The sequence below is a fragment of the Nicotiana attenuata genome, unplaced genomic scaffold (genome assembly GCF_001879085.1).
Source record: "Nicotiana attenuata strain UT unplaced genomic scaffold, NIATTr2, whole genome shotgun sequence".
NCBI classification, from domain to species: Eukaryota; Viridiplantae; Streptophyta; class Magnoliopsida; order Solanales; family Solanaceae; genus Nicotiana; species Nicotiana attenuata.
This window is the reverse complement of record NW_017671041.1, coordinates 309,039-374,064: the sequence shown is the minus strand read 5'-3', so window position 1 is coordinate 374,064 and position 65,026 is coordinate 309,039. Positions and strand designations below refer to the sequence as shown.

At 38.5% G+C, this 65,026-nt stretch overlaps 3 protein-coding genes and 1 long non-coding RNA gene across 4 annotated transcripts; 2 read left to right on the top strand and 2 right to left on the bottom strand.

The window, feature by feature from the left end:
• The first annotated feature begins 4,647 nt into the window (after positions 1-4,647).
• LOC109205458 (gamma-glutamylcyclotransferase 2-3) lies at positions 4,648-12,006 on the top strand. Its single transcript, XM_019368169.1, has 8 exons — positions 4,648-4,964; positions 7,241-7,317; positions 7,951-8,004; positions 9,815-9,871; positions 9,976-10,016; positions 10,105-10,176; positions 11,455-11,534; positions 11,661-12,006. Exons 1-8 carry the CDS (start codon positions 4,856-4,858, stop codon positions 11,735-11,737), a joined length of 567 nt encoding a protein of 188 aa, XP_019223714.1. The 5' UTR covers positions 4,648-4,855; the 3' UTR covers positions 11,738-12,006.
• Positions 12,007-14,105: 2,099 nt separating this feature from the next.
• LOC109205457 (protein starmaker-like) lies at positions 14,106-25,879 on the bottom strand. Its single transcript, XM_019368168.1, has 9 exons — positions 25,578-25,879; positions 23,535-23,640; positions 17,956-18,251; positions 16,334-16,439; positions 15,898-16,251; positions 15,692-15,780; positions 15,465-15,589; positions 14,922-15,176; positions 14,106-14,392 (listed from the first exon to the last, which is right to left on the bottom strand). Exons 1-9 carry the CDS (start codon positions 25,673-25,675, stop codon positions 14,370-14,372), a joined length of 1,452 nt encoding a protein of 483 aa, XP_019223713.1. The 5' UTR covers positions 25,676-25,879; the 3' UTR covers positions 14,106-14,369.
• A 3,035-nt stretch (positions 25,880-28,914) lies between these two features.
• LOC109205456 lies at positions 28,915-30,750 on the top strand. The gene is made up of 2 exons (XR_002064672.1): positions 28,915-29,021; positions 30,441-30,750. It is a non-coding gene; the product is annotated as an uncharacterized LOC109205456 (long non-coding RNA).
• A 27,007-nt stretch (positions 30,751-57,757) lies between these two features.
• LOC109205454 lies at positions 57,758-58,761 on the bottom strand. The gene is made up of 2 exons (XM_019368166.1): positions 58,027-58,761; positions 57,758-57,940 (listed from the first exon to the last, which is right to left on the bottom strand). The coding sequence occupies exons 1-2, from the start codon at positions 58,759-58,761 to the stop codon at positions 57,758-57,760; spliced, it is 918 nt and encodes a 305-aa protein (XP_019223711.1).
• Between the last annotated feature and the right edge of the window lie 6,265 nt (positions 58,762-65,026).

The window sequence follows — 65,026 nt, the reverse complement described above, 5'->3', positions numbered from 1 at the left end:
CTGAGCCTTAAGTGTTTTGTGCTCCCATAACTGCTTTCATGTGTTTTGTTTGACGCCTTAGTATTTTTAACCTTTTTAAACCTCTGAAAAGCCAAGCTTCTTCCCTTTAGGATTAGTAGTCCTAAAAACCTCCAGGACTGATAGGTGGGACGGGTAATAGCATGCAATAAGTAAACGAGACTATTTCGCGCTTAATACCTTAACGGGGTGGGAAGGGTAGACATGGAGATGATGATCACACGATAACACTACGCGTACAATTGACTACCGGTGTTGTGTGGATGATCCATGTGATTTATAAACCTAGGACCCCTTTTCTTATACAACTTTGTTTAATATCAATAAAATCCTGTCTTTTCCACTACTTAAAACCCTCCTTAATTTTACTGCATTATGCCTTTTCTTCCAAGTTTTCTTCTTTGTTTATTCAATATATTGATTAATTTTCTGCTTTTAGATCATCTAGACCTTGATCCCCACATACTTGTCACGTATTTATTTGCAGCCCTTATGTGTAAAATCCTTTGTGTATCTAGTTGCATTAAAGTCACAACGTAGCAGGCCGGGAACCACACTAGTGGATCTTGAGGGGTCCTAACACCTTCCCCTTGAGATAATTTCTAGCCCTTACCCGAACTCTGGTTTTCCAACTCAAAAACCCTTCTTAGTGTCCTAATGCACTCAATCATTAGGTGGCGACTCTCCAAATCCAAAAACCCAATTCCCAAACGGGAATAGAGTTGTCTTCCCGAATGTCGTAAACCCGATTTCGCGAGAAAAAGGGGGCGTCGACACCGCCCTCATGTTGTGGACCCATGGCCTTCCCGATAGAGCATTGTACCTCATGTCCCCTTCGATCACGTAGAACTTAGTTTCTTGGATTGTCTCGGCAGTGTTTACTGGCAAGGTTATCTCTCCTTTTGTGGTATCACATGCCATGTTTAATCCGTTCAGTACACGGACTGCTGGTATAATTTGGTCCTGTAATCCCAATTGCTCTACGACCCTTGAACTGATGATGTTTTCCAAGATAACTGGATCAAATACGTTTAACTCAAGATTTATTAATAAGTAAAAATATTACTAGTGCATCGTTGTGGGGCTATACGATGCCCTCGGCATCTTCGTCGCTGAACAAAATGGCTCCTTCCGGAACATAATTCCGGGTGCGCTTTTCCCTTATGAAAAATACTTTAGTGCAATTTATCATTGGTCCGTGGGGAACATCGACTCCTCCGATGATCATGTTGATCACGTGCTGAGGCTCCTCTTGTTCGACATGTTTCTTGGCGTCCCTATTACTGAAGTGTTTTTTGGCTCGCTCACTCAGGAATTCTTGGAGGTGCCCGTTGTTGAATAACCGAGAAACTTCTTCTCTTAACTGTCGGGAATCTTCGGTCCTGTGACTTTGGGTGCCGTGATACTTACACATCAAATTAGGATCTCTCTAGGTAGGGTCGTACTACAATCGTCAGGGTCAATTGGTCTCTTTGATACGCCCTATGGCTGACACGATGGTGGCAGCGTCCACATTAAAGTTGTACTCCGATAATCTCGGTGTTTCCCTACTCCCGAGCGGCCAGTCGAACCCATTCTTTCTCATCAGACCTCGACCCCTAGGCCCCTGATTGCTTCTCTTTTTGTTCCTTACCGAATGACGCCCGGATCCATTTCCCCTTCGGTCCGCGCTGTATGGTTGATACCGATCTCGGAAAGGTCTTGGCTCTTGAGCAATGGCTCTCTTAAATCTATCATCGGCCATGATGGGATAAATATATCCAGAATGGACCCCGAGTTGGTCATCCTTGACCCTGATCTTTGGCTGGTACCTGTTGTGGACGTTGGGACAGGTTACCATCGAGTGCTCCACTAAATTTTGCTTTAGCTGTTGAGAGGCAAGGGAACTTCGGGGGTTGAGTCCTTGAGTGAATGCCTGAACGGCCCAATCATCTACAACCGATGGTAGGTCCATCCGTTCCATCTGGAATCTTGACACGAACTCCCTGAGCATCTCGTTATCCCTTTGTATGACCTTGAAAAGATATGACTTTCTGGACTCGACCTTGATGGCCCCGGCATGGGCCTTTATGAAAGCATCTGCAAGCATAGCAAACGAGTCAAAGAAATTTGGGGGCAAGTTGTGATACCATATCAACACCCCCTTGGACAAAGTCTCCCCAAACTTCTTCAGTAACACCGACTCGATCTCATCATCTTCCAAAACGTTCTTCTTGATTGTGCATGTATAGGAGGTCCCATGCTTATTTAGATCCGTGGTCCCATTATATCTGGGGATGTCGGACATACAAAACATCTTTGGGATTGACTTTGGTGCCGCGCTCGGAGGAAAGGGCTTATGGATAAATTTTTTGGAGGTCGGTCCCTTCAATATCGGGGGTACTCCCCGGATCTGATCGACCTTGGAGTTGTATGTTTCCACCTTCTTTCATTAGCCTCAATCTTTTTCTCGCCTGACTCCACCCGTTTTGTTAATACTTCGAGCATTTTCATTACCTCGGGGGTTACCCCGGGTTCGGCTTCACCCGGTCTCTCGGTAATTTGTTTGTTTCTTCGGGTGCTTTCCCGAGATTGTTCGGGCTCGACCTTGTTGGGGGCGTGGCTTTGATTCTACAGCTATGCTATTGCCACTTGTTGAGCCTGCAACATTTCGAAAATCAGTCGTAGGCTTACCCTATCGGCTTCGTCTTTGGGTATTTCTCGAGCTATTGGTCGGGGTCCCCCGCAAACACTACTTTCGGTATCAGTTGGCAAATTGATGTTGATGGCCACCTACGAGTTAGCATCGACCGGGTCGACAGCTGGGACATCGTTTGGATCGGTAGGAAGCACATCGTTGTTGGGCACCAAACTATTATTTTCGCCATGATGGCCAGACTCAACGTCAACGTTCAAGTGAGCAGATTGAGAGTTTGACATTTTTAGGCTGACCTGAAATTAAGGCTTTAAAGGACAAGTGTAAAATAGCGTGTGTTATGGAGATTCGTACCAAATCACCACTATTATCCTTAGCCACGCGGTGGGCGCCAAACTATTTACCCCAAAATTGGGTAAAAATTGATTTTGTACACGGTTTAAAGGATATGTAGTTTAATTCAATATGAATAATCAAGAATAATAGATAAATGAATTAAAGATGAAATGAACGATCAAACCAATCGTAATGTTTAGATTAGGGCTGATCTTAGATTGAATAACGAGCTCGTCCTCGATTGTGCCCTCGATTTAAGCCCAATCGTGAATAAAGAACAGAGCAAGTGGGTAAAACTGCCAACAGTGGCTTAGAGAATAAAAATAAACTTTTATTGCCTTGAATTGCGTGTTATAAATGTGTCAGGTTAAAGAATAACTTCCCCTTTATATAGTACGAGTGTTTCAGCCCTAGTAAAAGTCTGAAAAAGGTAAAAATTCTTTTTCCGGTAACTACTGATCCATAACTGACATCGAGCGAGATTCGCGCCGTGATATCCGGTTGAGGGCGAGTACCACGACCCTCTATCCGTCATGCACAATCGTTCACCGTGTCTCCCGAGGCCTTAGAACTTATACTTGGCCCGGGGCGCGTCGCTTTACCATACCCGATGACGGATATATCGTTTACTCTTCCTAGGTCTCGGTACGAAGGGTCTCTAACCCCGATTACTATCTCACGGATCCGTGCTCTCTCTCCGCTCTCCCATCCGGGAATCGGGATAGACATTTCCCCCGATTTCACCCGTACACAGACATACAAAATACATATAGCTTACATAATTGTATGTAAGATGTATGCAAATTATATAAATGATCTATGATGTTGTATGAAGCATGGCAGACAAATCATACCTAATTAACTACACGTTTGAAGTGTAACCAAACTGTATGAAAGCTGTGATAGTTGTATGAATATTGCACGATGTTGTACAAAATTATATAAAAATTATATGATGTTGTATGAAGGCATACAAATTGTTTCTAGAAACGAGCCGATGTATAAAATTTTATGAATATTATATAAAAGTTGTGTATTATTTCATCAATTCGTTTTTTCGTGCAAGACTCGATTTTGCTTGTTGCTTTTGAATTTATTTGTGTTGGAATTTTTCGAGACTATATCGAGTTTTCTTTTTGATGCTCGCATCAAATTGATTGTTGTTTCTGAATATTTTGGCGTTTAAGTTTGAAGTTTTGGAGATGAAGCATGATTTTCATTGTCACTATTGATGATAAAAAGTAAAGTTAATTCTGTGTTGTTTTGCGACTGCCTTTCAAAATTGTATCATAAATATGTGGCATTTGTAGCTGGCTAATTGTGTATGTTATTTTCAAATGCTATTTACTTTCCAATTACTAAGTTGTCGTAAATTTGTCAAATTTTGAAGCTACATGTTAATGTCAATTTCGGCATGAAACACAAGATGTTTAACGGTGGATTAATTTGTAGAATCTTTTTTAAACTGAAATCCCAAGTTATTAGCTAATCACAATATATTTAAGGTAGGTATTAATCGATAACATTCTCTTTGATATAGTTAAATCATGTATATAAGTTATATATATATATATATATATATATATATATATATATATATATATATATATATATATATATATATATGGGCAAAAATCCCATAAAAGAAGGACAAACAAATCATACCCCATTTAAGTGAAACAAATAAGGCTGAAAACCGCTCGAATAATAAAGAAAACTCGCCATTCTGTCTTGGCATATCGCCATTGGATGCTATTGAAGTTATTCATCAACCACTACATTCTTGGCTCTGCTACCGTTACTGTTCACTTTTCATCTCCTCTCTCTCACTCTCAAAATACAACGAGAGTCTGAGAGAGAGTGAAAATGGTGATGTGGGTATTTGGATATGGATCTCTAATTTGGAAGCCTGGCTTTAACTATGATGATCGCCTTGTTGGTTTCATCAAAGGCTATCGCCGTGTCTTTTATCAAGGTGGACCTTCTGCCTTTTCCTAAACTGTTTCTATTTTCATTTTCTTTTAATATGTACATTTGATGGTTGGAATGCTACTCCCCTCCTTGCAAAATGGTACTATGTCAAGCAGGGGCGGAGCTAGCCTTGCAGTTGCGGGCCCAGTAACTTTGTCTCAAGAAATCTATTGAATTATACATAGATTGTTAATTTAGAATTCGAACCCATAAGTTTCAAATAGTGGCTCCGCCTCGAAATTGTCACGTGCTTCTTTTTCAGATGGTTGTTCAGCTTGTTTGGATGGTTGTTCCCCGTTGTATCCTATTGTATTGTTATCCCATAACAATATTTTTTTATTGTTTCATTAAAATTGGTTGTATTGTATTGTTAAATACATTGTTCCGGAATAATGAAAAGTACCCTTTTTTGAAACAACAGATTTGGTGTGGTGGGATTGTTTCCTATTTTTCTTTTCAATTATGCCCTAACTTATTACTCCACAATTCTATTTTACCCTTTACCTTTTTTTCTATTTTAACTCCAAATCTCCAACCTATAACTTACTTTTTTTCCAAAACTTCTGCCACCAACGTTAAAGGTGTTTTGCCGCCTTCTGTTTTATTTTTTCTCCTAATTTTCTTTTAACTCAATTCTAATTAGTTGTGCTCTTTTGTTTTGCCTTCTTCTGTCTCGCTCCTTTGTTATGCTTTCTTAAGGTGTTTTGCCTTCTTTTGTTTCATTTTTTTAAATTATTTTTATGCATAATTTTTTAATAAATTTAATATTTAAACAATTGAGGGTATTTTAGTCATCTTATCAGTTACAGTACAGTACGATACAGTCAAACCAAACAGCAAATATTATTTAACAATAACAAACGATACAATCTATCCAAATATTGTATTTATAAAACGATACGATACGATACAATACAATACATTATAAAACGACTGGGAACAATGATCCAAATAGAGTGTTAATGTGACACTCTTTCCCTTTTAGTATATCTCAAAAGACTGACACATTTGTATATTCAGATATAATTTAACTTTATACTTCTGATTTTATTATGATACAAGAAAATACACATGACTTCACACCATAACAAAAAATGGCTCATGTTTTTAAGCTTTACCCGACCTAGCCCATATTGCACATATTTTGAAAACACTAGCTCTTGCAAATTCAAAATCTGTGCTCTTACAACCATTGCTTCTAAAAGCTATGGAGTTAAATTTGTGTTCTCACAACTATTGCTTTGACTCTCTCTTCTTCTCACATCTTCTACATATGCTAGGGCCCGTTCGCCATTACTACTTCTCCCCTATGTCACCTGGTTGCGATGTAAAAAAATTAAAGAGTACAAGTCCACCATTGAAGGCCATTCAAAGCTTTGCTTTTGAAAATAGAATTTTTTGAGTTTGTTAGTTGTTTGGATTGGGTGTTGTTCCAATTGATTGAAAATGTCAAAAGGATTTCAAAATTTAAATTGAAGTGATTTGGAGTAGATTTGAGAAAGATTTGAGTTAAATTTCAGAAAAGACGCAAGGAAGAAGACGAAGTCAGTTTTTTGTATAATCTTGTACAATAGAGTATATGAGTGTATAAACACATCTTATACACTTTTATACACCTTTGTACAAGCGACTGTAGACGAACTTATTCCACGATTTTCAGTTGCAATTCTTGTTCAAAACCAGTCCAAATCTCCATTAAATGACTTCAAATTTTATATACAACCTCCTTATACTATTTCTAACAAGTCTAAATAACACGCACTCCAAATTTCTCACAAAATCAAATTCGGAATTTAAACCACATATTTAAGTTGGTTAAAAATCTAATTTTCACCACCCAAATGGATTTGGTTTGTTCAACTAATATTTGAGTCACAGTTACTAATTCAAAAATTAACTTCAAAGCTTGAGCAATCTTTTTTAAAAATTGAATAGTAATTTTGAGAACCTATTGGAGTTGGATGTTGAATCTTAGCCTATTATTTTTGGGCTAGTTGGTTGTAAATTGAAATATGGGCTATAAAATTGAAAAGTAGGGAGCCCAGTTGTTCTTATGTGAAATTTTCCCTTTTATTATTTGTAGACATAAATGTGTATGACTTATTTTAGACGCACATTTCAAAAAAAAAAAATTCTTTGTTAAACTACATGTCCAGTCAAATAGTATCAGATCAATTGAGACGGACGAAGTATTAATTTATTCTAGATTTAACTATGACAGTTGGTCAAGCTGACGCTGGTAAAGAAACAGTTTTTATGAATACATGTTATGTAATGTAGGCAGCACTGATCACAGAGGGACACCAGAATTTCCAGGTAGAACAGCGACACTGGAGCCTGCTGAAGGAGAAGTTTGTGTAAGTGCTTTTCTACATTAAGCCATTTGATGTTTGTGTCCTGAAAAATGAAAAACACTTTCAGTTTTATAGGTTGTTATGTTTGGATTCTGAGTTGATGATGTGTAACATTGGTTCCTTCTATATTCACTTCTTCTGAGTCCATACATTCTTTTGTTACAGTTAGTCCAAATGCAAAAGTTGATTCTACAGCTGATGTCTTCATTTTAAATCAACATTATTAGTCAAAACAATGCCTGATTGATGCAAAGGGAAAAAATGTCTGATGCGATGACTGTCTGTCCTGTAATTTTTTGTTCTTGTTCCTCAAATGTCTGATTGATGCAAAGGAAAAAAAGTAGAGTCTAATAAAGCTATCCCTCTTGGTGGCTCTTTTCCCTTGCCTTTCCTCTTGTGTATTCAGTCGCAACAGTGTGTATACGTTTGTCCTTTCTTTCTTATAGATACGAAACTGATCAACTTAGTAGTGAAGTCTATTCTTAATCAGACCAATGCAAAATCTTCAGCATATTGTTTCCAGCAACAACATACACTCAAAGAGCTTGTGTGCTGTTTTATGTTATGAAATTTTTCTGCTTACGTGTGACTTATTCCAAATAGTTGAAACTGATGACTCTCTATGCTTCTGATCAGTGGGGTATTGCCTATAAGATAATGAAGAAGGAAGATCAAGAAGTTGCACTGACGGTATTTCTCTTTTTTATGCAAAATGTTCTTTTATTTTATCCTTTCTCCAAGTGAAAGATTATAAAGTATATGTCGTTTCAGCTTTCTAAGTGAATATGAGACTCTGAACTCCGAAATTTGTGTTTACATGAATGTGAGATTCAAAAATTCATGCTTTTGTCAGATATGCATTTGAATCACATTCAGTTTTTACTATTTGAATATAATGAAGTGTTATCTTGCTGTCTTAAAACCTATTGACTTTATGCATTGAAGAGCCGAGGAGACATCTGAGTTGTTTGTTACACTTGAATTCAGTGTTGTCAAAGGCTCATTTAAGGCGCGCTTAAGCCCTGAAGCTCAAAAAAGCTCAGGGAGGGCGCTTCGCCTCGCTTAAGCTGAGCTTCAGTGTAGGCAAGGCACTAAGGTGTGCGCCTCATTACCCATGAGTTCTATCTTAAATCGAGCAGTACTAAACGACAAATATTATCGGCAAATAAGTGTATTAGTTGTTAATGAAGACATTAGGAATGGGTCTGTTTCTTTTTTCTTGAATTACATATGTATTTTTATATTTTTCCTTAATTGTGCCTTTTTTAACTAAAGCTCGCACTTTAGTTGCGCTTAAAGCCCCAATCAACCTGGAGCGCTTTTTGGAGCATTTCGCTTTTGACAGCAGTGCACTTGATAGAGGAAGTTCTGGATTTAAGGAGGTGAAATGTGGTCTAACTTCAAAATATTTTGGGATCAGTCTGATCTAAAAGAAACAGTACATTCAGTTAAAACATATAAATTTTCGAGCTATTATATGCACACAAAGTTTCTGATTTTCATTAAATTGAGTAATGTTATTACTTACAGCATCAAAAAGAGGAAACCCCCTGTACACAAGTTGTATACATTAAGTGAATTATAGACAGTTACATGTTTTTCTGCAAGGGGCAATTAATCATCTATGCTCATTGGAGTCTCACACGAGGTCCAAAATGCTGTATCCATTAAAAAAGTGCTAATATACTCCAAAGCTGGAAATAAATCATTAAGCTCGATCCTCGAAGTTGTCTTACTATGCATGTATTTCTAACTTGAACAAGGAGGGTGTTCGGTTGCCAGGCAGTGGGGCATGCATAATCTGTAAAAGGCATAATCCCTGGTTCTTTTTCACTAAATGCCAGGAAACAGAATCTCTTATGTTCCCTTAGAAAATCATATTAAAGTAGTTGGTTGTAATTTATCACCCCTTATACCATGAAAGAGAAGTTGAGCTAGACTTGATTTGACTTACCAGTGGCTCTTACAGATAATATATTCTTGAGAGAATTCCTAAAACGGAATGTAGAACTTCTGGAATTCGTTATCTGGGTAGTTGAATTTCTGAATAGGACGTTTAAGATTCAAATTTAGGTAATTCTACAATTTTGTTGTACAAAATGCACAAATTCTACTTTCACGAGGTAGGGGATAAGGTCTACGTACCCTCCCCAGACTCCACTTGTGGGATTACACTGGGTATGTTGTTATTGTTGTTGTAAAATGCACAAATTGTCATCAACTAAATGCTCATGTTCACTAAGATTAACTGGAAAACTGCATGCCCAATTTGAATCCAAAATATTTAGCTCCCTTATTATGATATTCTTTAAGAGTTTGACAAGTTAGTGGTTCCGGTCTTCCAAATTTTACTTAAGCATCAAACTTTCACTTGTATGATGAGAGTTTCTTGTTTGTCTGCTTACACTTCTATTATATTGGTATTCATGTGGCCTAAATCACAACATTGAATGACTCTATTTTTGTTACTGAATATTCTTTTCATCTCTTTTCCATCTAGTACCTTGAAGTCAGGGAAAAGCAATATGACAAGAAGGCTTATGTAGATCTTTTCACTGTAAGTCATACTGAAGTAATATTTAACCAAATAAAGTGCTTGGTTTATTTATAATTCTTTGCTCTGTGATTATTGATTCAATAGCATATCAACTTATACTCCAGGAGCCTGCAGCATCAGAACCAGCTGTTTCTGGTGTATTAGTGTAAGTTACAAAACTGACAGGCAACATGATGTCTGCCCACTTCGGTTTGAAGGTTCATATGCATAACTTGACTGTTTTGACTATTCAGATACATAGGGTCTCCAGACAAGAAGGTTAACGAGAACTACCTGGGACCTGCATCAGTTGAAGAAATAGCTAGGTGTGTATCATATTTCAATGCTTTTTATTACTCCCTCTATCCCATTTTATGTGGACACACTTTCCCTTTAGTCTGTCCTAAAAAGAATGACACCTTTCTATATTGAACAATTTAATTTTAAAAGTCTTTCTTTTTTCTTAAGCTCCGTCCCAGTCAGACACCGTCACATAATCGGGACGGATGGAGTATTATTTTTTTGTTATTTGGCACCAAATTTGACATAGGCAATCACATGTCAGAATTTCTGTTAGAAAAAAGAAATACATTATTATGAGCAGTGATCTTGATATTGTCCGGAGAAAAAAATCTTGACATTGATATCCTATGTGAACAAAAGTGAGATTCATTTATATTGTTAAGAGTCCATATCGGCTAAGTGTATGTGTTGTAGTCTTCTTATATGGTTTCGGAAAATTATCATTGCATGAACTAGCTTATTGCTTGGACAGCCTTAGCGAGGACGTTGAGTTTGTACAATGGGATGTGTGTAATATGCTAAGTAAATCCCACATCTGCAAAACACAAGAGAATTGTTAGGTACATAAGGAAGTAGCCTTAGGACCTGACACGTCTTAAAACTGTGCAAGTCTAGGTTCAAAGCGAACAATATTACAAATTTATAATATGATATCAGAGTCAGGCTCATCCTTGATGTTGGGCTACCCAATGTTGCACCCATGTTATAGCCCCCCCCCCCCCCCCGGCTCCAAATGTCCAGCCATGGACGTGCAGGAGGTGTTAATCGCACATAGGTTAAGTATATGGGCTGTAGTCTTCTTATGGCTATACATAACCTAGAGTAAAGTTCTTGTCGATTCATTCCCAGTACAACATCGTGAAAAGGATAAGTACCCAAATTTAGCTCTTCATAGTATCATTCAGCCGGGGAAAGCACCTCTCTGTACATGAACGTCTTCTCCAGGGCAACTCAAGCCTGTAGCACAGAGGGTCTTGGAAGCCATGGAATCCTGGAGAAGGAACTTTCCTCCATCAATGTCCCTCTTCAAACTGCATCTTAGTCATGGCTTGGGGAAGGAGTTAGTATTTGGTTATTCCAGGTTGTGAAAGGAAACTCAAATCTTTCATTTATTAAGTGATGAACTTGCTATAACGAGTCAAATACAATGATAGTGTAAAGTTGCTAATGTATTTGATACAAAAATTAAACCTGTTTTATGCTTTGTAATTTTAATGTCATCTAAAAGCAGCTAAAGAGTTTGGATTTTGGAATAGGTATTATCATTTGGCATCTTCTTAATGTCTACTTGAATCGTGCAGTCAAATCGTTCGTGCAAAAGGCCCCTCAGGACCCAATAGAGATTACCTCTTTCAACTTGAAAAAGCCCTTAGCCTCTTAGGTAACTTCTTAAACCCCTGCAAGCTGTCTTTCCTACTTCATTTCTAGCTTTAGATCTGATAATACCTATTTTTTGTTCCGCCCGCTTACATTCCTCCTCCTCTATTGTCATTTTCATTTGAACCAGGATGTGAAGATAAACATGTCAGTGACATTGCAAAGGAAGCCAGGCGCATTCTTTCAGAAGAAGTAACCATCTCATGATCTTGCAGATACCTTGAGCATTGTCTGAAACAAATGCCTTAATTTAGTTCTCCAAGATGTTGAGAAATCTATATTACTATATCTAGACATATGACAGACACATTATTATTCTTCGCAACTGGGAGGGAAAATAATTGATTTTCTATGTCTAAGTTCCTTCAGATTTCGTGCATTCTGGAAAAATAATGTAGTATTGGCTTTGACAACCTTCAGTAACATACTTGAAGTGTCAGACTTGTTCATAAGATCGAGAGATGATCGAATTAATAGCTTGTGTGCGCACTTGTCTGATGTCATAGGATGTTCTTAAAGCTCAATTGCTTGCCTGCCAAACCCCATCCAGGGCGCTAGCTTTGTCCAAATATAAGTAGAAATAGGACAATTAAATGGCAAATGATTAGTGGACTCATAACCAGAAGAACACAAAGGATACCTCAGATCAGTTGCAACCCCCACTTTGCTAGTCTATCCTTAGTTAATTATCTCCTTTGAATGGCCAAGTATAGAATGAAACTCCACCTAGGAGCATCCTGATTATTACGTACCAGTCTCTTCCCTTCCACCTTAGGGAACGAATCTTTAACTTTTATTATTTTATAAATTGATAAAGCATAATAATACAAATAATAAAAATACATTACGAAAAAAAGAGAGTAAAAAGTAAAGAAAAAATTGTTGAAATTACGGAAAAGAAAGGATCTTGTATAGGGTAAAATTTGACCGTCAACATCTCTACGCCCAGTGAGTGTACGCCGACTAACGTAGCGGGTACGACTCGGACGTGGAGACAAAAGCGACGTCGTTTAGGACTCGGTGTCTTCACTAGGGAGACGTTACCTATCTTTGTAACTTTTTGATTATTTCGAGGAAGGTCTCTTATTATATAAAGGAGACCTTCACATTGTAAAGAGGAGGATTTTGGAATAATACAACTCTCTTATTTTCTGGCTTTCTCTCTCTATCTCTACCTCAAACGAACATATTCTACTGAGTTCATATTATCGCTTTGCAATACTAGATCTACAACAATAACATCATCTTTACATCTCTAGGTTTATTATATTTGATTACGATTTACCCTTTTCTTACTTTTGATTGTTTTCTAGCTTACCAAGTATATTGTTAACTTTTGAGCCAAACAGATCTGCATACGAAGTAAATAAAATACAGCATTATGAGAGTTATTATGGGATATAAAAAGATAGAACACTAAAAAATTATTACAACAACATACTCAGTATTATCCCACACCATGGGGTCTGGGGAGGGTAGTGTGTACGCAGACCTTACCCCTACCTTGTGAGGATAGAGAGGTTGTTTCCAATACATCCTTGGCTCAAGAAAGTATAAGCACCACATTAATGAAAATATAGACAAGGGACAGCACCAAAAAGCCATATAAAAGTAGAATAAAAACAAGATAGTAAGGTGATCAACAACGAAAGAAAACAACGGTTAGTCATAAAAACAAAAACCTACTACCAACAGTGAACACTAAAATAATATTGTGAGACATAAATCAACTACAAGCATCTTAAAGATACAAAAGGATGTCAGACTATATCTTGTACCTCCTAACAGCAAATAAAGAAGGAAGCTTTGTAGTTACAGACTTCAAAAACTACTCCTTTCAATATTGTATATCTAGTTTTGGCACAAATAAAGACATAAAAATTAAAAAGATAACTTTTATCTTAAAAAAGCATTTTCTACATACAGGAGAGCATCGTTATGCATCTCACGACAAGTCATTAAATCAAGAAATAATTCTTGTTAGGATAACTACTCACTAAAATGAGTATCATGTGAAAAATTGTTTAAAAGTCGTCACTTATTAAGACTTACAAGCTAAATAATTAGGTTCCTTCAATGAACACAAATAGAGCAATATTGTTTCGAACGGGAAACAATAAAAAAACAATAATAATAATTTCTGAAAATATACACTAAGACTTAAAAGCCATTAGCAAATGAAAACATGAAATTCGGCAATTTCCAAAGCCAGGTTTCTTACTTCGCAACAATAGAATATGTGGTTTAGGGTTGAAATATTCTCAAACTTCATAATTGAAATTGATGAAGAGTTTGAAAAGTCAAGGTTAGTAAAAGAATTCTGAGGGTCAATAAGATTCGGAAATTGTGCACATGATTTCCATGGAAGCTGATGAGAACATCGAGAGCTAGGCATTGAATGTGCTTTGGGGCGCACAGTCGAACACTAGGGTGTAGGCCTCGGGAGAGAAGTGTCTCCCACATTCTACCTCAGGGGCATTTTCTAAGGGGCACGCCGAGAAAGTTTTTTAAAACTGTTACTACCGGAACTCTGCCTTGCGCCGAAAAAGCCTTTTAACGCACTGCTAACAGCACAAACACGAAGATTAAACCTCCCACAATGCACAAGCAAAGATGCTCCATTTACAAAATCGCACGATAACTAACAACTAAGGCTTCTAATATCCATGACCACTAATTTAACATTTCAGAACCAACTAAATATCACATCTCATATAAATATACTTCTAAAATACACTAAATCTCAGCTCCCAAATCTAAGATGAGAAAACCGAAGCTATTGATACATTCTAAAGATGATTGACTGGTCTGTAACTTATAATCTTCATCCCTGAAAGCTTCATTCACTGTCCTCGTTATCATCTGCCATGGAAAAGGGAGTTTTAGAAACGAGAAACAATAATGTGATAAATTTATGCAAATGATCAACAATTTCAGATGGAGTACTGTTGCAAATTACGTACACCAAAATGCTTGTGTTCCCCAAGATTACACTTAATCTTGTTCTAGTTACACCCAGAGTTGAAGTGATTTAGTTTTAGGCCAAAGAGCAAACAAAACTAGTACTCTACTTAATAGGGAGAAAAAAGAAACAATGCTTTGTCTAATCTAAAATTGTCAACATATGCTAATTGGGAGAGTCTATGCACATGGCCAGTGCAAACGAAATTATGGAATTTCAACAAAAGAGGAATATTGCCGTTATGGAACTTCAACGAAAGAAAGAAAAATCGATGTTATTGCAGCACAAAAACATGCCACTAGTAGAGCATCTAAGAGGCCAGTGAAAATACAGGGGAACTCAACTGAACAAGAAAGCTAATGCCTAGAAGGTAAAAGCATCTCAAATCAGCAAACCACCACTGTAGAATATACATGCTAGCAAATATACCTTCATTGAACTCCTCACTCTGACTGCTATCATCATCTTCATCGTCATCATCGTCTTTGTCACTGTCACTTGCATCATCATTGCTGCTATCATCCTTTTTGTCGTCATTCTTATCCTCTTTAGGAGGTAACTTGGGTCTTGGAGGAGGAACAAAGCTGGTCGTTGATCTCCGTCGTGTATTTGAAACAATGTTGCTTAGGTCAATGCCTTCCAATTCCTTTGCTGTTTCCTTTCTCTTTTTGACTTCTTTGATTTCTGGGCCAATCAGAAGTGGCATCAGCATAAAAGTTACATAATAAAACTTCCCCATACATGCACCTATAAAGCTATTTGACACTTTCCAACTAGATATGGGAATTTGTTCGACCAAAAAGGAGCGGATAAAAGAAGCAAGCAACTTAAGTAGCAGAGAGAGAATGATAGCAGCAAGAATTTGAAACAGAAGTGAAGAAGCTATATTACATTTCAGCTGGAAATTGTTAGATACCACACTAGTGGAATCTTACTGCTCCCATTAGACACTTTTATATGGTAATATTTTACCTTTCTCGCTGGGATTCGTTGATAGTCCTTCTCCAGAAAGTATCTTTTCCAACTCCTTTATCAGGAAACCCTCACGCTTGTCGTCAGACACCTGCTTGGCTCTCTTATAAATAGAAGGAGCAACACTGGTTTTTAGGATGATCGGGGGCAGTTGAAAGATTGAATTAGAATGTGGGTCCGTGCATCAGTTAATACATACAGAATTGAAATCATAAAAAAAGACAAACCTCATCCCACAAGCTTTAATTATTGATTTCAGATGCTCCACACGTTTTCCATATCCAGCAGTAGCTGGTGCTCCCTTTACCACTTTCTTCTGCATTTAGGTAAGTTTAATGAATAACCAAATATGTGGCACAGGCAGGCTTTTTTTCTTTTTTTTTTTTTTTTACAAATAAGCATAATTATACGGACATTATCATAATAACCTCACCTTGGCAGGAATTTCAGCAGATGATCCAGATTGACCATCTTCAGAATCACTCTTACTGTTACTGGTGTCTCCATCACTACTTTCATCAGATAGCTTCTTAGAAACTTCTTTCTGCTTTTTGGCAGGGACGTTATCCTCTGAATTAGGACTTTTTCGTTTCTTCAGTCCTTCAGATTTCTCAGCCGTCTCTTTTGCGGCAGATTTCTTACCTGATTTTACTTTCTCTGCTACATTTTTACTTCGGCTGCTAAATGAATTAGAGTTTTCACCACTCTTTTTTGCTGCTTTACTTCTTTTTTCAGGGCTTTTCTTACCACTATTGGTGGATTTAGGAGCTTCAGAAGATGTTAACACCTGTTAACATTTTTTTTTTGAAAATAGATTAATAAACATACTCCCCCTTCGAAGTAAAGAACTTTTCGAAACAAAATCCCACCTCATCTACTTGGTTCTGAATAAACTTCTTAAAGGCATCAAGAGTATTTTTCTCAAGACCAAGATCTTCTTCCAGAAGGCGACGAACACCAGCAAGAGTTATTGACCTGAGATAGAACATTCACTTGAAACTGTTAAAGCACATAGAAAAGAACAAGAGGAAAATGAAGGAATATTTACATAAATAAATAAATAAATAAAACCTTTGATGTGAAAGATAAATACATAAATAAAACCTTTGAGAGAAGAGGTAATGTTGAAATTGATCAAACTACTAAACAAGTGTTCACTTCAGGTGTATAACTAGTGAATACACTTAATGTCCCAAAACTATTATTACCCATTTACTGCCATCCCATTTATAACCCATTAGGTTGAATGCACAAATTTCACCGGTGATTAACTCATTTTGCCACATTGTCAAGTATATAACAACACAATTACTGTTACGCGGCGCCTTCCTGAGATTCTTTGGAAGGGCGACGTAAGGCTAAGCAACTGATGTCAGTGCAGTTACTGTCCGTCAATTGAGGTCCCCTCCGTACGCTAGACGAGATTGTCAGTGCCGTACGGGAAAACCAATGTCAAGAGCAATTGAGAGAACAGAAATGAGAATTGAGAGTGAAAAAAAGCTTGATTGCATTAATGAAAGCTATTACAGAAAAGCAACACGGTGTCGAGGGGGAGAGACACCAGTACAGAGTATTGTTTGCTTGCTAGAAAGTTTGATTGCTTGATCCGCCTAATAGTGCTAAAAAAATAAATAAACCAAAGTTACAAGACTGAACTTGACTAAGCTAGAGAAACATAATGGAAGTACATGAAATAAAACTACTCTATATTTAAATATTCAGTCTTTTTATAAGAGATTCAGGATTGAGCTTCAGAATAATATTTCCATTTTCATTAGCGTGTGAAAAAGGAGCTATTGTGAACGGTCCTTGTCTAGGATATACAGGAAAGATAAAAATGGAAAGAGAAGTAGTGCTCTAGCGTTCTTGGTCATTCAAGAAAGAAATGGCTCAAGGGGACGGGTGGAGCCAGAGGATGAAATCATGAAAGGTAACAGTAGACAAAATTTCACTAATATTTTTATCCCTTTTCTTTCTCCCAGCAACTTCAGGGGTTATGCCCTGCTTAGCTGCCTCATACGGATTTCAAGCAACTCTGCTTGCTGATTAAAGCAATAAAAATCTGCGATGGCCAAGGACAAAGTCATGGCAAGTCATTGCATGGAACAGATGTAAATAGCTTAGAATTGAAAAAGGAGGAGCTAAAGCTGTGCACAAGTATGATTAAAGCAATTGCAAAGCAATATGACAGTGATTCACACGGGGTATTGTTTGACGTTGGAAGCAAAGCGACATCGGATATATATGAGACTAAGGGGTGCACAAATAATTCTCCGACAAAATGTTTTACTCTTGAGAGAAATAAAAATAAAGAGGGAAGGGCAAACAATCAAAGCCACTTTCAAGCAACTGTAGTGGCAACAGAAATCCTCTTTTGCTGTCATTCTTAGGTTCTTAAGGCCCCAAGGGTTGTTGGCAGAACCGGCAAGTAAGGAGTCATAGCTGTAAAAGATAGAATGAGTGACCTAGATAGCAACTAAAGATAACGTACTCAGAATTAGCTCTGAAGTGAGCAGCTCTCTCCCAGATGGCCTTCTTTATTGTGCTCTCACTTGGCTTTACACCTTGAGCATCCACTGATTCTGATTTGGAGCTCATAACGCCCATTATTGGAGAGTCATCCATTTCTGCTTCATCTTCAGGGGCTGTCTCTTTGGTATCTTTCTTTATCGCTTGCTTTTTAGGGGACTCGGCCGCTTCTATTTCTTGTTTAGCTGAAGAAGCATCTTTTTCCAATTTTTCCCGAGAATCCTTAGGGGCACCATCATCATCAGCATTCTCCATTTGCTAGCATGTCAAACCAAAAAATTATTAGGTCCTCTACTTTTCCTTCGAGGGTATATAATTTTACATGCCAAAGTGCAAAATATGACAAAATGAAGAAGATGTTGCAGAAATAGCTACTGAAAGCATTGCAATTCAAAGCATAACTCCCATTTAATTAATCATAAATGGAGAATTTTGCCGTGAACTGACTAAACAACTACCTAGAAAAGTCTTAAGTAGAATCAACCATAAGAACATAATAAAGAGGGTGTCATTTTAAGGCTTGCTTGAGGCCCTTAAGCCCTAAAGCTAGGTACAACTCCGATACCAAGGCAATGGGCGACCTGCGCTCTATCTTGAAAAGGTGGGACTAAACAATAAATATAGTTGACAAATTGTATGTTAATTGTTAAAAGATTACACAACGAATGAATATGTTAATGATTAGGAATAGCAAATTAGATAGTTCGTTTTTGGATAAGGCAAATTAGATATTTCGTATTAAACACTAGTCACTACTCCCTAAATCTTTTGCATCTAATTCAGAAATTTTAAACGACTTCCCTTAATTGACATGATTTTTACTTCATATATTTTACTTAATTGTTATTCTATTCAATTCCTTTATCAGATAGTTACAATTTGTGCTTATAAATATTTTTTCTTGTATTACATATAAATTTTCTTTGTGCATTTCTCAGTAAAATTCGCGCATTAATAGCATTCTTTGCTTAAAGCTCGCTAGATCTTAGTGCTTTTCTGTTCTTTTCACCTTTGAGAACAGAACCAAAAAGGTGTTGTTAAAGATCCGTTTGAAGTACGGCTAAGCCCTAATGCAAATTGAGGGCTTCTTCTCACTTAAGCAGCAATTCAATGCAGGCACAAATGTGCTAAGGCGTGCGCCTAATCGTCTAAGGATTCTGCTGTGATCATGAAAATTAAAGCAGTTACATGTTAGAATATGTCTTGCTCGAAAAGTGTCTAGGTTCATGGACTCTGAGCATGAGACTATTTGACAATAATCTATAATGTTCAATAAAATATCGTAGAATATTCCATATGTAATTTTAAAATAATTACTTACCTTGTTAGACATAGAAAATAGTTGCTTACCATGTTGTACATACCCTAAGACTACTATATAAGAAGTCTCTCTCGACATTGTAAATCACCAGTTTTCCTATTTTCACCTATTCTAGCTTGAAAAAAATGGCACTAAACAAATCTTTTTTTACAAGATAGAGCTGCACTAAACAATAAATATATAGCTGCCAACATGACAAATTAATTGTCAAAAAGTGTTCGAATAATTTTATTACTAATCAGGAATAGGGAATTAAAAAATTTAGTATAAGAAAATTGTTCATTAACTGGATGTAAAAACTTAGAAGTGCATCTATAGTTGTTCACAAAGTAAAGTTGTTTACTGATATGGTGAAGAAAAGACCCGCCGACAAGATTTATACAAAAAATAAAGAATCCTACGTAAGCATGAATTTCTATAAAAACCAAGATGTTACCAAAGTTAAATGGAATATCATTCGCAATTCCAAAGATGTGCAAAAGAATAAAAATCTCTCACTAGTACATGTATACAAGTTTTTCATTCCTTCAAATGCTCTTTTGTTTCTTTCCATATTGTCACGTGAGTGCTAAATAAGCCACCTCAAATGTTTTTTTGCATCTGAACTCAAAGTTAAAAGCAGTTTTTAGACTTAAGTTTTACTAAATATATTTCACCTAATTGTAGGTTTTCAAATTGATATTTTGAGGGATGTTTGTTTATTACACTTCACATGCTTGTCTATGTTACAAATGCTTCACTTGTTATCACTTTCTTTACACTGTCATCATTTCTCTATCGAATCTTGGTCGAACACTATCACACACATTGTACACGCGAGTTCTTTCAAACTCATTAGTTTCGGAGAACGGCGTACGAGTCTAACTACCTAGCATCTTGCAATTATTCAGTCCCATTCTAAAAATCTAAGAAAAGAAACTTTACTCTTGAAAAATTTTAGGTCATTCTGCATGCATACGCCATAGGCAGGGCAAGTGACCTTGCAATTAGGAAATCTCCATTGCATCAATGGGTTCTAGACACGAATAACGCACATTTTATGCGAAAATAATAATAGATAAATCCAAGTTTAACCATGACGGGTTCTAGATCTTCTGGCATATTCCTTATTTTAATAAATTTTGATTGCATACTACCGCCATGAATCAATACACTCTGGGGAATACTCTTGTTGGCCCAAAAATGGATCAAAAGAAAATAGGAAAAAAGGAACTATTTATCTTATGAAGATGAGTTTCAATTCTTTTCCGTTTAACTACCCAGAATACTCAGAAGTCCCATTTTCCAGCCTCTGGTCTTTCTAACATGCCGTGCTAGATGAGATCTAATATCAGCTGGCATAACCCATTAGACCACGAAAAAAGATGAAAATTGTAGTTGCCTTCTGTTTCGCAACTTATCTATCATATAAACTGCACTATAAGCTGCACACCATGCCGAGAGAGAGCGAGAGAAGAAAATGCCAATTTTTCGAAATCTTAGGCAGTAAACCTTAGCGCTGTAGTTGATACAGTTGTTATAATACTTCACAGAAGAATCACTACCTTTATCTTTAAGCCAGAAGATCCTGTCATCGCCTTACTGAACATCAACATTGTAATAATTGTCTGAACAAATCACCTTTTCCATTTCCAATCTTTAACAGATTGCTGAAATTGATTATTCCAAACAACACCAGTATGGTTTCCGGTAAGAGTGTATGTCACATTACTGTTCTTCTGTAATGAATGACAAGAACAGGGAGGACATCTGTGCTTGGACCAATTTATTCATACAACTCCAAAAATAAATGAATGGGGCAAGCATCTGCTCTTCTCAATTCTAATTTATCTATTCTTATTCCTACAAATTTAGAAGGTCCTTCACAAGGTAGGGGTAAGGTTGCGTACCCACTGTCCTCCCCAGACTCCACTTGTGGGATTACGCTGTGTTTGTTGTTGTATTCCTACAAATTTACAAGGTAAGCTATGATCCTAAAGTTCTCGCAGTTAACATGAAAGTTTCAAGTCTTTCTTGTTAACCAGACAAGTGAAAGTAGGATATCAAACTTGGATGGAGGGAGTGCTACCTTTCTGATGTATTCGGCTTTTGAATGCTTTACCTGCATTCAGACCATTATGTTTGTCTTTAGAAGTCAAACAATTGAATCAAGGAGTTGATCATCAATGTTAGAGAGTACTAGAGCCAATTTTGGCAATAATGAAACCACTCGCATCCCTTCACAGTCGACACTCCCTAGCTTTCTAATTTTCCTTTGTAAGAAGAGGTTCCTTTTTCTTTTGGGTAAGAGGTTCTTATTTTAGTAAAAGTAAGGGATGCTTTTAAGGTCTCAAACATCTGGATAACACTCTTTCTTTGGCTTCCGTTAAAACGCTTTCCTGGGTAAGTTGTTTCAAATACTCGACTATACCTATTTCTTCTGCACTCCCACATGCAACAGCCATAGAAAAGAAAAAAGATGAAAACTTTCCTTAACAAACATGAATATAAGCTACTTGCCCAACTAATGCTCTCTGACAGGGAAAAGAGACTGTGTATTGCAGGTACAAGGCAACCAAATTACTGCAGCTTCTGAGTTTATTATTTATTCAAGACCTTACTGGACCTTGCTTCAGTTCTTCTTCCAGTGATACCCTCTTATCGGCATTTAATGGTCTTTCATCCTTTGAGAATTAAAAACTTCAAGGAAAAAAAAAGAGAAAAGAGAACCTACTAGGAGGAGAATTTGTTATTTGAGTTATATTTCACTTCTCTGAAGCACATGGTTTCGCCCAGAAAGCGAGAACCCTCATATCACATGCTCCAATGTTCATTTGGTAGTCATCACCTTCCAGAAGAAGCTCTTCTTATAACGTGTTATCCGTCTATTAAAAGTATGCAAGTCCATAAAAATTCCGAGACAAATTACCATGTCTTCTAGTGGAGCCTTCGTTCTCTTGCTTCATAAGCAAGGATATGGATGTAATAGAAATAAGTAACATAAAAAGGACAGGTAATTCTCATAAGATTGTGGAGAACAACTTGCCTCGGCCCCCTCATTGGAGATTACATCTTTTAAATATACATCTTTTTGATGTATTCGTCTTTTACGTTTACATGATATCCTTGTATTATGTCGGTTGCTTGTTTCCCATCTGATTGTTTCAGTGTCATTTGGGAAGAAAGGTAACTTTCACAGTATAAAAGAGACGACGTAGAAAAAAGAGTTAAGGTGGATAACGGTTTCAATTGTTTTTATGTTGTTAAGTATGTTCTGAGTTAATTGTAAGCATAAAATCTTATGAGAAGCCCTATATGTACTTATTTCTCCATCCGATTCAATTTGTATGAATCAATATCTTTTTTAGTCCGTTAAAAAAAGAATGACCCCTTTCTGAATTAGAAACAATTTAACTTAAACTTTTCATTTTGCCCTTAATAAGAGCAACACAAGTGTTACATCATGTTTAAAACCACATGTTTCATAACTCTTATAGTCCTCATAAAAACATTATGGCATATTTAAAACCACAAGTTCCAAAAGTTTTTTTTTTGTGTCCAGTCAAATAGGTTCACATAAATTGGAACGATATTCTACAAACTTCTGCCTTCTTATGTTTTACATGTCCCTTTAGATAGATGGCCTGGGATTAAAGTTAAAAATCAATCCAGGCTTGATGTTGGATATTGCCAACTAAAATCTCTATCGTAGTAATTTTGTGTGAAGTAAATAATTTTTGTTAGAAGCTTCAAACAGGAAACAATCTCAAACATATTGGAGTAAACCTCGCGGTAAACACTAAAATAATAGTAAGAGATATCTACAATCTTTTTTGATAAGTAATTAAAAATATTATACATTTATGCACTAAGCCAGTGCATCAGGCACAATTACAGGTTGTGCAAACCCTCTATTGTGCCTAGCATTCCATCAACATAATGTTCAATTACCAGATTGCACCAAAAAGCTAACAAAAAAATACACCTCCGTTTAAGGCTGTGAATGTTACTCATTGTGCCTTCAAATATTCTGTTGTTTCTTTCAAACCAGACAGTCCACCTAAACCCCAAATCATAAAAGATATCTCCTAACTAATAATGTTTCTCTAGACAACTTAGAGTGCGTAAAATGTGAAATTTTAATAACTGCTCTAATACATTATGAAATAGCAAGCAAGACAATGCAGAAAACAGACAACACAAAATGTACCATTTATAAACTAAGCAACCAACAAGATTACCTTCTCCAAGAACTGTTTAATGAATTTTTTATGCACATCAAGAGCATAAGTTTCAAGCTCCAAGTCTTTCTCTATAAGTCTACGGACCCTCTCCAAAGTGAAGGAGCTGCACCATAAATTCAAAAGCCACTCAGCAATACATTAGATCTACAAAATATTTGAATAAGAAAAAGAGCCTTTTGAGGAGAAGAAGATCATGCATGGACAATATTTGCCGCTTTTAACCCTGAATTATCCTAACACCATCAGCTTTATTCCCCCCATATGCTGTTAGATAAAAGGTTTAGGTTAGATGGTCACACTCGAGCTGCTCAAGGAATAAGAATGTTTGCTCTTTCTTTTTCACAAGTAGCTCTTAGTCATAGAGACATTATTGAAATTCTATTTCCAAATATTGATTAGAATGCTCATCTATTTCAATGTGACACCAGAGACCACATTATATGAAAATGTAGCTGTTAATTCAGGATATCTCACAAAAAAATTAATCGGGATATCCATCACATATCAAGATTGCTGTTTGACTTAATTCAAGAAAAAAGATCTTATAGTAAGTATCCAAATTATTTGAGAAAAAAAGGTCCAAATTTACTCAACTTTTAACAATGGTTCAAAATTGAGCTCGGATTGGAGCTCCATTAGGGGTCAAGGGCCAAAACAAGACTTTATCCCAACGGATGGTTTAAGATTAACCTAAGATTGGAGCTCCATTATGGGTCAAGGGTAAAAACAAAGACTGTATCCCAACACATGGTTTAAAATTAAGCTCAGATTGAAGCTCCATTAGGGGTCAAGTTCAAAAGCAAGACTTTTATCCCTACAAATGGTTTAAAATTAACCTCAGATTGGAGCTCATTAGGGGGTACAGGACAAAAACAAGACTTTATCCTTGCAAATGGTTTAAAATTAACCTCAGATTCGAGCTCCAAAGGGGTCAACAGCAAAAACAAAGACTCTATCCCTACATATGGGTTAAAATTAACCTCAGATTGAAGCTCCATTAGGGGTTAAGGAACAAAGACTTTATCCCTACATATGGTTAAAGTTAATCTTAGATGTTAGATTGAAGCTCCATTAGGGGTCAAGGGCAAAAACAGAGACTTCATCCCTACAAAAGGTTTAAAATTAACCTCAAGATTGGAGATCCATTAGGGGTCAAGGGCAAAAACAAGACCTTATTCCTACAAATGGTTTAAAATTAACCTCAGATTGGAGCTCCATTAGGGGTCAAGGGCGAAAACAAGACTTTATCCCAACAAATGGTTTAAAACTAACCTCAAATTGTGTATCCCTACAAATGGTTTAAAACTAACCTCAGACTGGAGTCCCATTAGGGGTCAACGGCAAAAACAAAACTTTATCCCACAGATGGGTTTAACACATAGATAAGGCAAAAAATGAATGCCTATGGGTCCTTTATTGGATCATATCTTAAGATACTGTCAATTGTGCAAGGAAAAGATGTATATAACATACTTATACAAACAAAAAGTGGTATATTATTATTACTCATATGTTGTTTGCTTCCGTTATCTTTCTATCTTGTTGCTGCTATTGTTTGTTGCTTCCTTCTCACTGTTCTTTGAGTCGAAGGTCTATCAGAAACAACCTCTCCAGCTTCACAAGGTAGGGGTAAGGTCTTCGTACACATTACCCTCACCAGACCCCACTTGTATGATTACAATGCATTTGTTGTTGTTGTTGTAGTTGGGAAACTTGCAGGATACCCCAATGCTAACACAAAACAAATGCAGGCCAAGTATAATTTTCAAATTAACTCTCCTCCCTCCAAATGCTTCAAATTTTTTTACTCCTTTCTTTTTAAGTTCGAAAAATAAGAATATATCTCCAATTTCCACTCAACTGATAGAAATTAACACCCTTTAGCACTAACTAGGAGTAGAAAAACCCACTAACACTTAATACGGGTAGGGATCCGAGTCTGAAAACCCGACGGTCCTGGCACCTCCAACATAATCAAAGCACTGTATACAAAATAATTCTACGAAAACTAGAATAAAATCAGGAGGAGGGGGAGCATACTCGGCATTTTCTTTGAAATGTTGAAGGCGGGAGCGCAAAGCTGACTCAACCTTGGCTTCTATTCCGCCTTGCTTCTCTTCCTCCACCTCCTTCGCCATCTTCTGTTGTAACCCCTATTTGCCTCCAATCTCTCACACACACACTAAAAGATAAACACGCTGTTGAAGTCTCGAAGATTACAGTAATGTAGGGGGGGGGGGGGGGGGTATTTAGGGCTTAACTAAAACCTCAACAAGTGCGAGTCTCCCTCCGTTCACACATTGTCTTTTCTCTTTCTTTTCTTTCTACTGTTTTATTTTCACGTGTACTTTTTTCGAATTTTCACATGGATTTAGAGGTCGTTTGGTAGCTGGTTAGAAGAAAGGTTATTTATGTATAAGGGGTAACATAATTTATACCATATTTGGTAGGCAATAGTTATTTTGTATAAAATTCTGCATAACTAATACCATGTTTGGTTGACATTTTTCAATTATGCATAAATAATACATGTATAAGTTATGAGTCAATCTGTGTATTATTTTATGCGAGGTAGAAGATGGAATAACTAATACATGTATTAGTAATACATGGATAAAATACTGAAATGACAAATTTACCCCTATCACTTTACACATAAGGCTTCCTTATTTCTCCGCCAACCCGTCAACAGGTTTCACTTGCTTTCACTTGCCAACTATATACCTTGTCTTCTCTCATTTTTAAAGAACAAACTAGTAAAAGCAAACTAGAGAAGCCACTAGAAAATGGAAATACCAAAACTAAGAAGTGAAAATCAAATATGTCTAAACTTCACATAGTTCAGTAGTATGACGAAGAAGTGAAAGTAACACCCAAAGTTCCTAACTAAATTGTTTCCTACATAAATGGAAAGAGAGAAAAAACAATGCAAAAGAAGGTCAGGGGTATAGTTGTAAACAAGCATTTTACTTTAAAATTTATATAATGTATATCAATTTCTAATACAACAAACCAAACATTCAAAAAAATAATCTCTGCATAACTAATACCTGCATAACTAATACCTGCATTACTTATCCCTGCATAACTAATCCCTGCATAACTAATACATGTATAACTAATACCTGCATAACTCTAACCGGCAACCAAACAACCCCTTACTGGGAGGCTAATAGCCGGTTTGGCCATATATTTTACCAAAATATATTTTTTGGTAAATACATGTTTCCCATAGATTTTATGCGCACTTTGGTAAATTCCCAAAACTCAAATCCCGTTTTGGTAAATTCCCAAATCCAGATTTTTTTCTAAAATATCACTATTACATTTTTTAAAAATTGCCCGAAACTTTTATATTTTATAAAAGTGCCCACAATTTATTATTTTGTAACAATGTTGCTTCGTCTTCTCGGTCATCTGATAGTGTATTGTGTAGTTCATTATAAAAATAATAATTTTGTACAAAATTTATTTATATTCAGGACTATGGTTTGCGATAATATAATGAATGTTATTGATAAAGGTATTGTTGGGGTATTTGTGATGCTTTTTAGAACTTATGGGTATAAGTCATGTTTCATGTTTTTTCAACAAACAAAAAAAGTGAAATATGTTTTGAAAACTTATGTCCAAACACATTTTCATATTCAAACCAAACTTCAACCAAATCAAATTTCTCAAAACAAATTTGAAAATCTATGGCCAAACGCTAGCTTAAAATGTGCACAGTATCAATAAAGATCTTTTCTTTTTCCTTAAAAGGGGTTGTTTGGTTACTAGTTTTTTAGGGCGTGTTTGGTATGAAGAATGTTTTCCAATTTTCTCATGTATGGTGGCTTAAATGTTTTAGAAAATATTTTCCTCATCAACTCATTTTCCTGCAATTTGAGGAAAATATTTTCCCTATCAAAAGGAGGGAAAATATTTTCCAAAACTCTTTTTTAACCTTCTCCACCCTATTCCCCATGCCACCAACCCACCCTCACCCACCCCAACCCCCTACCCCTAACCACAACCGCACCCCAACCTCGCCCACCATCCACACTAAATAGAACTATTATTTAGAGTACTTTCTTTTCGTGTTGTAGATAGAGTCCTTTTTTTTATTTCAACTAACCGAGTAAGTTCTTTTCATGATGTAGTAAACATATTTTCTTTTATTTCAACAAAACGAGTACTTTTTCTTCATGATATAGAAAAAAGTATTTTCTTTCATTTCAGCAATACAAGCACTTTCTTTTCATGATATAGAAAAAGTATTTTCTTTCATTTCAATAAACTATGTATTTTCTTTCCCAGTAATAGAAAAAGTATTTTTTTTTCAAAAAATGAGTGCTTTCTTTTCATGATGTAGAAAAAGTAATTTCTTTCATTTCTATAAAGTGAGTACTTTCTTTTCATGATGTAAAAATATTTTCTTTCATTTCAACAAACTAAGTATTTTCTTTTCCTGGAATAGAAAAAGTAATTTTTTTTTTAAAAAAAATGAGTACTTTCTTTTCATGATGTAGAAAAAAGTAATTTCTTTTATTTCAACAAAACGACTACTTTCTTTTCATGATGTAGAAAAATTATTTACTTTCATTTCAACAAATCAAGTATTTTCTTTTCCTGAAATAGAAAAAATATTTTTTTTCCAACAAAGCGAGTACTTTCTTTTCATGATGTAGAAACAGTATTCTCTTTCATTTCAACAAAAAGAGTACTGTCTTTTCATGTGTAAAAAAATATTTTCTTTGATTTCAACAAACTAAATATTTTCTTTTCTGATGTAGAAAAAATATTTTCACAAAACGAGTACTTTCTTTTCATGATATAAAAAAAAAAATTCATTTCAACAAACTGAATATTTTTTTTAATGATGTAGAAAAAGTATTTTCTTTCATTCAACAAAATGAATAATTTCTTTTCCTGTTGTAAAAAAGATACTTTCTTTTTCAACAAAGTAAAGTATTTTATTTTTAGTTATCGAGCTCAAATTTTAACGTTGTCTCTTGTGTAAAAAGGTAAAGTAGCACATTAGTTCATTCGGATTTGTGTGAGTTTTAAAAATAATAATTAAATTTTTGAAGAAAATAGAGTCGGGGTGGGGGGATGGGGTGGGGGAGGGAGGAGTATAGAAAACATGAGAATTTTGGAAAATGTTGTAATACCCCATATTTAAGTTAGGGCATATTAGTAATTTAACAGTTTAAACAAAATAATAATAATAATAATAATAATAATAATAATAATAATAATAATAATAATAATAATAATAATAATAATAATAATAATAATAATAATAATAATAATAATAATAATAAAAGCCCAATAGAAAAGACTAAACAAAAAGAGAAAAGAGGATTAAGGAACGAAGCCAAATCTTCAACCGCAACTAAACCTATCGGCAAATGTTTTAGATTCGTCAAATAATCGAAACCAAATAACAAGAAGTTTTCAAGCTTAAGTAAATTGTGGCAGGTCTCTTTCAATTAAAGAATGGTAAGTTCTTCTCTGTAGTTTTGTGTCCCGTATTCTTTGATTTATGAAACTTTATAAGGTGCTGGGAATTTTTTTTACTATGGCCAGTAGTTCTATTTGGTTTAGAGTTATGCGCCTATCGGGTTCAAAATCAGATTAATATATTCTATGAAACGGTTGGAATTGACAGATAATAGATGAATTTGAGTGAAGAACTCCTTACAGAAAGTTGCTTCAATGATGACATAGTGCAATTATTTAACTTAAGCAAGTTTTAGAAGTTTTTAAAAGCAATATGGAATTATATTTTCTACAGTAAAATCTCAAAAGTTTACATGTGGCTTACGGAGCATGATTAAGATATAAAATAATTTTCCCATGGTCTGGACAAATCCAACTCAAGAAAAATAATTGAGAATCAACGTGAAACTCCAAGAGTTGGATATTGTAAATTAGTTACAGATTAGCCTAAATAACAAAATTGATACGAGATCGATATGATGTGATTATAGATTGATTGAAGGAAATCGTACGGGTTGCACGAGGTGACACAGTTGATATTTCGGCACGAGTATTGTGAGTAGTAATCTTACCGCAACTTGCGTGTTCATAACCTGCATGGTTTGTACATGATTTTCAAATAGTAATTGTTACCGAATGTTTGAAATTGCATGTGGGACAAGTCCTTTACTTGATATGGTACTAAACAATTTACTTGAGATGTCTACAGTTATTTATAATATTCTCACTGTTACTAGACATGTTTTACTATTACTTAAGATATGATTACCATTACTGAAATCAAATTATATGATTTGATAAGAATATAAAGAAGCGCGTGAACTTTTAGTGTAAGGCAGGTGTTTTTCTCGGTGGATGGATGGGATAAATGCCTATATTATTGATATGCCCTGTATTATTTTGAAAATACTTATGAATATTTACTGGTTACAAGGAAAAGTATAAATGGGAGGAGACTTTGAAGGATCCCGTAGCTAACGGCAGGTTCGTTAGACCTGGTGCACCTTGTATTTACTGATTACCGATTACAGTTATAGCCCTCGCTAGTGGGAAGGTAGAACTAGCATACAGTTACAGTTTTCCCTTGAATAGGGACCTACAGTTATATACGACTCCTTTTACGAAGGGGTCCACATAGTGATACAAATTACATGATCCTTTCTTGGAAACCTCCCAAACATAAAGATTTGCTATGAGACAGTGCTTACCGAGTTAGTAACCGAATTGTGAAATTGATTTTTGTTACACGAAACACATGATGAGACTGATTATTGTTTATTGTTTCTGAAAGGGTATTCTTATTATATTTTCTGCATAATAAACTAGCATGTTTTCTAACTTGTCCCCAATTAAAAACGATTGTGATTAAGTGTTATTACTCACTAAGCTAGCGGCTCACTCCCCGCTATTTTTTTACAGAGACAGCAGTTGATGCGAGCAAGGATTTTGTTAATTAGAGTATACGAGTTGATAGTTCCTGGTGAGCCCCGCACTTGTCCGCGTGGGCGAAGAGTTTATTTTTTTCGTCTTCTCTTATCAACTCATAAAGTCGCTCCATAGTCATTCTTTTAGTGTCTTGAGTATTCTTTCATTATCATAGACTTATGATGAGTATTGCACTTTCTTATCGAATTTGGAGATAAATTAGTAGTTGTGGTTGTTAGTGGGTTGATCATAATGGTTGAGACTTGTTCTGGTTAATGGATAAAGTTATTGTTGGCTGGATTGATATTAGGATGTTTGGTTGTTGATTTTGCGACAGGAATTTTTTTTGGATACAAAACAGGGGAAACTCTGTCCGTTTTTCTGTAAAATATCAATGAGGCTTACTTAGGGGCACTTGCTCCTAAGCACCGCTCATGATTCTAAATTGGATCTTGACAAAGTTGGTATCACAGCCTAGGTTATCTTGTGAATAATGGAGCACATGTCAATAGTAGAATCTCAATTATGGTTATGTAGCCAGCCATTCCATCGTGATTCTGCGAGGGCGTGATAGGATGTGTCTTGTCTTTCATTCTTATTCTTCCATTGTGGCGATTGGGATCAAATAACTGAATCTGTCATTGTTATCCTTTTCATGTATTACTCAGATCAATCACCCGATAATAGAATATGGCTAGAGGTTCAAAGACATCAAATGTTACCACTAGATAGGCAACTCTCCTAACAACGAAAAGTGACAGAAGTAGTAGACAAGGCCAATGAAAGGCCTGTTTTTCCACAATGAGAGTCTTACCGCTAAGATGTGTAATAGAGTCTATTCTTGAAATTAGTACAAGTTCACCAATACAACAACAGGAGAGTGCCATTACAAAAGTACTTACCTTCATGCAAGGTAAATTGAGGTCTCGATGGATATATTGGATAGACAAGAGAAGAATGGTCAACAACAAAAGGCTCTAGAAGCCTCATGCATTTAGACTAAGTCAGAAACCAAGATATTTCTCTAATAGAGTTCCTACAATTGAAGCCACTAAGTTTACCATTTTTTGTTAATGTAGAGATCCTTAGAGGTTCTTGACGAAATACTTAAAGCATTATGAGTTCTATAATGTTCTAGCGAGAGGCTTGTTGATCTAGCTACTTATTGACTAGAGTATATGAAAGATTTATGGAACGAAACCATATTGTTAGGGACGCGGTTAAGAGTGACAAAAATGACTTAGAAATATGTTCAGTAAACTTTTTATGAATCGTTTCCTTCTCAATAGTCGAAAGCGCAAACCTGATAGGTACTTAAGAAATTAATTCAGATGATGGATGTACTGACATGTAATACCACGCTTTATTAACTGGCTAGGTACGTGATTTTTAGAGGCTTGTCTAATGGTTGGTTAACTGTTTAAACAAGGGAATATTCTCACATACAAAGACTCTGACCTAGCTATTATGTTGTCACGATCCCAAAACCAATCCGGTAGTGATGGCGCTTATCATGGAACTAGGCCAACCGACACATTCCCAAAATAGTTCAACATTTCAATAAATTATAAATAACAGCCTTTTTCATATTGAAATCCTCATAAAAATATAAAGCCAAATAAAACCAAAACGCGAAAAATAAAGCCCGACCTCAGGTGTCACTAAGTCATGAGCAATACTACAATTGTTCTGAAACATAACAAGACAAAACTAGTCTGGAAATCAACTACTAATATCTATAGGAAGATAGTAGGGAGAAGGGAAAGGCTGCGATCGCCATGCAGCTACCTTGCCAACTCTAAGTATCCGCGGTAGATGAAGATTAATGCTCGCTAGCACGTCCAGCAACCCCTGGATCTGCACACAAGGTGCAGGGAGTAATGTGAGTACACCAACTCAGTAAGTAATAAAGGTAAATAAAGACTGAGCAGTAAGAAACACAAAAAATCCACATCACAAAAGTTAGTAAGTTCAACATGCTTTCAAATCCGTATATGAGTCAAAATACTCTCGTTTAAAAACCAAGTTTTTCAGAAAAATCATTTGAAGATGCTTTTCAACAGTTTCAACAGAAGTTCAATTCAATTTAGAGTAAAAATGATAAAAATCATAATAGCCCCTCGGGCAAAACATAGTTCGTATACAGCCCCTCGGGCAACATGAATCATAAACCGGTCATCGGGCATGATATCACTCAGAACCAGACCCTCAAGCAAACCTCACAGTCACTCGTATCAGCCCCTTGGGCGCAACATAAATCAGTAACAGCCCCTCGGACATAACATCATATCACTCACACAGGGTACCCGTGCTCACTGGGGGTGTGCAGACTCCGGAGGGGCTCTTACACCCCAAGCGCTATAACAAGCCACCTCGTGGCACAATAAATCAGGCCCTCGGCCTCTCATAATCACAAATCAGTAATAACACGCTGCAGCGCTCAACCCGATCCCATAATATTCTCACAACACAAGCCCTCGGCCTCACTCAGTCAGAAACCTCTCAAGCCACTCGGGCAATCAGTAAAACAGGGTGATCAGCCCAAAATATCATTTTATGCATCAAAACGTAGTAATAAAGACTGAGTTATGAAATCAGTAAAACATAGCATGACTGAGTACAAATTTTAGGTCAAAACAGTGAGGAAATGATAGTAAAAGTCCCCTAAGGGTCCAAACAGCTTGGCACGATGCCCAAATATGGCATTCAGCCCAAATCATAGAAATTCTTTCTAAAACACATAAGTATCAAATAGTTTTCAGTCAAATACGCAACTAAATAGTTGCTACGGGACGGACCAAGTCACAATCCCCAACGGTGCACGCCCACACGCTCGTCATCTAGTATGTGCGTCACCTCAACATAGTGAAACGATGTGTAATCCGAGGCTTCATACCCTCAGGATAAGATTTACAATCATTACTTACCTCGAACCGATCAAATCCCTACTCCGTGATGCCCTTGCCTCTGGAATCGGCCTCCAAACATCCCGAGTCTGCCCAAAAGCATTACAATGCAATCAATATAGGCCAATGAACCAATTCCATACGAAAAATTGTCAAATTATACCAAAATCCCAAAATTCACCCAAACCCGGCCCTCGGGCCCATGTCTCGGAATCCGACAAAAATCACAAAATTAGAAACTCCTTTCACTCCCGAGACTATACATGCCAAATCATCAAAATCTGACCCCAAATGGTCCCTCAAATCCTCAATTTAAAATCTCAAATTTCAAGCCCTAATCCCCTCAATTTCATCCCAAATTCTCACTAATTTCATGATTAAACAGTAGAAAAATAATCATAAACACAAGTAATAAATCCCAAGTAACTTACCCCACTGGTAACCCTCGAATCCTCTTGAAAATCACTGCCCAAATCTCCAAACCCGTCCAACAATGGTGAAGAATGGGCAAAAATTCGCTAAGGAACCGTTATATATATTTTGCCCAGCAATTCGACATCTGCCGTCCAATAAGCTGCACTTGCGATTTTTACTTAAACGCTTAGGACCGCATCTGCGCCCCAGGCACCGCACCTACGGTCCCGCAGATACGTCCAGCACACCGCATCTGTGGTTTCTCCTCTTGGCCCTCAAGTCCGCATCTGCAGCTTCCACACTGCTTTTGCGACCTTACACCTGCGGTCCCCAATCCCAGGTGCGGAAATAACAGAAGCAGCAACTTTAGCTACACCAACTAAATTCCAACTCTTCCGTTAACCATCCAAATTCATCTCGAGGCTCTCGGGACCTCAACCAAATATACCAACAAGTCACATATCACCATTCAAACTTATTCAAATCTTCGGAACACTCAAAACAACATCAAAACACCATATCACCCTCGAATTCAAGCCTAAGAACTTCCAAACTTCCGAATTCCGCACACGATGCCGAAACCTATCAAACCGCGTCCGAATAACCTGAAATTTTGCGCACACTTCACAAATGACACTTACGGACCTACTCCAATTTCCAGAATTTCATTCCGACCCCGATATCAAAATTTCCATTATCGACCGAGAAACGCCAAGTTTCCACTTTCGCCAATTCAAGCCTAATTCTACCATGGACCTCCAAATCACATTCCGGACGTGCACCCAAGTCCAAAATCACCTAACGAAGCTAAACGAACCATCAGAATTCACATCCGAGATCATCTACATATAAGTCAATATCCGGTTGACTTTTCCAACTTAAGCCTACTCAAAAGAGACTAAGTGTCTCAATTCACTCCAAAACTACTCCGAACCCGAACCAACCAATACGATACGATAAAATACAGCTGAAGAACACATAAAGAAGCAGAAATGGGGAAAACGGGTCTATAACTCATGAAACGACCGGCGGGGTCGTTACATATGTGGAAGTTGAACTTGCTAGAAAAAAATAATTTAAGAACTGGATGTGATTGTAATGCAACTAAGAATTCATTTAAGAAGGTAGAGACTAGAAAATCTCGCAGTATGAATTTATTTTTCTTATATGGGACGAAGAGTTAGATAAATAACATGTTGAGATATTATGAGATCCTTTAATAGTTGCTACTTTTATGGAAGAATCTCGTACATTTGAAACTTCGTATTAAGCTTATCAGATTCTAGTTGAGAGAGAGAGGATACCCTATCTAGCCAAATTGTACTTGACCATGTTAATTTTAACGTGCTTATAGTTATGGTTGGTTATTATCTTATTACATTACCTTTTATTACCATGCGAAGGTAGTTAGATTGACATATCTAGCAAACCTAATTGTAAAAAAAAGAAAGAATCATATCCCAGTGATAGTCGAGGTTATATCATTTAAGAAGTATCTACAATTATTGAATAAAATTGGTTAGGGTCTCGTAACTTTCGTAAAGAGATCCAAGAGATGTGAAACTTAGGTTAAAAAATAAAAGTATCATAGTGAGGGATTTTCTAATGTATCTAAGGATTACCAGGACTACCTCCAATATGAGAAATAAACTTCGGTATTGATTTGACACCTGACACGTAAACCATATCATATGGCACAAACGAAATTGAGATAGCTAATGAACAATTGCGAGACCTACTGGATACGGGTTTTATCATATCGAGTGTTGCGCCATGGGGTACACTAATATTGTTTGGAAAAAAAGGGATAAGTCTTTAAGAATATGCACCAACTACAAATAATTAAATAATATAACAACACACAACAATTATTCCTTGTCTTGTATAGATAATTTGTTTGATATGTTACAAGGAGCCATTAATCTTTAGTCTGGTTATCACCAGCTTAGAATAAGAAAGGAAGATATTTGTCACGATCCAATTTCCCCTCCATTGGATTTCGTGATGACACCTAGTCTTAGGGACTAGGTAAGCCTAAAATTTACTGAATATCAACCATAATGAAGAAAGTCTAACAGTCTCAATATAGAAATCTTTATAGAATTTACATCTCCCCAAAATCGGCGGTACAAGTCATAAGCTCTACAGAGTTTCGCTACAACTTCTAAACACAACTGTATGGAAATAAGTACAACAGTGTGGATACAAAATAGGAAGGTGATTTCGAAGCCTGCGAACGCAGCAGCAGGGTTACCTCGAGTCTCCTCGGCAAGAATCTGCACAGCTACTAACGAACAATACCTGGATCTGCACAAAAATGTACAAAAGCATAGTATGAGCATACCACAGCGGTGCCAGTAAGTTTCAAGACTAACCTCGGTAGAGTAGTGACAAGGAACAGTCAAAACACCTACTGGTCTAATAAACTGAACAAGTATAAGAATAGAAACAACAGAACATGATATATATATATATATATATATATATATATATATATATATATATATATATATATATATATATATATATAAAGACTACGCGATGTGGCTAACAATACAGTGATTGCAATAAGGAAAGAAAACAGCAAGTAACAGCAGAACACTATAATAAAAACACAGAAAGGTGAACGGAAATACAACCCAAATCTAAAATCACAAATAAGTAAGGACAAGTCATAACTTAGCAACTAAGACAGTTTTCACATTAGGTCTTAGCCAACAAACTTCAATCAATTAGTCAAATCCTTCAATTGATTAAAATATTTTGAAATATACTTCCTTCAAGTAATATTTTTCAGGAAAATAGTTCTTTCAAAACGAATAACTTTCGAATATAATCTATTCAAATAATCTCCTTCGAATATAAGTCTCCCTGTGACACCTCATCTCATAATCATACAATACGGGTCTCACTACCCGAACCCTAACACTTACCATCATGTGCCCTCATCACACCTCATAATCATACTGACAACTCACGTGCCAAATAGAGCCATTCTCACATGGAAGGCAAATAAACAAGGGTGTGCGTCTATACTCAGCAATATCAAGAAGCCTCTTATCCGATAAGGGTGCTTAGCCACGTGTATGCTTGTGCAAGTGTCCTAACATAGTTCACACCGGCTAGTAAGTATAAGGAAAAGAATGGACAACACGTAGAATGTTTGCAGGGATAGGATCAATGAAAAGCGACAGCTTAGAGCACAGTGATAATAACAGGGAATCTCCCAGGATACCATCCCGTAGTCCCAAACGTAAATGCAGGGGGATATACCGGAATACCATTCCGTAGTCCCAAAGTAAATATACAGATGTCACACCCCTTTTTTTCACTTCACTAACCCTCTTAAAAATAATAAAAGGATTTGTAAAGCTCAAAAAGGTTTTCAAAATTGGAAAGTGACAAAATTGTGTTCAAAAGGTTTTCAGAGTCGCCACCTGACAATTGATTTCGGTATGTCAAGTCACAGTTTATTTTTTTAAAATAATTTTTCCTTTTAAAACACTTTGGACTCCAAAACTAAGTCTACACCAGAGATTCGGGTAAGGGGGTTCATTTGACTCGGGGAGAAGGTGTTAGGCATTCCCCAAGTCCCGTGAAAGTCACGGTTGCGTACTCGATCTAGTTGGCTTTTAAAATATTCAAATTGAGGTAAAAACATAGAAAAGAAAAATAAACACACCAGAGGCTCAAGGTCGTCCCCACCTAATAAAAAAAATAAAATAAAGTAAAATAAGTCCTACTAGCCTATACTATGCCTCCACTGATGGTGTCACGGCCTCCATTTACATTTATTTCGGGGAATACCCCTGATAAAGATATATACAAACTCTTCGGGACATTCCCCAATGAAACTATAACAAGCTAAAGGGAACGACCTCTTACCTCGACAAAACTGAAACATAAACGCCCTAAAAGTTTGCCTACCAAAATGCTAGCGGACCTAAACATGCTACTAGCGATATAAACAAGTGATAAAGCAATAAACTAAAGCAATAAAATATTTTAGGTCCAAACTCTCGTTCTCTTTAAGCCCAGCCATCTACGACCCAATTACACTAATTAAAAACCATCCATGAGTTATCTTTCTTTTCTTTCTCTTAATCAACTTAATTAATAGCGTAATAGGCTAATGAACGAACAATGATCTCAAAAGCTAATCAGGAAACGGCATGAAAGCAACATGAATTCCAACCATACGAACACACTGAGAATCTCAAACCGCATGCATCAAAGATTTCTTTACGTCAAAAACTCAAAATACAGAATTGAAGGGAAAGATTAGAGTAAGAAACGGACCTCAAAGAGTGATAACTTTCCGATTAATGGAACTCCGAGTTTACATTTCTCTATAGTCGAAAAGCAAACGAGAATCGGGCCGAAAAATTTGAGCAACGAACAATAACGCCAACAGGGACACGAACGCGACGCAACCTCGAACAACAACTCATATCACACCCAACTTTGATCAACTCAGTAGAAAATGATTTAAATGTCCTTGAGCAGTAAAAATCTTTCCCGATGAAGTAATAAGAATGTCCAAATCAAATCTGGAATTTAAAATACGGAAGAAAAAACTCTTTGCTAATGAAATTAGAACCTAGAGGGAAGTGGACGTTCCCTTCTTACTCTGTTTCTGTTTTCCGTCTAATTCATTTTCTAGCCTGCCCTCTTCTGTCCGTGTTCTCTAACTCTCACTCCTCAAATTTCTATTTTTCTTCGTCACTCCATCTCAATCTCGTGGCAGTGAGCAGCGGCAGATGGGTTTTTGATGAGTGAGGGTGGCTACTTTGGTGTCTCAGGCGAAGGGGGGGGGGGTTGGTAAGGCCGGCGAGTTTGAGTGGTCGTCGGCAGTAGGGGATGTGAAGGGTGGTCGTTTTTGTGAGGTGAAGAAGCAGTCGCTGATGGGGTCTGTTCTTGGAGAGGGTCGCTGATCTTTGAGGTGTGGAGAAGAGGGCGGTGGCAGTAGGGCAATCTTTAGTTGCTGGTGATGATGTCCGGCGGCTGTGAGGTGAGAGGGGAGCGGCTGGTTGGTTCTATTGTTCTCTAGTGTTGTGAAGATGAAGATGAGGGGTGTTGTTTGGGTGACGGCCGGAGATCTCAGGATAGATGAAAGTCCCTTCTTTTTTTGTTGTGTAATTAGGTTTAATTTAGCATTATAAGAAGGTTGTGGGCTCAAATGAGTGATGGGTCAATTGATATTGGGTTTTGGGTAGTGGGCTTGGCCATATTTGGGCCTCTTTTGGGCCAAGTCAAGCTTAAAATAATAGTATTCTCACATAAAAGCAAGACAAAATTAGTCCAAATTTTTTTTCTTCTTATCTTGTTTTGGAAAAATATAATATCAATACTATTTTTTGTATTTTTTAATTTTATGAAAGGTAATGTGTAAAACCTCGTGGAGGGTAAAAAATTACATGTCTACAGCTGCCCTTCTTTGATTGGAAACACGAAGAGTTTTCAGGCAAAGAACGACGAGACATGTTTTTTGACCCGACCTTTATTTAGAGAGACCAAACACTAAAAGAAAAGAGAATGTGACCGAGCCCTAGTATCTGAGCTGCCTACATATCCTCGGCTATAAAGGAATCATGCCACGTGTAGTTCAGAAGTGAATGAGGTGATGGAGTATGTGGAGAGGATGAGGGAGTCAAGTGAGGTTCCGTTTCATCGAGGTTCCGGTCCGCGGTCCTGTTATTACATCAAAATCAAAAATGAAAAAGACTAACTAAGCTTGTCAGCTATGAGTTACAAGATTCCTATCTATAAGTCTTCTGAAGCTTGATCTTGAGTCTTGAACGGTTCTTCATGCAGACTTTGATTTGAACCTTGATGCTTGCTAGCTGCAGGTGCTGATTCACTCTTCCACAGCTTCTTCGGAGCAAGACCGGACATGTAGTGCTCGTGACTTCAGCCATGTCTTGGGCAGTTCACATCTTTCTCTGCTTCTGCATTTGGATTCACTTTTTTTTATTCTGGATTGAGACTACTTCTGTTGGTCATCTCGGACTGTTGACTCGCATTCTTGCCGCGAGCTTCTGCTACTTCTAACTTGAATTGAATTCTGAAATGACTTCCCTCGTTCTCCAGGTGGGCACCTGCTACTGACTTGAAACTTGAAATAATTCCGAAACAAATTCCCTCGTTCTCCAGGTGGGTGCCTGCAATCGAAACAACAAAACAAACAAAATTTTCTGCACCAATTTGCACTAGGAAGATTTGTGAGTTGTTAGCAAAACTATGAATCACCTATGCTATTGATGAAGGAGGCAATGATGAGAGTAAAATAAAAGACTCAACTAGGATGTGCGTCTCCTGTGAGTAAAACCAAAAAAATTTCGACTGGCAAATGCGTCTCCTAAAAGTGTATCCTGAAAGACCCAGACTAGGAAGTGCGTTTCTTAGGGGTGAAACTTGAATAAACCAAACTAGGAAATGCGTCTCCTAGGGCTGAACTTAGATGATCCAAACTAGGAAGCGCGTCTCCTACGGGTGAAATCTCAATTTAGGAAGTGCGTCTCCTAAAAGTATATCCTGAAAAACCCAAACTAGGAAGTGCGTCTCCTAGGGGTGAAATCTCAATTTAGGAAGTGTGTCTCCTAAAAGTATATCCTGAAAAACCCAAACTAGGAAGTGCGTCTCCTAGGGGTGAAACTTGAATGAACTAAACTAGGAAGTGCATCTCCTAGGGCTGAACTTAAATGACTCAAACTAGAAAGTGCGTCTCCTAGGGGTGAAATCTCAATTTAGGAAGTGCATCTCCTAACAAAATATAACTTGAAAGACCCAGACTAGGAAGTGCGTCTCCTACGGCTAAAACTTGAATGACTCAAACTAGGAAGTGCGTCTCCTAGGGGTGAAACTTGAATGAACCAAGACTAGGAAGTGCGTCTCCTAGGGGTAAAATCTCAATTTAGGAAGTGTGTCTCCTAAAACAAAATATAACCTGAAAGACCCAGACTACGGAAGTAGCATACTCTACGGGTGAAACTTCAATGACTCAAACTAGGAAGTGACGTACTCCTAGGAATGAACTTAAATGACCAAAGCTAGGAAGTGACGTCTCCTAAAAAGTATAATCTGAAGACTCCTGCTAGGAAGTGCGTACTCCTAACGGGTAAGACTGAGACTTGAGGAAAACTATAAACTAAGCTTGACTAGGTAAAACTGACCCTATCTCCAGGCGGGACCCCTGAACTCGAGAAAACTAATGATTATCCAACTTAACAAAATTTAAGACTAACTCTATTCTCCAAGCGGGAACCCCTGAACTTAAGAAAGCTAAAATTAACAACTTAAAAATTAAAATCTGATCCTATTCTCCAGGCGGGACTCCTGGACTCAAGGAAAGCTAAAGATCAACAACTTAAAAATTGAAAAATTGACCCTATTCTCCAGGCGGGACTCCTGAACTCAAGGAAACAAAGATTCCTATTAACTAGGGAAAATGCCTAAGAAGTATGGTTCTTTTCAACTAGGGCAAATGCCTAGGAGGTGTGATCTTCTCAATAGCCTCTGCGTAAGCAGAATTGGGGCACTACACCTGAAAAATTCAAGCTTCCAAGCTTTGATATGAACATAGCCTTTATCCTTGTTTCAGACAAAGAAAACTTGTGAGTTTAAAACATGGCGGTTAGTTTGTGGCCTTTGACTTCGAAGGCAGCTGATTCTACACTTGCCATGATAACTTTGATTTCAACTTGGAAGACCTTGCATGTTATCGACTAACCATTTTCTTTCAACCCTTATCACAGAAAATACCTCTGATCCATTCGAGCCCAATATCCTCTATCTGTTGCATTTTGCTCATGAATTGACATTTACCGAACCTTTGCATTTCACATGAATCCCAAAGCACGTTGATTGTTACCAACTCAGTGCGCATACTGTTATTTCCTGACTTATGCCACTTTGATGTGCTAGCCAGATTCCGTTTTGTGCAATTGGAAAGCTGGTAGAAAATTTTGAAGTTATTTCTCACTTGTTCTNTGGAAAAGTAATGGACAAAATAAACTAAGAAGCAAAAATCTTTTTGGATTTTTCATTTATAATTTTTTTGGTTTTTCAAATACAAAATAGGAAGTCCGATAACAAAAGACTCGATGAATTTAACTAGACTATGACAGACTCTTATACCACCTAAAAGACTCGATACTGCCTACAAGACTAGAAAGCAACAGACAACATAAAACAGACTCAAAAATATATAAAGTCTCCTTAAAGAGCTCATTAATGCAGTGGTCCTGACTGGATGGTCCTGTGGTTTCTGTCATGCTCAAGCTCTAGCAAATAGATCCATACCCAAATTAGAAGAATAAGAATAAATGGAGTTAGTGACTCAAGACACTATGCGACGCCACAACACCTCCTATTAGACACATGCAAGACACGATTGGGCTATTTTTGAAAATTAACCTACGTTGTCAAGAGTGACTATTAGCGCAAACTCAACAAAGGTAACCTCAAAGACATGGAAATACCTCACTAAGGCTTATATGGATTCAAACTCCCAATAATCATGGCCCAAAATTAATTTGCAGAAATAACCCATTTTGCAAAAATGACTGATATGGCCAGAAGTGGCTAAAGATGCAAGCTCAAAAAGGATGGACCTTAAAGTAATATGACACCTAGTTGCGGGCTCAAGATCCTAAGACATAGGTCATTGAATCACTTTTGCGAAAATGACCCCATTTTGCAAGAATGGCCGATGTGGCCAAAAGTGGCTAGACATGCAAGATTTGGCTAAGACCGCGCGAAGCCAAGAACCTAACACTGACTAGGAAGACCGGACCCTATGTGGGATGCTTACATATCCCGCCCCGAAAGACGAGAATAAGGTATGCGTAGTTCGGGAAGAATGGATACGGGCGAGAATAAAAAAACAACTAATTCGGAGAAAACATATTGTTTGTCTTTTTCTTTTTGAAAAATAATGGGAAATTGGAAAATCTTTTTGGATTTTTCAATTTCATTTTTTGTCTTTTTCTTAAAGAAAATGTGAAAGAAAAATATAACTGGGCCCTACTTGCTTCATTTTACACTTCACCCTCTTTTCTTTCTCATTTACCCTCAACCATCATTGGTCTGCCAAATGTCCCCTATTTACCCTTGAAGAATGCAACATGTAGCACATAAGATGCATCAGGATATTTAATTTCGGTGTGTCAGGTCACCGTTTTCTTTTAAAAATGATTTTTCCTTTTAAAACACTTTGGACTCCGAAACTAAGTCTGCACCAGAGATTCGGGTAAGGGGGTTCATTTGACTCGGGGAGAAGGTGTTAGGCATTCCCCAAGTCCCGTGAAAGTCAAGGTTGCGTACTCGATCTAGTTGGCTTTTAAATATTCAAATTGAGGTAAAAATACAGAAAAGAAAAATAAACACACCAGAGGCTCGAGGTCGTCCCCACCTAATAAAATAAAATAAAATGAAGTAAAATAAGTCCTACTAGCCTATACTATGCCTCCACTGGTGGTGTCACGACCTCCATTTACATTTACTTCGGGGCATTCCCAGATGAAACTATAACAAGCTAAAGGAAACGACCTCTTACCTCGACAAAACTAAAACATAAACGCCCTAAAAGTTTGCCTACCAAAATGCTAGTAGACCTAAACATGCTACTAGCAATATAAACAAGTAATAAAGCAATAAAATATTTTAGGTCCAAACTCTCGTTCTCTTTAAGCCCAGCCATCTACGACCCAATTACACTAATTAAAAACCATCCATGAATTATCTTTCTTTTCTTTCTCTTAATCAACTTAATTAATAGCGTAATAGGCTAATTAACGAACAATGATCTCAAAAGCTAATCAGGAAATGACATGAAAACAACATGAATTCAAACCATACGAACACACTGAGAATCTCAAACTGCACGCATCAAAGATTTCTTTTCTCAAAATCTCAAAATACAGAATTGAAGGGAAAGATTAGAGTAAGAAACGGACCTCAAAGAGTGACAACTTTTCGATTAATGGAACTCCGAGTTTACATTTCTGTTTAGTCGAAAAGCAAACGAGAATCTGGCCAAAAAAAATTGAGCAGCGAACAAAGACGCCAACAGGGACACGAACGCGACGGAACCTCGAACAACAACTCAGATCACACCCAACTTCGATCAACTCAGTAGAAAAGGATTTAAATGTCCTTGAACAGTAAAAATATTTCCCGATGAAGTAATAAGAATGTCCAAATCAAATCTGGAATTTAAAATACGGAAGAACAAACTCCTTGGTAATGAAATTAGAACCTAGAGGGAAGTGGACGTTCCCTTCTCACTCTGTTTCTGTTTTTCGTCTAATTCATTTTCCAGCCATACCTCTTCTGTCCGTGTTCTCTAACTCTCACTCCTCAAATTTCGATTTTTCTTCGTCACTCCATCTCAATCTCGTGGCAATGAGCACCGCCAAATGGGTTTTTGATGAGTGAGGGTGGCTACTTTGGTATCTCAGGCGAAGGGGGTGGGGTGGCAAGGCCGGCGAGTTTGAGTGGTCGTCGGCAATAGGGGGTGTGAAGGGTGGTCGTTTTTGTGAGGTGAAGAAGCAACTGCTGATGGGGTCTGTTCTTAGAGAGGGTCGCTGATCTTTGAGGCGTGGAGAAGAGGGCGGTGGCAGTAGGGCAATCGTTGGCTGCTGGTGATGATGTCCGGCGGCTGTGAGGTGAGAGGGGAGCGGTTGGTTGGTTCTGTTGTTCTCTGGTGTTGTGAAGATGAAGATGAGGGGTGTTGTTTGGGTGACGGCTGGAGATCTGAGGATAGATGAAGGTCCCCTCTTTTTTTGTTGTTGTGTAATTAGGTTTAATTTATTATTATAAGAAGTTTGTGGGCTCAAATGAGTGATGGGTCAATTGATATTGAGTTTTGGGTAGTGGGCTTGGCCAAATTTGGGCCTCTTTTGAGCCAAGTCAAGCTCAAAATAATAGTCTTCTCACATAAAAACAAGACAAAATTAGTCCAAAATTTTTCTTCTCATCTTTTTTTGGAAAAATATAATATCAATACTATTTTTTGTATTTTTTAATTTTATGAAAGGTAATGTGTAAAACCTCGGGGTGGGTCAAAAATTATATGTCTACAACATAACAGGGGGATCTATCGGTATAACATCCCGTAGTCCCAAACATAAATGTGCAGGGGATCTACCGGGATACCGTCCCGTAGTCCCAAACGTAAAAGTGCAGGGGGATCTACCGGAATACCGTTCCGTAGTCCCAAGGTAAATATGCAGAACAGGGGGATCTACCGGGATACCGTCCCGTAGTCCCAAAGTAAATATGTTGTGTAACCTACAAAAATAACAGTTACAGCACGGCAGAAACCTCGTGCATCACCACAACAAGTACAACAACAAAAATGACAATAATACAAAGTACGACGAGTAAATCAACTCAAGAACTTTAAATCACAAAGAAACGGTAGAACCAGTTCACCAGGAATAACCACAGTAAAGAATACTAGGCATAAAGAGAACAGTTCAACAAGGGAGAACTAATATGTAGCAACGTCCCACAATATACAAGTCAACAATAAGGAAGTCAACACGAGTCCAATAGTCCCAAATAAAGGCAAGTCAACTAAGATATATGTTATCTAAACTCCTTTTAAGGTTGAGCAATTTGCGAAAGATATTCAACAATTCAAATAATTGTAGGCAGCAGAAGATAATCATATTAGGGTGAGATAGTAATAATTTCAATTAAAGATAAAAAATTGTGAAAAGATAGCATGACGATAGAAGAGGCAAAATCTTCAGTTAAGTCAATTAAGAGTCAAATAAGCAATGAGAGTGAATCCTAAGGCAATTAATTCTAATTGAAGCATGTATAAGTGAAACCAGCAAATAGGAACTCAACGTATCACGAACAACTTCATACACAATGAATATAAGGACCTAAGAACCCTAAAGGCCCACTTCCACAAATAAGTACGAGCACACACTCGTCACCTCGCGTACACGGACTATAATTAACATAGAAGACTCAAATCCTAAGGGGAAATCCCCCACACAAGGTTAGGCAAGATACTTACCTTAAAGACGACAACCCGATACTCTAAAATGCAGTTCTCAGGTGAAAAGACCTCCGGACGACTCAAATCTAACCAAATTAACTTCAATGCACAAATAAAACTCATAAGAAACTATTCCAGATCATAAAGTCTCAATCTTTAACAAAATCCAAAAATCAGTCCAAAAGTCGACCCCCGGGCCCCCACCTCAGAACCCGACAAATTTTACAAAAACTGAATACTCATTTCGATACGAGTTCAACCATACAAAATTTATCAAATTCCGATACCATTAGTCCCTCAAATCATGATTTTTCATTTTGAAAACTTTCTTCAAAAACCAACTATTTTCTCAACTCAAAACACAAAGCAAATGATAGAAATGAAGATAAAATCATTGAATATATTAGATACTAGGTGAGGAACACTTACCCAGTCGATTTGTTTGAAAAACCTAGAAAGAAGCTCTCAAAATCGAAGTCCAAAACACAAACTATGAAGAAAATGGTCAAACCCTCGATTTAAATGATTCTGCCAGGACTTCCTCATCAGCGGACAAGAAAATGCATCTGCGGGACCCTATTTGCGAGAAAGGGTCCGCATCTGCGAACTCAGCTCACCAGGCCACGGACCGCATTTGCGGATATACAGCCGCATCAGCGGCACCACTGAAGTGAAAGGAGAAATCACAGGAGCGAGATTTCTCTGCAAGTGCGATTGCTGGACCGCAAAAGCGGCCTCCGCACCTGCGTGCCAGCCTCCGCAGAAGCGAGCAAGCTCCCAGGCCTTCATGACCGCAAAAGCGGCCAGGCTCACACAGAAGCGGAGCCGCACCTGCACTCCATGGTTCACATGTGCGAAAACACCAGAACCAGACCTGTTCAAAACCATGCAAAACATCCGAAACTCATCCGAAATACACCCGAGGCCCCCGAGATCCTGACACCAGAACCATACCTATTCAAAACCATGCAAAACATCCGAAACTCGTCCAAAACACACCCGAGGCCCCCGGGCCCCCGTCTAAACACCCAAACAAATTCTGTAACCTAACACGGACTCGCTCGAGGTCTCATATCATATCAAACAACGTCGGAAAAGCAAAACGTGCCATGAATCGAGCTTATGGACTTTGATACGCTCAAATTACACTTTTAATTAAATAGTGTAAGGCGGTCGGTGTCAAATATAATAACCCAATGAGGTTGGGGTCGAATCCCACAGGGAATATGGTGTGAAAAGTTTACTCGAGTAGTGTGGTACTTGACTTAGGACGGGATTCTATTCCGTTAACGTAACGAGAGAATGATATGATTGTAAATTAAAGAGATAACTAATTGTGATTATGAGAATGTAAATGATTTGATTAAGGAAACCAAGGTTGTGTCCCGTCAATGGAATGTAATGCTATCGGTGTTAATGTGATATATTTCTAATGGAAGGTCCTTTGATATGCAAATGATTTCTAAATGACTACCCAATATTTTCCAATGGTTGGGTAGTATTTTCCCTTTATGATTTTTTCCAAATATAAAAGAGTTGCAATTTAAGAACAACCAATTTATGCCAAGTAGAACCCACTTATTCCTAAGCGATTCTATTAAACAAGATTTAAAGTCTTGAGTTCTTGATATTCAATTCCACCAAACCCTAACTCACTTTTCCAAGTAAAGAAAGAGTAAAATGGAATAGATTAATGTTTGCAACCACCAACCATAAATAAAGAACAAGAATTAAATAAATATCAACCAACTATTATAAATTACCCTGATGAAATCCCTTGTGGGCTTACGAAAAGAAAGATATCCTTAAAGAAAGCATTACACATGAAGAAGAGTAGGCTTGCTTCTTTCAAGGCCACTCTACTGATTCCTGACAGCAAACGAGCGGAATACTTGACCCAGGAAATACCCCGAGAAAGAGGGATCTCCGAGAACCACGGGAGATATGTCTTTTGTAGGTGATGAAAATGTGTAGTTAATTCACTACAAATAGATTGAACACCGTAGTAGGAGCTATATCTCTCAAAGATCGACTCGAAGGTAGCCATACTTATCTTACGACATAAGTGGACTACCCGCGATATCGAAAACCATGAGAGATAAAGCAGAACCGGTCAGCCATTCAATGTTAAACACCCATTAACATTACATCCATCTAGGGTCCACAACCTTAGTATTTAAAACTAGCTACTCATGCTAAAATACAAGAACAAAGTATTTAAAAAAGCCATAAAGCTTACAAAAGTGCAAGATTCCTTCTTCACAACCTTCCAAATAAATGGAGTATTCAATGCTCTCTAAGTAGGACCTTGTTTCAGACTTGAATGCCAAAAACCCTAGTTATTCTCTTTATAGTGGACCAAAAGTCGTAGTCAAAATCGGACAAAATTACCCCTTTAGGAAGCTTATGCGATCGCATAATGGTTGCAGACCACTTATGCGGTCTGCATATCCTTCATTCCATCGCAGAATTGATGAGTTCCCAGTTCTTGCTTCAGCCGCATACCAATTATGCGGTCCGCATGTATGTTATGCGACCGCATATGCCATCGCATATTATGTTGAGGACTTTCTTCTACTAGAGTTATGCGACCATTATGCGGTTCACATAAGTGTTATGCGACCGCATAATGGACCGCATATTTTCTTCTTCATTTGGCCAATAAATCTGTCCCTGTTTGCGATTACCATTTGAATTATGCGGTTGCATACTTGCAGCATATCTATTCTTTTGCGACCTTTTGACTTCTTTTCCATGTTTTCGGGTCTTCAAGCTCATTCACTACAAAACAACCAAACTTGATTAGAATTAACTAAAAATGCATTAAAAGACGAGTTAAAATCTAAGCAATCGGTATCAATTGTGCCGAAATTCTACGGCACATCAACACCCCCAACTTAAACTCTTGCTTGTCCTCAAGCAACTAAAACAAAATTATCCTATTCTATACTACTTTTATTTCTGACATTCCACAAAACAGTAATGACTGTAGATGGTTTTGACTGACAGTTAACAAGCATGTAACCCCATTTATTTACCCTTCCTGGAAGACAACTTATCATCCAACCATTCGAATAATCAATTCGTGACCTTAGAGCCTCGACCAAAATGACAAAATGCTATTCACAGCTAAGTGCACTTGTGTTCTACTTCAAGAACCTATCTTCTACTAAGTCTTACAATTCATGCGCACTCACAACAAAGAAAAATCCCCACTCACACACACACACACACACACACACACACACACACACATATATCCCTTATTTTAACTTTGCCGCTATCTCAGGAATGATTGATCGTAGATCACTAAGGACTTTTCATGGGTTATAATGTAGGCTTCGGGACGGGTTGGATGAATGTTTAGGAATGTAGTGGTTATACCCTCCTTGAACTCTACATACATTATGCTCTTTTACTACATAGCCCCTATTTACCTCGGGTAACCGACCTAGTCAAAGTATTTCTTCAAGTTCTACAAGACTCCACTCTTTTTCTCTTTTCTCTCTTATTTTTTCTTTTTTTCTTTTTGTTTTTCTTTTCTTTTTGGAGCTTGCATTTCGTTATATACACAAATTTGAGGTTATTGTTTTTTTTATACAAAAAGTAGCAAACCTTGCCCATTTCCACTTTATACGGCACCCCAACTTAGGCTTTTAACCTCAATCTCACACGTTCAAGGAGGGATGGGTTCAAAAGAAGGAATTACTTCACAGAAGGGGTAAAGGTTTGTAATATGGTAGCCAATGAAAGGTTAAAGGCTCAAAGGGGGTAACTAGGGTAATTAATGTACCAGGGAGGTCTATTTAGGCGAAACTGGCTAGTATTCACAAGGAGAGCCTAAGATCATTTCAACATCCAATCATTAACCTGAGAGTCGCACTAAGAAATCAACCGGGCAAGTTCTAGACATCACAAGTTAGACATGTGCATTATTCATACAAATCCTCACTCACTCACAACGCATGAATTGTTCAACTTAAGCAACTCAACACTTTCATCTCAAAATATGTATGATTCTAAATAAGCATAAAGTCAAAGAGGAGCCTCAAATTCACAAGAATGACTAACCAACATATTTTTTTTTTAAGATTCAAAAGAAGGAAGGGTAACATATATTTACAACATTTAGCACATGATTGAAGCTACAAAGTCAACACCAAATAAGTCAAAACATTTCATGCTACTGCCGTGGTTCTACTATTACACCCTTGAAAAAGAACTCGGCAAAGAAAAACCAAAAGGCATTCATTGCTAATCTACAAGAGTTTATATACAAAATACGGGGTACAACAAAATATGAGGTACAAGATTATGATCATAACTACCCCACCCCCAACCAAAGAGCATGCATTGTCCCCAATGCATATATAAAGCAAAAAAGAAAGATCAGGGACTCTCTGGGGTGCACTAGGCGCTCGGGGAACCTGAAGGATCTGTGGCAACTGTGGGATCGGCTTCTGGTAGTGAAACTGCAGCTGGTGGAACCTCGGACTGAGTGGTATCCCCCACGACTGGAGCAAGAGGCTCCAACTGCTGTAAGGGTAGAGCAGGAAGCTCCACTTGCTGTGTGGCTGGAGCTGGGGCCTGGGAGCTGCTAGCCTCGCCCGGTGATGGCTGGGTGGTCGATGGATGTGCCTTGGCGACCATATTTGCTAGTGAATGTGCGATTGCTGTCTTCACAGCTGCTTCTTCTTCATCCTCTGCCCTTGTAGAGACAACAACCTGCTTACCCTTGTTTGGATGACTCTCAGTATCCTCTCCAAGTGCCTCTTCATCCGTCTCCTCATCTCCTGACTCCCCCTCATCGGACTCCTCAATATCTCCAGATTCCTCATCTGAAGGAACATCAATATGAACAGGAGGAGCTTGAGCCTTTAAGGTCTCAACCTGCTGTGCCTCTGGGGCTATCATCAGGGTCGTGAAATCAATATCCATTCCTAGGACGGAAGTGTCAGCACCCTCCTCGCCTTCCTTCCGGAGGAAGGGTGTCAAGTTAAACTCTAGACTCTGCATCTTCTGCAGATCAACTTTCAAATCATCCACATCTTTCCGAAGCTGAGGCATACCTCCAACCTCACCCCTCTCAACCTTCTTAAGACGCGCTTCAAAGTGCTTGAGGCGATCCTTATAAGTTTGATGTTGCTGCTGAAGAACAGTCACTGAGGATTGGATAGGGGTCATTTCTTGCCGAATGAGGTTGGGAATTTCCTTGATTAGCCGGTCTACCTTAGCATTGGCATGCTGAGCAAGTAGAACCAGCTTGGACAGAGTTGGTAAGGGACCTGGGCCTGTGCAGTAGAGGGCTGTGGAGTGGCTGTGGAGGTATCTGGGGCTTGAGAGGTGTCCGACAGTGCTGGGACCTCTGATGCTGCTATATCTGCTGGAGGAGGAATGTGAGTCTCTGACTGAGTTATAGTTTCCTTTACTACTGTGTCACTGATTCTCATGATGTCGATGTCCTTGAGAGCCTTCTCCATTTTGTCATGCTTAGGCAGAGAAGGCACACTACCAGCTTGGCAGAGAGTAGTGATCAAGTAGGGGAAAGGAAGTGAGGTTTGTTTCTGGTTGGCTCTGATTCCCAGCTCTTGGAATATGATCTCTCCCACATCAATCTGGATGCCTGTCATGATGCATGCAATGAGGAGTGCTTTCTCAATGTTGATGTCAGTTTCATTCCTGGTCGGCATCAGACGGGATGTAACAAAGCTAAGCCAATATCGACCCTCCCTTGTGAGATCCTCCTTGTAAATCTTGTGTTTAGGGTCAATCCAGGCCGGTGTCCCCTTTGCTATGACGAAGGCAACCCAGGCGCGATCATTGTGTTTGTTGGCGACCTTAGCATCATATTCAGTTGTGCTCGACCGCCAATCCTCAAAATACCGTTCATTGATCGTCTCATCACCACAACTAACTTGAACCCCTTGCACTAGGACAGATTTTGCAAAGATCCTGTTGCGCTTCTGTGAAGCACTCCTTCAGGCACCATATGAAGCATAAAACTCCCTTACAACTGTCTCATTGTATTCATCCGGGACCTCAGTGAAGAATTCCCACTTTCTCTGCTTGATGTTCTCGAGTATGTGAGGGTAATGCTCCGACAACCCATTTAAACTCAATTGCTTCTCCTCGAGAATTTTCCTCTTTGAAAGCCCGGCTTTGTATAGATCTATGGAGCCCTTGACCTCAAACCGGAGGTTAAGATCCTCCACCAGCTTCCTTCGTGCCTCAGCCTGTAGATCAACAGTAGGTCTGAGGTCACTCTGTGACTCCTCGTCTTCAGACTGGGAGGAGTGCTCCGTAGTAATGCGGAGTGCAAGAGCCCGCTGACGTTTGGCTTGTGTTGCTTGTTAGCTAGGATTTGCAGCCCTTTTTTGACTACGATTGGCACTGATTGCATTGGATTGGACTTTTTTGGTGCCATTCCTGTTAATGAAACATTGTAGGAGTGAGTGAAATAGCTCAGGAAAATTCATTAGAGACAAAAGAAAAAGAACAAAAAAAATGAGCCCACTATGCGATGGGTTATGCGACTGCATATCAAGTCTGCGGACCGCATAACCATCTCATATGTGCAGAAGCAGAAAATCACCAGCAATTGTGCGACCGCAAAACCAACCACATAAGTGGTTATACGATCGCAAAGTGACCGCATATTAGAAGGCTAGATAGCCTGATGTTCTGCCTCACTTTGCGGCACATATGCGGACAACATAAAAGGTTTGCGATCGCAAAAGCAATCGCATAACCTGTTCTAACTTAGGGCAAGTAAGGGGGTCATATGCGATGATTGTGCGGACCGCAAAGAGATTATGCGGCCCGCAGAAGTCATCTTCCTCACAAAAATTACATCTTCCCCAAATCACGTGGGTTCCTATTGCCACCCATTTAAAAATCTAAAGCCCATTGTGTTTAATTTCACAAGATAGAGGGGTACTCAGACTTCCCCCTCTTTGGTTTATCAACTATAGCACACATACAATTCCTTAATCCAACCTTCACCAAAGAAAATCAAATGCACATACTATACTATCATGCCAGTCACAAATTTAGCCCAATTCGACCATTTACAAGAAAATAACTTCAGATATTCATGGCTCCCAAGCTAGGGTAGGTTCACAAGAAAGAAGAATGAGAGTATGAGAAGAGAAGAGAAGAGAACCCATAAGCCATACCTGAAACTCGTGGATTCAAAAATTGAAATGAGCAAGATTGTGAGTATTGAATTGTTTTGATCCTTTCCCTTTTTCGTTCTTAGTAGAGTTTATGCGTTCTCTTCTTCTCTGTTTTTTTTTCTTTATATTTTCTTTGTTTTTCTTATTTTTTTTCAAACGTGAATCTGTGCAGAGAGTGGGTTAGGGTTTATACCTGGCAGATATGCGGCGCTTAAGTTCATCGCATAACACAATATGCGATTGCATAAGTGTTATGCGGTGGACTTATGACTGGGCAGCCTAGATACACTTTGCGATGCACAATGCGATCTCAAAGTAGGTATGCGGGCTGCATAAATGAAAAATCTACCGCATAGTTGACAAATAAATTAGCCAAACTTTCTGCATGAGTCTGCGATGACTATGCGGTTCGCATAGTCATTATGCGACCGCATAGTTGTCACTCAATCTGGACCTCTCTTTCCTTCAGTTTCTTCAGCCCTAGGACCTTGTTCATGATATTTTGGGACCATCTGCACTCTAGCACACACGTCAACTTGCTAAATCTAATCTACGTAAATAATAAATAATAAAAAAAACTACAAATGAGTGTTACCACACATGGGTTGCCTCCCAAGAAGCGCTTGATTTAACGTCGCGGCACGACGCAGTAGACTCCTTTTGGATTATTCCTTGGTAGGAGCTGCTGTTAGACTATCCCTTAGATCAAATTGTTCTATCAAATGCCTTTCTCCTACGGTACCGAGGTAATGCTTGACTCGTTGTCCGTTCACCTTGAAAGTTTGAATCCCATCCTCTGACTCCAGTTCAATAGCGCAATAGGGAGACACACTCACAACTTTGAACGGGCCAGACCATTTGGACTTGAGTTTACCCGGAAATAACTTGAGTCTTGAATTGAAGATAAGACCAAGTCACTAGAATTGAACTCCTGCTTCAAGATCTTCTTATCATGGACAAACTTCATCCTCTCTTTGTACATGGCTACACTCTCATAGGCATGGAGACGGAATTCTTCCATCTCATTGAGTTGTGTCATCCTCAGGTTAGCAGCCTCGGCCCATTCAAGATTCAGCTTCTTCAATGCCCACATGGCTTTGTGTTCAAGTTCCACTGGCAACTGACAAGCTTTGCCAAAAACCAACCTATACGGTGAAGTGCCAATGCGGGTCTTAAATGCTGTGCGATATGCCCACAACGCATCATCTAGCTTCCTTAACCAGTCGGTCCTGTTTGCATTGACAGTTTTCGCTAGGATGTTTTTGATTTCTCTGTTCGAAACTTCAACCTGACCACTCGACTGAGGATGATAGGGTGTGGCCACCTTGTGCTTTACACCATATTTTTCAAGCAGCCCGGCGAGAGACCCATCATCACTTAGGATGGCCCTTGGAGTACCAAACCGTGTGAATATGTTCTTCTTCAAAAATGCGGTCACACTCCTTGCTTCATTGTTAGGTAAGGCGATTGCCTCGACCCTCGACCCATTTAGAGACGTAGTCCGTAGCCACCAAGATATAGGTCATGCCATACGCGCTCACGAAGGCCCATAAAGTCTATCCCCCACACATCAAAGATATCAACTTCTAATACAAAATTCATCGGCATCTCATGTCTTTTAGATATTGACCCTTATCTTTGACATTGGTCACATGCCTTGACCATTTGATTTGCGTCTTGGTAGATCGTTCGCCAATAGTAGCCACATTCAAGCACTTTTGCCGCTGTCCGATTTCCTCCATGATGACCCCCAACCGGAGAATCATGGCATGCCTTGAGAATTTTCATTACCTCATCTTCCAGAACACACCGCCGGATGATGTTGTCAGCACAAATACGAAACAAAAAGGGTTCCTCCCGATAGTAATGCCTACACTCCTGCAAGAACTTTTTCTTTTGATAATCTTCCAATTCATTGGGAACAAGGTCACTAACCAAGAAGTTAGCGATGTCGGCATACCAAGGAGCAAATATGTTAGACAATGCCAATATGTGTTCATCTGGAAAAGCATCATTGATTTCAAGGTCTCCTTTTGGTCTCCTTGCCTCTTCAAGCCTAGATAGGTGATCCACAACTTGATTTTCCATCCCCTTCTGATCCTTGACTTCAAAGTCAAACTCTTGCAACAAAAGGACCCACCGAATGAATCTTGGTTTGGCATACTTCTTCGCCATAAGATAAAGAAGAGCAACATGGTCGGTGTATACTATCACTTTGGACCCCAACAAATAAGCCCGAAATTTTTCAAAAGCATAGACAATGGCAAGAAGTCTTGCTCAGTCATAGTATAATTCATTTGAGCGCCATTGAGGGTCTTGCTTGCATAATAGACAGGGTGAAGAATCTTGTTATAACGTTGGCCAAGCACCGCCCCAATAGCTACACCACTAGCGTCACACATGAGTTCGAATGGAAGAGACCAATCGGGTGTGACAATAATAGGTGCCGTGGTGAGCTTTTCTTTCAATTCCTCAAAGGCTTTGAGGCACTTCTCATCAAATACGAACTTTGCATCTATCTCAAGGAGTTTGCACATGGGATTTGCAATTTTGGAGAAGTCCTTGATGAAACGCTTATAGAAGCCGGCATGCCCCAAAAAACTTCTGAAGTAGGTGGAGGAAGCTTGGAAATGATCTCGATCTTTGCCTGGTCAACTTATATGCCTTGTTTGGAAATTTTGTGGCCCAAAATAATGCCCTCGTCCACCATGAAGTGGCATTTCTCCCAATTTAGCACAAGGTTAGTTTCTTCGCATCTTTTGAGCACTTTTCTAAGGTTGTCAAGACAATGCTCAAAGGAATCACCCACGACAGAGAAATCATCCATGAATACCTCTAAGAAATCTTCCACCATGTCTAAGAATATTGACATCATGCACCTTTGGAAAGTAGCTGGAGCGTTGCATAGCCCAAATGGCATCTGGCTAAATGCAAACGTCCCATATGGACAAGTGAATGTTGTCTTTTCCTGATCTTCCAATGCAATATTGATTTGGTTGTAGCCGGAATATCCATCCAAGAAGCAGTAGAATGACCTTCCCGCTAGTCGATCAAACATTTGATCAATAAAAGGCATAGGGAAGTGGTCCTTGCACGTAACACTGTTTAGCTTCCAGTAGTCCATACAAACCCTCCATCCGGTCAATGTTCTTGTTGGGATGAGTTCATTTCTGTCGTTTTCAATCACGGTCATGCCTCCCTTTTTCGACACACATTGCACTGGACTCACCCAAGAACTATCGACAATGGGGTAGACTACCCCGATATCCAACCACTTGATGATTTCTTTCTTTACCATCTCCTACATGGAAGGGTTTAACCTTCGTTGATGCTCCACACTTGGTTTACTCTCATTTTCCAATTGTATCTTGTGTTCGCAAATTTCGGCGGGAATCCCCCGAATGTCCGGTATTGTCCACCCAATAGCTTGCCTATTCTCCCTCAAGACATTCAACAGTTGTTCTACCTGCACATCATTCAACGAAGAAGAAACGATTATCGGTAGAGTGTCATTAGAGCCAAGAAATTTATACCACAAGTGCGATGGAAGTGGTTTGAGCTCTAGTTGCGGCAGCTCAATAATTGAAGGCTTTGCGGGAGGAGTGACTCTATTCTCTAAGTCGAGAGAGAGTTTCTTTGGAGCATAAGTGTAGGACCCAAGCCCTTCCAATGCATTTACTGATTCCATGTACCCCTCCATATCTTCACCATCAAAATTTACCAAAATAGCCGCCAACGCCTCACCGAGGCATTGTTCTTCCATCTTCATTTCAACTGCATCTTCCACCTCTCAACAACATCAATCACCGAGATGCTTTAATATTCATGTGGCAGTTTCATACCCTTGCTTGCTTGGAATGTGACCTCTTCATCATTTACATGGAACTTGATCTCATTCCATTCCGAATCCATCAGTGCTCTTCCTGTAGCAAGAAATGGTCTCCCGAAGATGATAGGGATCTCTTTGTCAACTGCACAATCAAGGATAATGAAATCGGCGGGCAAATGGAACTCTCCCACTTTCACAAGCACATCATCAACAATTCCCACCGGTCTCTTTATGGAACGATATGCCATTTGCAACCTCATACTTGTAGGCCTCGGCATACCTAACCTCGCTTGCTTGTAAATAGCAAGAGGCATTAAATTGATGCTAGCCCCATTATCACAAAGAGCTCTTGCAAAATCACGCACCCCAATAGTGCATGGAATGGTGAAAGCTCTCGGGTTTTCTTTCTTTTGAACGGTGGTTGTTGCAATAATGGAACTAACCCGGTGAGTCACATTTACCACTTTATTCATGGTGGTTTTCTTCTTGGTGATCAAGTCTTTCAAATACTTAGCAAAACCCGGCATCTCTTGAAATGCTTCCACACATGGGATATTTACTGATAACTGCTTGAGAATGTCATAGAACTTTTCGAGCTTGCTATCATCAACCTTCCTAGAAAGTCTTTGAGGGAAAGGAGGAGTAGGTACAGGAATAGGTGGTAGAGTTTTTGGTGTCTCTTTTACCTTTTCCTTAACCTCTTCCAGGTTCACCTCTTGAACTTTCAACTCTTCCGGGACCTTTTTAGCTTCAACAACAATTGGCTCTTCAACTTGTGCCTCAACCTCTAGTTCGGACTCTTCCACTTCAACCACTTGTTCACTCTCTCCTTGAAGTACCTTCCCACTCCGAGTAGTAATTGCCATGCAACGAGAAGTTGGACCACTCCCACTACCCTTTGGGATCGCAATTGTGTCACTTGGAAGTGTCCCCTTTTGCTTTGGATTTTGTTCCCTAGAGAGATCTCTCATTTACATATCCAATTTTTGAATGGATGCGGTATGAGAACCGACAAGTTCGGTCATATTTCTTATTGAAGTGTCGGACCTTTCTTGATTTTGCAGTACTCGTTCAAGCATGGTTTCCAACTTGGAATCACTTGACGAACCTTGATTTGAATATTGCCCCTTTGGTGGAACATAAGGGTTTGAACTCTGATTTGAGAAGTTTTTATTGTTGTTGTTGTTATTCCAATTCCCTTGATTTGAGCTACCTTGGTCATTTCGCCACTGTTGGTTGCCTTGCCCTTGCGGTTAGGCCTCCATTGATTTTGTTGTCCTTGACCTTGGTATTGTTGCATTTGATAGCCTCCTTGAGAGTTGTTGACATAGTTTGCTTCCTCATAATCTTCATTTGATGTGGGTTGAAAATCTTCCACCACATTTACCTTCTTCGTTTGGCTTTCAGTGAACATCTTTGTCAACACATTGACATTGGTGGCTAGCCCTGCAATTACTTGATCTCTTTCTTGGTTCTCCTTAATCATGTTGGTCAAGGAGGGAGTACCATATGCAATTCCACCTGTGGTGTCCTCTGAGTGCCAAGCTTGGTTATGTTTTGCCATTTTGTCAAGGATTTGTGTGATCCTTGCAAATGTCTTATCCATAAAAGATCCATCAGCTGCATTCTTGGCTATAGATTGGTTCATAGCATCTAAACCCATGTAAAATTTCTCCAACAAGATAGAATCCGAAAAACCATGATTAGGTGACCTCACCAAATATAACTTGAATCGATCCCATGCCTCATGTAGATGTTCTCCCGGTAGTTGCTTGAAAAAGAAAATTTTATCCCGGAGCTCAGATTTCTTGCTTTGCGGGAACCATTTAGCTAAGAATGCTCGGACAAGTTCAGGCCAAGAATGAATGGAATTTGGTGGCAAATTTTGAAGCCATTTCCTTGCTTCCCCAGCCGGTGAGTACTTGAACACCCTCAACCTTAGGGCATCATCTGAGACGTTGTTCTGCTTGTGCATCGCGCACACACCCAGGAAGTTTCTAAGATGTTGTGTCGGATCATCAATAGTGGAATTCCTGAAAAACCCTTCCACTTTGAGCATTAGGATTAAACCATGTTCCACCTTGAAAGTGGCAGCGCCAACTATCGGAGGTATGCATTTGTATCCTCAATGTACTCATCTATGTCTGCAAAAGGATTTTCTTCTTCCTCATATTCAGCCATGTGTTCCTATCAACACCAAGCAAAACAAGCAAAGTGTGATGGAATAGAAGAAAACGGAAAGTAAAGCACACACTAATTAGTAATTTCAAAACCGTATTCCCCGGCGATGGCGCCAAAATTTGATACGCTCAAATTACACTTTTAATTAAATAGTGTAAGGCGGTCGGTGTCAAATATAATAAGCCAACGAGGTAGGGGTCGAATCCCACAGGGAATATGGTGTGTAAAGTTTACTTGAGTAGTGTGGAACTTCACTTAGGTCGTAATTCTATTCTGTTAACGTGACGAGAGAATGATATGATTGTGAATTAAAGAGATAACTAATTGTGATTATGAGAATGCAAATGATTTGATTAAGGAAACCAAGGTTGTATCCCCGTCAATGGAATGTAATGCTGTCGGTGTTAATGTGTGACGACCCGGCCCGTCGTCACGTGAGTTATGCCCCGTTTCCCCCATTTTTCTGCTTCCTTATGTTTTATTATAAGAGTCTTGAGTGAATGAGTCGATTTGGATCAGTTTCGGATGGAAATGAGACATATAGTCTCTTTAAGGAAGGTTTGTATTGGAAAAGTCAACCGGGTGTTGACTTGTGAGTTAGAGGGCTCGAATGTGATTTCCGGTGATTTGGTTAGCTTCGGGGGATGATTTGTGACTTAGGACTGTGATCAGAATTGATTTTGGAGGTCCGGTGTAGAATTAGGCTTGAAATGGTGAAGTTAATATTTTGGCGAATCCCGGTTGATAGGTGAGATTTTGATCCGAGGGTCGAAATGGGATTCCGAGAGTTTCTGTAGCTTCGTTAGGTGATTTTGGATGTGTGTGCAAAATTTCAGATCATTAGGAGGTGTTTTGGTCAGGTTTTTGATCAAATGCGTAATTCGGAAGTTTTAGAAGAACTTAGGCTTGAATCCGATGTAATTTGATAGTTTTTGTGTTAATTGTGGTGTTTTGATGATTGGAACAAGTTTGAATGATGTTTTAGGAAGGGGGTGCTCTTTTAGTTGAGGTCCCGGGGGCCTCAGGGTGATTTCAGATGGCCATTGGGATGAAATTTGGACTTATGAGATTGCTGAGTATCTGGCTTCTGGTATTTCCGCATCTGCGGAAAAGGAATCGCAGATGCGGTTGCGCAGGTGCGGAAGAAGACTCGCAGATGCAGTCATTTGGCCTGGATGGATGATTGCGCAGATGCGGAAGGGGAGCCGCATCTGCGAGACCGCAGATGCGCTGGAATAGTCGCTGGTGCGAAAACGTGAGGCCTTGGTGCTTCCGCAGAAGCGGACAAGTATCCGCAGAAGCGGGGTCCGCATATGCGGATAGGGGACCGCAGAAGCGGTCGTTGGTTTAATGAAGATTCGCAGAAGCGGAATTATAACCGCAGAAGCGGCAGCCGCAAGTGCGAAAGTGGAACCGCAGATGCGAAAATCACTGTTCTCAGAAGGGTTTTAAAGCTCATTTTGTTCCGCGAGCTTAAGTCCATTTTCACCATTTTTGATCGACCTTGAGAGCTCTTGGACGGAATTTGAAGGGGATTTCGACTAGGTGTGATTGGAGGTGAGTTCCTTGGCCTAAATACGTGATTTAATGGTAGAATTAACGTGGAAATTTGTGAAAATTCATCAAAAGAAGGTAAAGCTAGGGCTTGGGAAAATGGTATTTCAAAGTGGAATTTGAGGGGTCAAATGGACTCCGATTTTGGTAATTTTGATATGTATAGACTTGCGGCGAGATAAGGAATCGGATGATGTTAATTTTCTGAATTTTCGAGAAGTGGGCCCAGGGCTCGGGTTTTGCCAATTTCGTAAATTTCGATATTTTTCGAGTCTTTTCGATTGGGTTATGTTCCCTTAGCCTATTGTAACATATTCGTTGTGGTTTTGACCAGATTCGACGCGCAAGGAGGTCGATTTGCGAGGCAAGGGCATAGCAAGCTAGGATTTTGGCCGGCTTGAGGTGAGTAATGATAGTAAATGATATCCTGAGGGTTTGAAACCCCGAATTTTGCACAACGTAGTGCTATATTGAGGTGAAACACGCGCTTAATGGCGAGCGCGGGGTTGTTTACTACCGGGGATTGTGACTTGGTCCGTCCCGTTTGATATTTTATTGAGTATTTGATTGAGCTAATTTGGTTATCATCATGATTTGGGCTAGTTTCCATGTTTGGGGCCTCGTGCCGACTTGTAGAACCCTTAGGGGTATTATGACTGATTTTCCTCACTTTACTTAGTACAAATCACATCCTCAGTCATGTTTCTAATTGATTAAACAATGTGAACCGTTTTTATAAGTGTTAATCCTAAATGAGGGAAGATATGTGGGCTGAGATCCCTACCCTATACTATTGTGTTCTAAAATGACTGAGAGGGGTTGAGAACCCAATAGTTAGGATATTATATATATTATGGATCGGGCTGCACACCGCAGCAAATACTCATATGGATCGGGCTGCACGCCGTAGCAAATGTTTATGTGGATCGGGCTGCGCGCCGCAGCAATATTGCGCTTGGGCTGTAGGAGCCCCTCCGGAGTCTGCACCCCCACAGTGAGCGCGGGTACCCATAGGGATCGGGCTGCACGCCGCAGCGATGGATCGGGCTGCACGCTGCAGCGAGGTATGGATCGGGCTGCACGCCGTAGTGGTTATTATATAACACTTTTCTAAGAGTAATTTGAGTTACTGTACTGAGCGGTTGATACTGGGCCCGAGGGGCAGTTTTACTATATACCACTTATTAGTTGTTTTTACCTGATTTACCTGCCTTTAAAATGGAGATTTCACATGATTTTACGGATTTTACTGCTTTAAGTGATTTACTGCCTGATATAGAAGCGCCTTGTGCTGTTATGTGTTTTCTTATCTTCAGCTATTATTTATTATTATTACTCACTGGGTCGGAGTACTCACATTACTCCCTGCACCATGTGTGCAGATTCAGGCATAGCAGAGGCCGTTCCTGAGCACTGATATCCTTGTCCAGATCAGGCAGCGAGTTCGGAGCTTCGAGGTAGCTGTTGGCGTCCGCAGTCCCCTTGACTCCCCTACTTCATGTTATTTCAGTTATTCCTGACTTCTGTATCAGATATTCTGTTTGTAGACTTAAAGAAATTCTGTAGTAGCTCATGACTTGTGACACCCGGTTTGGGCTGTGTCGGGATGGTTTCTACTGTTATATTCCATATTCCCGCGAATTATTGTTATTAAATCATGCTTTAGAATTGTTTAATGGTAATTAACTGCATAAAAGAGGTGTTGGCATTGTTCTGGCTGGCCTTGTCTTCACGAGAGGCGCCATCGCGGCCGGGTTTGGGATTTGGGCCGTGACATAATGTGATATATTTCTAATGGAAGGTCCTTTGATATGCAAATGATTTCTAAATGACTACCCAGTATTTCCCAATGGTTGGGTAGTATTTTCCCCTTATGATTTTTTCCAAATATAAAAGAGTTGCAATTTAAGAACAACCAATTTATGCCAAGTAGAACCCACTTATTCCTAAGCGATCTATTAAACAAGATTTAAAGTCTTGAGTTCTTGATATTCAATTCTACCAAACCCTAACTCACTTTTCCAAGTAAAGAAAGAGTAAAATGGAATAGATTAATGTTTGCAACCACCAACCATAAATAAAGAACAAGAATTGAATAAATATCAACCAGCCATTATATATATATTCAATGTTAAATACCCATTAACATTACACCCATCTAGGGTCCACAACCTTAGTATTTAAAACTAGCTACTCATGCTAAAATACAAGAACAACGTATTTAATAAAGGCATAAAGCTTACAAAAGTGCAAGATTCCTTCTTCACAACCTTCAAAATAAATGGAGTATTCAATGCTCTCTGAGTAGGACCTTATTTCAGACTTGAATGCCCCACAAAAAACCCTAGTTATTCTCTTTATAGTGGACCAAAAGTCGTAGTCAAAATCGGACAAAAATACCCCTTCAGGTAGCTTATGCGATCGCATAATGGTCGCAGACCACTTATGCGGTCCGTATATCCTTCATTCCATCGCATAATTGGTGAGTCCCCAGTTCCTGCTTCAGCTGCATACCAATTATGCGGTCCGCATGTATGTTATGCGACCGCATATGCCATCGCATATTATGGTGAGGACTTTCTTCTACTGGAGTTATGCGACCATTATGCGGCTCACATAAGTGTTATGTGACCGCATAATTTCTTCTTCATTTGGCCAATTAGTCTGTCCCTGTTTGCGATTACCATTTGAAATATGCGGTCCACATGTGAATTATGCGGCCGCATACTTGTAGCATATCCATTCTTTTGCGACCTTTTGACTTCTTTTCTATGTTTTCGGGTCTTGAAGCTCATGCAATACAAAACAACCAAATTTGATCAGAATTAACTAAAAATGCATTAAAAGACGAGTTAAAATCTAAGCAATTGGTATTAATTGTGCCGAAATTCTACGGCACATCAAACTTCCAAATCTTTCAACTTCTAGAACTCGGGCTGAAACCTATCAAATTAATCCGGAATGATGTCAAACTTTGCAGACAAGTCCAAAATGACATAACGAAGCTGCTCCAACTCTCGGAATCACATTCTGACCCCGATATCACAAAAGTCAACTATGGGTCAAACTTCTCCATTTTCCAACTTTCGTCGAAATGCCTCAAATTACCCTACAGACCTTCAAATATGAATCCGGACGCACACCTAAATCAAAAATTACCATACAAAGCTGTTGAGATCATCCAAAATTCATTCCGGAGTTGTTTACATAAAAGTCAAATTCCAGTCAAATTCTCACCGCTTAAACTTTCAAAACTAAATTCCTCCTTCCAATTCAACTCCGAATCATCCGGTAAGTGAATTAAACCATGCACACAAGTCGATACACATAATATGAAGTTATTTAAGACCTTACGACACTAAACGGAGCTTAAATTCTAAAAACGACCAGCCGGGTCGTTACAATATTTCGATGTTTGCCTGTAGTACTCGGTACAAACATTTTGAGTTACTTATGATATCCTTTAGATTGGCCAGTGCTCCAAATGCATTGATGTATAAAATAAATATGGTGTTCAAAGTTATTTTTGGAAAAAAATCATAGTTTTTACTTACTATATTCTAGTATATTCTCGTGCCCAGGAAGAGCACGAGAATTACTTGAAAAATATGCTAAAGACGCTGCAGGAAAATCAACTTTTGACCAAGTTCTTCAATTAGCTAGACTCAGTGGTATTCACAGGACACATGGTATCTAAGAATTAAAAGATGATAGATTCTAAGAAGATAGAAACAATTCATAAATGGCCGAGACCCCTTTTTCGTACAGAGATTGCTTTTGGCTTAACAGGCTACTATAGGCATTTGTCTAAGATTTCTCTAGAATAGCACCATCACTCACCAAGTTAACGTAGAAAATCTCTAAATTTCAGTGGATGGAGGAATGTATAATAAGAATCCAGAAGCCCAAAGCATATTTGACAATCACACATATGTTAGCCTTATTCCAATAGGCTCAGGAGGATTCAGGATGTTATGTGATACTTTGAGGGTAGGATTAGGATATTTTCTCATGCAAAATGGTCGTGTGATAGCCTATGCTTCTAGGAATTTAAGAAGCTCAAGTTTTATTATTCCACTCATGATTTGGAGATGGCCATAGTGGTATTTCCTTTTATGATTTAGAGACACTATTTATACGAAGAAACCTATGATAATTAATTCTAGCACAAGAGCCTAAAGTATATTTAAAACCAATAGAGATATAAATATTTAGCAATGCCGGTGGAGGGAACTACTGAAGATATAATTGTATTATTTTGTATTGTTCGGGAAAGATAAATATTATAGCTTATGCAAAAAAAGGGTGATTTGGCACATATGGCTCCTGTAAAGATACTTCTGGACAAGGTATGCATAGACTAGAGGGTGCAACACGTATTAGATTTAATATGAAAAAAATAAATTCAAAGACATTTTTGGCTATTGGTCAAGCCTGATGTAGAGTCCACAAAGGCTAGCCAATACGAGGAAGAGCGATTGTTTAATTACCGAGATTAGTTTCTA

Excerpts from the sequence above, each read along its gene's own strand:
- LOC109205457 (XM_019368168.1), bottom strand. The coding sequence starts at position 25,675 with ATGGCGAAGGAGGTGGAGGAAGAGAAGCAAGGCGGAATAGAAGCCAAG. Across the intron at positions 16,252-16,333 it reads TTCAGAACCAAGTAGATGAG|GTGTTAACATCTTCTGAAGC; the intron begins GTGGGATTTTGT and ends AAATGTTAACAG. Across the intron at positions 15,781-15,897 it reads CTGCTGAAATTCCTGCCAAG|AAGAAAGTGGTAAAGGGAGC; the intron begins GTGAGGTTATTA and ends ACCTAAATGCAG.
- LOC109205454 (XM_019368166.1), bottom strand. The coding sequence starts at position 58,761 with ATGCACAAGCAGAACAACGTCTCAGATGATGCCCTAAGGTTGAGGGTG. Across the intron at positions 57,941-58,026 it reads GGCCTAACCGCAAGGGCAAG|AGTTCAAACCCTTATGTTCC; the intron begins GCAACCAACAGT and ends TTCTCAAATCAG.
- LOC109205458 (XM_019368169.1), top strand. The coding sequence starts at position 4,856 with ATGGTGATGTGGGTATTTGGATATGGATCTCTAATTTGGAAGCCTGGC. Across the intron at positions 8,005-9,814 it reads ATCAAGAAGTTGCACTGACG|TACCTTGAAGTCAGGGAAAA; the intron begins GTATTTCTCTTT and ends TTTTCCATCTAG. Across the intron at positions 10,017-10,104 it reads GCTGTTTCTGGTGTATTAGT|ATACATAGGGTCTCCAGACA; the intron begins GTAAGTTACAAA and ends TTGACTATTCAG.